We start from the raw sequence: 60,948 nt of genomic DNA, 5'->3' as shown, positions 1-60,948 counted from the left end.
AAAAAAAAGGGGGAGGAGGAATTGGTTTTGGCTTTAAGACACCGGAACTTCCAAGGTTCCTGCAAAACCATTTGGAGGTTTTGCAAACCCTTAAAGTCATCAGCGCCCCACTGCGGAATTCAAAGCTCAGCTTGTCACAATTGTTAACACCTTCTTTGAACAGTCTTTTTATATTTGACAATTATTCTCTTCTGCGCCTCTGCCTCTTTTTTTTTTTTTTTTTTTTTTTTTTTTTGCGGGCAGGAAGGTTCTACTGTCTTGGTTTTAGGGAGTACCCTATACAACGAACAACCTCTCCGCGTGCCGCAACCGCAGGAAGATTTCCATCGCCTCCGCGGGTTTGCAGAGTGAGTAGATTTTGAGGCTTAGCGGGGCGCGGGGGAGGGGGGACGGAGAGTTAACAGTTTTGGAAGTCGCTAGGGGTTATATTGAAAGTTAACGCTTCAGGTTCTAGGTTGAGCACAATGACCGCCTCCTCCTGGGCAGCTGGTCGGAGGCGAGCGCGGAGGAGCTCCGCCTCTGGCTGCCTTGGGGGAACCCACCTTACCAGGGCGCAGAGACCGAATCTGGAGCCGCGTGCACGGGGGACCCCGCGTCCCGCCGAGCACCGGCCGCGTGTAGCCCTCTCCGACTGAGCTAAGAAGGGGGTGCTCCTCGCGGCCCTCTGGGGGAGCCCTCCCACTCTTTCCAACTTTCCCGGCCCTGGGGCCGGAGGAGGGCGCCTCTCCCGGCGGGTGCGCGCTCGGTACTTAAAGGCGGCTCCGTGGGGCCGGCGCTCGTCAGTCGGAGCGCGCAGCGGCGGCGGTGCACCGGGGAGCAAGGCGCGGCGGCGGCGAGGAGCAGGAGGAGGGGCATGGAGCCGCCGCGGGCCTGCTGAGTACCGGAGCGCGGGCAGCCGGCGGCACGGTGAGCGCGGGCCCGGCCAGCCGGCCACACCGGAGGGGCGGGCCGCGCCGCGCCGCGCGGGGGCTGCGCCGGGCTCCAGGGGTGCCGCTTGCCGAGCAAGGCGGACCCCCACCGGCTTCCCCCGCCGTGCGGGCGCCGCGTCCGGCGCCGGCAGGCCGGCTGAGGGCTGCAGTATCTCCAGGCTCCCGGGCGGTGGTTCCTGCAGCCCCCTCCCCACTGACCCCTCCTCCCATTCTTCCTCCATCCTCTCTTCCTCCAGCCTCTCCTCCCTTCCTCCCTTGCGGCTCCTGTTTTGTGAATGGATTAGGGGGCGGACGACGGTGCGGGGCACGAGGCTGGTTGGAGTCTCTCCCTCCCCCACTCCACCCTGGGGGTTCGCACCTGTCCGGCACCGAAATGCCCAGCGCCTTGGTCCCTGCGGGTCAGCCGGGCCACGGCCGCGTGTATCCTTGGGCCCGGCCTCCCTTTTCCTAGCAGGCGCGGGGGGGCGGGGGGTGGGGGGGTGGACGGCCGGCCAGGCGCAAGGGAAAGAGCCCCAGCCCCGCGCACAAGTTTCCATCCCGCCGAGTGTGGGCCTCGTAGCAGGGCACACCTGTCAGCTGGAGAGGCTGCACACTGGCAGCCCCGCAAAGTTTCGGGTGTAAATTGGCGGCGTGCGTCCTTGGCTGAGGATTTTCTCCTTCCGTCATCTGGTGTGTGGGGGGGAGAAGTGTTCTAGGGAGCTCCCCCCAACCTCGTGTCCTTGAAGCCGAGTGCGCATTATACTAGGGGGACCGAGCTCTAGCGGATCCCTTCTGAGCGAAATGGGGGTGGATGAGAGGCGATCTAGGCTACCCTTCGCCCGCTTGGGTTGGCACGGCCCCCTGTCTGGGCAGGGGCGCCCCTTCCAGAGACCGCACCAGCACCTGATTGCTCGTGGGGTCTTTGGCTGTGGAACCTTATTGGCCCTCGGTGGGGTAGGGGTGCCAGGGTAGTGCCTCCAATTCGTGTGCGGGGTTGGGGGTCCTGCCCGGGAAGGGAAGCGGCCGGCGACATCGGAGATGCTGCCTTTGTCTGCAGGCACACTTTGCCAAGGTAACTGGGGCCCAGAGGAGATGAGCGGGGCCCGGTCCGACTGATTTCTTGGGTTTTCCGTTCCTTCCCCGCTGAGTCGTGGGAAACCGGCACGTGGGTGTGGCCGGCGCCGCCTGTGCCAGAAGGCGAGGCTCAGGCGGGGGTGAGAAGCCTGGCGAGTGCCTTCCCGGCTGCATTAACCTGGTGGGCACCGCCTCCGGCATTGCACCGAGGCGGGGCGCCAGCACCCGGCAGGTTGCTGGGCTGGCCTCGGCGCCCCCTGCCCTTTCCTGCGGCGCAGGTGGGCGGCGGTGCCCAGAGGCGCCCCTTTGGCATGTAAAGTCTAGAGGGCGACGGGGACCCTTCTGGAGTAGGTGCAGCCCCGGGGTTCCCCTGGGCAGCAGGCGCATGGCGGCGGGGTGGGGATGGGGGGCAGGGAAGACTGGGAGTCCTGCAGAGGAAGCAGGCTCCCAGGGATGGCGGGGCAGAGCGCCTGGAGCCCGCGCTTCCCGAGAAGGCGAGGCTGCCAACAGCACTTTCCGGACCGCAGCTGCTGGAATGCTGTTGGTGCCTGAATCTCAGACTGATTTAGGCAGTGACTGCGTGCTCCTTACCCGTCCTATGTGGCAGGTGGTAAGGGAACAGACACTGTTCCCCTGGCAAGAAGGTGCATTTGTGTTGGGAGTGGGGCTCAGGGGTTGGTCCCAATAAGATCCAGAGTTGGAGAAGGTTGGAAGTGAGACCCCGTTGTCTGTGGCGGGTGGGTGGTGTTGGAAATGGGATCCTCCAGATGAGGCTGGTGGCAAAGAGTAGATGGGGGAGGAGGCCTGGGTATGAATGGAGTGGGGGAGCTGTCCTCATCAGACCCTCCCCACTTCCCCGGCCTCCCCACTTCCCCGGCCTCCCCACTTGGATAGTCCATCGGGGCTGGAAGTGCTTCTAATTTCAGGCAAATTGTTTACCTGAGACCTACGGAGCCAGAAATCATTAGAACCCCTTCTTAGGCGGGGGACACCAAGTCTCAGACAACTTGGGCAAGGTCAGGCAGCCAGGAGGCGGTTGAGCTGTGTCTCAAGCACAAGTCTTCCGGTGCTGAGTCCTAGGCTCTTTTCATTAAAACACAGCTGTTCCCAACAGGGCGCTACTGGGAGCCCTGACTTAGTGCAGACCAAACCCGTCAGCATCTCCAGGAGTGGCAGGGCCTGTGGCTGAGCACAGAGATTCCGTGCGGGCACTAGGACCGAGTGGATGGGGCTTCCCAGGCCGCCCCCCCCCCCCCCAGGCTGCTGCAGTGGTGGCTGCAGTTCCCTCCGACGCCCTGACTGCTGGGCTTCCAGGAGAGCTGTCCACACCCCAACTCTCATTTCCTTTTCGTCCTTGTCTGCTTTTCCCTGGTTGCTTTCCCTTTCTTTCCTGCCTCTCAAGTAAATGAGAAAAAGGTGAGAAAGCAGAGAACACGGGGAACTTTGTCTGATTTTGCTGTTTGAAGAAAGGGAAGCTGCCTCCTCCACCTCTTTATGTTTCCTGCTCTTTCTCCTCTTTGCCTCTCCTACTTTTTCATGGGCCTCATTGGTGCTTGTGCTTTGCTTCCCCTCCCACTGTGCAGCTCCCTAGTGGGTACAGGGCAGGTAGAAGCTCTTGGCCACTGGCTACCTCCCTGGCCATCCTCCTCTTTGCTCTCCCTGGGCCTCTCGTGCTCAGAGCTGCCTCTGGCCTCAGGTTCCCCCCAACTGAAGCTTGCCTAGGAGAGCTTTGGGTCATGCACACCCCAGGACCGCCATCCACCAGGTGTGGATCACCTAGCTCTTTCTGGCTTTGGTTTGTCTAACAATAATAAATGCTACTCTAAATGCTTTACATATGTAATCCATTTAACTCTTAAAGATGCTACAAGGTAGAGCTGTAGTCCACACTTTACAGATGAGTTAACTAAGGGGCAGAACACAGTCACACAGACAGTGACAGAGCTGGGATTTGAACCCCAGTAGTTTGACTACCAAGTTGTACAAACAGTCTTAGTCATGCGCAGTCAGTGGCAGTGGTTTTTATTACTGGATCATTTCCCCACTTCTGGGCCAGGCCCAGAGAAAACACCCCCACTCCCATGGACTAGAAATGCTGCCTTCTGCCTGACTCCACACCTCCCTCCTCCCACCAGATGCCGGTGCAGCTGACGACAGCCCTGCGTGTGGTGGGCACCAGCCTGTTTGCCCTGGCAGTGCTGGGTGGCATCCTGGCGGCTTACGTGACAGGCTACCAGTTCATTCACACAGAGAAGCACTACCTGTCCTTCGGCCTGTACGGTGCCATCCTGGGCCTGCACCTGCTCATCCAGAGCCTGTTTGCCTTCCTGGAGCACCGGCGCATGCGGCGGGCGGGCCGGCCGCTGAAACTCGCCTCCCCGTTGCGCCGCTCGGTGGCACTGTGCATCGCGGCATACCAGGAGGACCCCGACTATTTGCGCAAGTGCCTGCGCTCCGCCCAGCGCATCGCCTTCCCTGACCTCAAGGTGGTCATGGTGGTGGATGGCAATCGCCAGGAGGACGCCTACATGCTGGACATCTTCCACGAGGTGCTAGGCGGCACTGAGCAAGCTGGCTTCTTTGTGTGGCGCAGCAACTTCCATGAGGCAGGTGAAGGGGAGACCGAGGCCAGCCTGCAGGAGGGCATGGACCGTGTGCGGGATGTGGTGAGAACCAGCACCTTCTCCTGCATCATGCAGAAGTGGGGAGGCAAGCGAGAGGTCATGTACACGGCTTTCAAGGCTCTTGGTGATTCAGTGGACTACATCCAGGTAAGCGTGCCTTCCCAGAAGCATGCAGACATGGGGCTGTGTCCGGCCAGCTGGGCCTATACTGTCCAGGGAGGTTAGGTCCAGTTTAGGTCTCTTGTGTTGAGCACACCCCTCCTCTGCGCTTCAGAAGGGCAACAAGACAGCTGCTGCTCGGAACAGCAGTCCTGGGGTCAGAAAGACCTGGGATGGGATCCTGGTTCTTCTGTTACTTAGCTCTGTGACTTTGGGCGGGTCTCTGGACTGGTATCCCACTACTAAGAAGAGCAGATCGGCGTGCGGTATTTACTGCATACCACACACCATTGCAGGAGCTTCAGAGACCATTCTTTTAATCCTCCTAGTATTCCTAGAGGATAAGTACTACTATTATTTCCACTCAAAGAAGGTGAACCTGAAGCACAGAGAGGGTAAGTAACTTGCCCAATCTCACACAGCACTAACATGCAAAGATAGGATTTGAACCTAGGCAGTCTGTCTCAAGTCTGCCCTTACCCGTTGTGCTATACTGCCTCGCCACTGGTAACATGGAGATGAGTCTCTCCATAAGAAGGTGTGGTGAAGAGTAAAATAAATCATGCTCCAAAGCACTCAAGTATTGTTTTAGTTATGGGCCAAAGGGTCCTTCTCTACCCCGTGTCAGATTTGCATTTGGGAGATGGAGAGACACGGCAGTGAGTCACCCCCCAGCTTAGTCCTTCAGCAGTCTCGGCAGGTCGGGATCCTGAACAGATTCAGTCTAGCTTCTGGTCAAAACTGTCATTGACGTTAGCCTGAAAATTTTATTAGGCTGATTACATAGCTCCGATTCTCAAGTAACAAAATGTAGAAAGAACTGACTGAAACCACACACATGTTGGTACCAAGTAGAAACTGCACCCAGAACCCCAGATTTTTGGTCCAGCATCCACACCGTCCGTTTCTCTGTTGCATTCCTTCTCTGCACATGCCAGAATAAATAGCGCCTGTCGTGGTAGCCCACCTATGTACCAACCCAGTCTTGGTGACAGCACATTGAGGACCCTGATATTGAAATGTTCTGTACTGTACCCACCTAAAACTAGCTTGCCACAGACATTTTGGCTTTGGCTTTTTTTGAAACTTGCATCCTCAAATGAGTTGGTACCTTGACTTCTTTCTGTCTTCCTAGGCCCAAGGACCTCCACGGCCTTGTAGGGAGGGCTGTTGAGGCATTTGATTCTGTAGTTCATCTAGAGTCAAGGGGCCTCTAAAGCTTTCCTGGAGACTCAGAGGACACAGGAAAAGCCCTTGAGACCTGGCACATGCTCAAACCACAGGGACATGGTCATCTGCTCCCTTGAAGCACAGAATTTCCCCAGACCTGCCACACATCTTCCTTTACTGACCATTACTTGTGTGTTCTGGTGGATCAGCGAATAGGCTCACACACCTGAGCCAGCCTTTCCCTTTATGGCTCTGGGCTCACTGCCTGGGGCAGCTTGGGCTTCAGTCACGTTTGGTGGATTCCAGCCTGTCTTCCAACAGCCCTTCTACTGGTGGGTCTTTCCCCAAGGGAGACGGCCCTGCCTCAGCCAGGGGGAAACCCAGGCAGGCAGGAGCTCTACTCTAACCCTGCTCTGCTCGAAAGACCTCCCTGGAGTGAAGGAAGCTGAGCAGCATGAAGAATGCGTTAGGGTCAGGGGAGGAAGTGGTCTTGAGATGGGCAGTCCTGGAAAACTTGGCCTGTAAAGTTCAGGAAGTGCTGGGAGTCCAGCACAAGGTTGGTGAGGAGGTAGGAGGGAGCAGGTGTGATGGCTCTGCCTGGATCCCCCTCCACCTTTAGCTGCTGGTCTGTAGCCAGCACGTCTTCCAGCAGGGTCGGGGCATGGGGTGGGAGGGCAGCCCCCTTCCCGCAGGATTAGCAACTTTAGTAAGAGGATTTTAGGCTTTTGGAAAGCCGAGTATAGGCTCATCTGTGGGTATTGCTCTTTGCTCTGTTGTTCTGCCAGTGGTTATCTGGGCTCTGTGTAATTTTCTAGAAAATAGACAAGGAGTCAGCCACCTGGGTGAGAGTTCACAGCTCAGATTCAACTACTAATGGAGCCACCTGTTAGAATCAGACCATGAGTTCTCCCCAGGGAATGTGGACAAGTGGGCAGGATTTGATCTAGGCCCTGATTGGAGGCAGCAGCTGCCAGCCTCCACGCTCATCCAGAGTATATAAAGTCCAGGTGTCGTGTCAGGATGGCCAAGTGGTGTCAGGCGCCAGACTCCAGCTCCTGCTTCCCAGAGAAGAATGCAGGTGAGGGCAGCCCTTAAACATACTGCGCCCTGACCTCAGAGACTTGGCCAAAGGAGCACAGAAGGCCTCGCAGCCCTATTAGTGGGGGGCCTATGACTGGGTAGATGCATCCTGCTCTTGGGCTGTAGGTTGTCCAAAACTGGTACCAGAGGCTGAAACTGGGAAGACCTCGTTAAGAATCCTAGGAGAGCGCTTCGGGCAGTAGCCTCTGGCAAGAGCCATTTCTTGGCCTAATGTGGAGGGTCTGCCTGCCCTGGCCTAGCTACTGTACTGTCAACTGATTTCAATAATGTGTTCCTCCTTTTTTCCCAGGAACTCCAGGGAAATGTCTGGCGACCATTTTTGTGGAGCCTGTCTCTGTAGAAGCTAAAAACTTGCCCAGTGCTAAGCCCTTTTCCCTTTCCAGGCCTGGCACCAAGTCTCCCGGGTTTGTCTCTCAGCCCAGTGGCTGTCAAACCTGGTATCTAAAGTCTCCTTTTCCTAATTTTTGTTATTCGCCGCACCTCTTTGCATTTAGCATAGATCTCTTTGCTGGTAGCTGGAAGTGAATCCTAGGAGAGGCGGCTATGTCCCTGCAGCAGTGAGCAGCATGTGGTATGCATAGGCCTGAGGTCAAAATGGGCTGATAATGCACTCCTCCCTCTACAGGTGTGCGACTCTGACACCGTGCTGGATCCAGCCTGCACCATCGAGATGCTTCGAGTCCTGGAGGAGGACCCCCAAGTAGGGGGAGTTGGAGGAGATGTACAAGTAAGAAGTAATCAGGGACTCCTGGGGGGTAGAGCCTAGACTCTTCTTCCTAATGCAGTGAATACGCCTGGAAAATGAGCGTCTTGAATGTCTAGTATTTTGGAAGTGTGTGGGGGGAAGGGTTCTTCTTTGACAGTTTTCACTAGTATCAAAGAACTCACTTGCTACCCCATCCCTATCCTGCTCTTTTTCAACCTGAGGAAAAAGGAAATCACTAAAGGTATGTAGAGAGCCTATGCTGATGGGAGGAGCTCAGTATCCTGAGGCTACTGATCACGGAGGGTGCTGCTTTTTTGGGGCACTGGCGCAGCAAGCGCCTCCAAAGTTGGACCCTTCAGAAAACCCTTGTTCTTCAGGAAGTTGCCCTGAATGGTTAAGAACAGGGCAGTATGGTTAAGAATAAGGGGCCACATCTTCCTCCAGAGGGTACTGCTGGTAACACACCAAGTCTTCCTGAGAAGCTTTCCGAGTGCAGAAGGGTCAGGATAGGGGGCTGGGGTGATGAGCTGCATCTTCAAGCCCTTCTCTCTGCCACCATCCAGGTTGTTTGCTGAGATGGAAGGTGGCTTTCACTGTTAGAGCAACTTCACTGGGCCAGTCAGTGCACACCACAGTGAGAGTGACTGGGTGTGGTTGGCTCCTCCGAGCCTCAGGTTTTCTAGCTTTGGCTGGGTTAGGACTGATGGCCAGGAGTTTGAGCGATGGGATTCAGAACTCAGGGTAAGGAGGCTTCATGGTTTCTGCTGTCTGTCTCCTGGGGCTCAAGTCCTCAGGTGAGGAGGCCCAGCATCTCCGGTTCCCTTGCAGATCCTCAACAAGTATGACTCGTGGATCTCCTTCCTGAGCAGTGTGCGGTACTGGATGGCCTTCAACGTGGAGCGGGCCTGCCAGTCCTACTTCGGCTGCGTGCAGTGTATTAGTGGGCCTTTGGGCATGTACCGCAACAGCCTCCTCCAGCAATTCCTGGAGGACTGGTACCATCAGAAGTTCCTGGGCAGCAAGTGCAGCTTCGGAGATGACCGCCACCTCACCAACCGAGTCCTGAGCCTCGGCTACCGGACTAAGTATACAGCACGTTCCAAGTGCCTCACAGAGACTCCCACCAAGTACCTCCGGTGGCTCAACCAGCAGACCCGCTGGAGCAAGTCTTACTTCCGAGAGTGGCTCTACAACTCACTGTGGTTCCATAAGCACCACCTCTGGATGACCTACGAATCAGTGGTCACAGGTTTCTTCCCCTTCTTCCTCATTGCCACAGTCATACAGCTTTTCTACAGAGGCCGCATCTGGAATATTCTCCTCTTCCTGCTGACGGTGCAGCTGGTGGGCATTATCAAGGCTACCTATGCCTGCTTCCTTCGGGGCAATGCAGAAATGATCTTCATGTCCCTCTATTCCCTTTTGTATATGTCCAGCCTCCTGCCGGCCAAGATCTTTGCCATCGCTACCATCAACAAGTCTGGCTGGGGCACCTCTGGCCGAAAAACCATCGTGGTGAACTTCATTGGCCTCATCCCTGTGTCCATCTGGGTGGCAGTCCTTCTAGGGGGACTGGCCTACACAGCGTATTGCCAGGATCTGTTCAGTGAGACAGAGCTAGCCTTCCTGGTCTCTGGGGCCATCCTGTATGGCTGCTACTGGGTAGCCCTCCTCATGTTGTATCTGGCCATCATCGCCCGGCGATGTGGGAAGAAGCCAGAGCAGTACAGCTTAGCTTATGCTGAGGTGTGACATGGCCCCCAAGCAGAGTGGGAAAAGTGCAATGGGTAAGGGAGGGAAGGGGAATGGAAGAGAAAAGATGGGGTGGGAGGGAGGAGGGAGTGCTGTTTTAGTTCGTCAATGGTCCAAAGGACAAATCTGAAGTGCAAAGAATGGTGACTGTACTATGGCCTGGGGCAGTTCTGCTTAGAGGCAACACCTTTCCAGCTCAGGGGGCGACTTGTTTTCATGCCGCCTGTCTGTTGGCCTCTGCGTGTGTCATGGCCTCTGGGAAAGATTCCACTTCCTGCCCCGGGATCCAAACGCAACCCAGAAGTGTGCTAAGACAATTAGTTCCAATCAGTGACAACTTCTGATAGGTAAGTGAGCAATGACAGCCTGCGGGAAGGGGTTCTCTTAGCCCATCTGAACACAACCAGAGGTGGTGGGAGAATTTGAGAGATCTGGGCTGGCTAGTATGTGTCCCCCACTCTCACCCCCAAATCTAGCTATCAATGCAATAAGACTGTGCCTGATACAAGGCCCAGAAGCCTGATCTTTGGGCATCAGAAAACAGGGTCCAGGAATGGTGCTTTATTACATGACATATTCCATTCCACATCTCAACATCCCAAGGATGAGCCAAACTAGCAGAGAGTTAGCACTGAACTCCTTTTAAGTGTGTATGTATATATACATAGATGTTAAAAATGAAAGTTTGCCAGGAGGAACAAAGATTGGTGGTTGTGCTAAAGGCCATGGCCTATATGGGGGCCTTAGGCTGAATGGAGCTCACCTGAAAACTGCCCGACATCTAGATGAGCTTGTCTGTGATCTCTGCTGGGGAGAGGAAAGGTTTTGGTCATCCACCAGGAAGATTAAACCCCAATGTGCTCAGAAAAGAAGTGAGGGCTTGGGTACCTGATCCTGCACACTCCTGAATTCCTCTCTCAAACTCAGCTCTGAGTCTAAGACAGCCTCCACTTGGCTTTCTTCAAGGTGATGCACCAAGTCACCTCGTCCACCTTCCTTCTCATTTGGTAAGTTTTTCAAGTAAGCAACTGAGGCAGAGTCTGGACTCTCATAGCCCCTCTACAATAAGCAACCGTGTCCTCAGCAGGTGGGGGGAAAAATGATTAGGAGCCTCTGACCAAATTAGCCACAATCTTGCAAGTGCTTATACAGATTCCTTAGCAGCTGGCTAAGGGTGCATGACTTTCAGGCTACAGATCTTGACAATCATGTCCAGTGAAAACCTTTTCAGCGTTCCCTAAGTGAAGCCTCCAATCCAAGCTGGTCATCTTTGAAACTGTCCATTCTCTTCAGTGGCTTCTCAAGGAGATTCTTACAGCGAAGTTGTGGATAGTCATTATTGCATTTGCTTCTTTCCAGAAACCAAACTCGGAGATGGAATTGGTTCCTAAATCCTAAGGTTCTTGTTTTCTCTCTCACGCCCCTTGAAGCTTTTATTTCTCTGCCCTTTTGGGGGGGGGGGTGCGGGGGGAGCAAGGGAAAGCATTTTCTAGACATTTGCAATCCACAGACAATTCTCAGCTCTTGAGTTTGAAACTGGGAATCTTGACTAAGCCTTTGACTTAGGGGTTGCTTGCTTGCAGGTGTACTTGTGCTCTACGAATGTCCATTCTTAGCAGGGCCTGCTAGCCCCTCAGAACCAGCACTGAAGTTGACAGGAGTTGAAGGGGCAAGACTCTAGTGTGCCCAGGTGCTTCCTACACAGGAACAAAGTGTGCTCTGAGCCACAGATTGGCAAACCCTGGTGCTTTCCTTCATCTCCCATGAACGCAAGGGTTTTCCAGGTGCAACCAACATCGCTACATCACACAGACCTCGAGCTTCTGAGAAGATTGCTGGCCGGTGTTGGGTCCAACCCATGAAGGCTGGGAAGAGGCAGCAGGCATTTGCTAAAGGCGGTTGTTCCAGGCTCTTGCGTGTTTTTGCTGGCCAAGTAAACTATTTTGAGCACTACAATGGAGGAAATCCGGTCAGCCAGCCAACTGCACAGCTCACACTTAACTAAGGGCTTGTTTTTCTTCAGCTTTTACTTGAAGGTTAATGTCGGATGGATTTCCAGATGGAGAACTGGTTGTCCTACCATCAGCTCTGCCTTGCACTGTGGTTTTCAACTTTGCTCAGAACAAGGGTAGGCAGGTACAAGTAGTGGGCTCACAACGTTTGACCTCGACTGGTTTTTCTAAGTTATTTTGTACATTTTTCAGCAGCGAAACCAAACTGGGTCTTCAGCTTTATCCCCGTTTCTTGCAAGGGAAGAGCCTTTATATACAACTGGACACATTTTGGTTTTTCCTCATTGAGAATTTTAAGCCTTTTGTATTCTTTCTACAATAATTTGTAAACATATTTATTTTTACTTTTTTTGTTGTTGTTGTTTTTGTTTTTTACTTTTCAGGTCAAAATTTTATACTGCACTTGTCAAAATAAAGATTCTCACATAATGCTGGTTATCTCTGGACTACTTCCTCCTTAAACTGGTTTATTCCATTTCCAAAGCGGTACTTGAGATAGAAATGGTTTTGTCAAGGTAGTTGCAGTGGAACTCAAAACAGGTAAGTGTTCACAGCTGCCTCTGGACCTGGGGAATACAGCAGGCCCACCTTACTGTTAACTGCACACCTACAACGGCCCAACTTTTGTTGAAGGTGGGCAAGGTCTCTGGTGAAATTACTGGCAGACAAGGGAGTCCTGGCTAAGGTAAAGGTCACTATTTCCTCCTTGAGTGACAGCATTTTATCTGGCAGATAATACAGGACTGTGGCCAGTCTATAACAATGAAAAGCACTGGGTAAAATTCCTTTCCTGTGGAAACAGGTAACTCAATGGAGTGACATTGGCAGCCCTCTCATCCCATTTATTAAAGAAACAGTAAGAAAAGATACAATGCAGGAAAAACACCAACCATCCTTTCACCTCAGGCTGAACGAAGCACAGTGATTTCTCCCCTTCATCCCCCCCACCCCCTACCCCAGTTCCCATATTCCCATTGACGTCAGTTTAAATTTTGAGGTTCTCTGATCGGGAGTACTAGTGGAGAGGGAATTAGGTGAGCGGTGGAGCCTTGATTCTGGCCTCCTCTGAGTCCCAGGAGAAGGAAGCTGCAGGCCCAGTTAATCAAGCAAAATTGTATTTGGTGGGTCTTTGAAGTGGTTGCCCACCTCCCTGTTCTGTGTTCAAGCCCTCAGGGAAAGGTATGGCAGTAGAGGATGACCAGGTCCAAGCTGCCCAGGGCAGAGCTGCTGAAGCATGGTCCGTTCACCATTGCAACAGTTCTAGAGAGCAGTGAGCTGATTCTCCAGTGGTGAGCAGAGGACTACATATGAATTGGGACCTGCAGGCCAATGTATCCCTGAGGAAAAGTCCACAAGAACAATTCAAGAAACTAGTAAGAAACAAGGGGCAGAAAGCTGTGGGACAAAAGCACAGCAGGCTTCTGGAGGGCTGGAGATCCTTTCTCTCAAGGTCAGGATCATTCCCACCTGCGGTAGTCCATCTCTCACAAGTAACATTTCGCCTTCAGTCAAGAAAGAAGCGGAGGAAAAAGATGGCTCATTTGAACTTGAGCCCCAGCTATGGTACTTCAGACTGTAGCTCCAGATCTACCCTTTTACCTAAAACACAGCTCCTGCCCAGAACCACGGTGCCTGGAAACCAGAGTGGTCCTAGAGAGAAAAGTGTTTAAGGGGGTAACATTCCATTTGGGTACATTGCAGCCATAGGACCCCCTGGTCTGGGGAAAGCAGCTGGGTTTGTGCCAGGGAGGTTCCCCACTCTAGGAAATGGGACCAAAGTCTTGCTCACAGGGCCATTCATCCTTGGAAAGGAAGCTGGGTTTAGACCCAGGGTCCCAGTTGGCCTTGCAAAAGGAGCTGGGTTGATGCCCACAGGGCCTGCTGGAGAAGAGCCGAGGGGCCCAGGAGCTGACCTGGGGAAAGTAACCTGACCAGGGCCTAATGGGCCAGTAGACCTTGGGAAGGCAGCAGGACTTGGGCCCTGCAAGCCACTGGCCCTTGGGAAGTTAGCTGGGTTGGGGCCTAGTGGCCCAGAGGTTCTTGGGAAAATTGCTGGACTTGAGCCCTGGAGGCCAGCAGACCTCTGGAAGGTAGCTGGATTTGAAGCCAATGTGCCAGAAGACTGAGAAAAGGCAGCTGGATTCAGCCCTCCTGAACCGGTCCCCCTTGGAAAGGGACTGGCATTTACTCCCATGGGCCCAGCTGGCCTTGAAAAATGAGCTGAATTAGGGCCTATGGGGCCAGGAGCTCTGGACATGGGAGATGGATTTGGCCCTGGAAGGCCAATTCCCCGAGAACCAGGACCCGAGTTTGGGCCCATGGGGCCAGGTACTCTTGCCATAGAGGATGGGCTTGTGCCCATGTTTCCAGAAGCCTGTGAGAAAGCAGCTGAATTTGCTCCTAATAGACCTGCTGCTCTTAAAATGGGGGCAAGATCTAGGCCTTGAGGTCCAGCCATCCTTAAGTTAAGACCAGATCCCGTGCCCAGGAGGCCACCTGCTCTGGTGTCCAGATTTGGGCCTGGTCCCAGGCCACCTGCCCTTGGGTTGGGCCCAAGGCCTGGGCCCAGGCTATTTGCTCTTGGGTTGGGCCCAAGGCCAGGGCCTGGAAACATACCTGATCTCGGGGCAGGGTTTGTACCAACGAAGCCTGATCTCAGATTGGGACTGGGTCCTGGTCCCAGGCCAACAGGCCTAGGATTAGGAGGACCATTCCCAGAAGGCAACAGGACACCTGCTCTCAGGTTGGGCCCAGATCCAGGGCCCATGGGGCCGCCACTTCTGGGGTCAGGACCTGTTCCCAGGAGACCACCTGCCCTTGGGTTGGACATAGGACCTGGCCCCGGGAGACCCCCTAACCTTGGATTAGACAGAGGCCCTGGGCCTGGTAGAGCCCCTGCCCTTGGGTTTAGAGATGGGCCTGGGCCTGGACCTGGGCCCAAGAGGCCACCAGGCCTTGGGAAAGAAACTGCACCTGTGCCAGTGGGATTCATCCCTCTTGGAAAAGAAGCCATGCCTGGGTCACGAGCACCAGCAGGGAAAGGTGCTGGATTTGAAGCCAATGAGCCTGATGAAGTTGGAAAAGGCGATGGGTTCCTTGGAAATGGGGCCAGATTTCCACCAAGAGAACCAGTTGCCATAAGGAAGGGATCAGAGTTCATGCCCAGCGGGTGACCTGTGTTTAGGACAGGACCCCCCTGTGGTCCCAAAGAACCGTCGAGTCGTCCTCGAGGTGGCAACTGAGCACGAGTCCAAGGAGATGGCCGCTCTCTAGGGAAAATCCGGGGTTCTTTCATACTTTCTTGGGGACGTTGGTGATAATGGGCTTGGGGCGAGTTTTGAAAAGGATCTTGTTTTTGATGAGTGCTGTCACCAGGTACCGGGTGCCAGTCTTGCAGCCAAGCTCATCACAGTCCTGCTCCCCAGGAGTGTGTTTGACAAGGACGGCAAAAGGTTTCTCCAGGTGGATGATTTTTCCATACAGGATATGATGCCCCACGATCAGCACAGGGATTCCCTTTAGCAGAACAAGAACGAAACGCCTAAGGTTCAGGGCAAGGTCATAACACTCAGGTGCCTTCTAGAGATGCTCTTGGAAGGCAATGCTGGCACCTCCACTCCCTGGTTTGGCTCTAACAATACTGAAGAGCCACACCAGGCAACCACCCTCATGCCCTTTTTACTCTTTCTAACCCCAGGTAAGAGAATTTCCATTTTTTAGAACAGTGACTTTTCCAGCTTCCCCAAAGCTAAATTTCCCTGCTATTGCAGGGGTTGGGGGAAAACAAGCAGATACATTAGATTAGCTAGACCTCGAATAACAAACCTGAGGGCAGTCCTCACTCTGGGTCCTGGGAGCACCACCTTGGTGTAGCTTGCTTTCCTGAGGCATTAGGCAGGGAAAGAAAAGTCCCCTCACCTCAGTGGTGTAATGTAGGTCTCCCAGGAGGTTTCCAGCTAATCCAGTGCTGTAGCGAGCCTCGATCTCCCCCTGTAGCTCCATCAGCACCCATTCTGCCAGGCCTCCAGCCCCAGCACTGCAAGCAAAGGGCTGGCGGTTACAATATTTTTGAGGGGTGAAGGATGAATAGTGTCCTACACCACCATTCAAGGCCCAAAAGAACTTTGTTGAGCATAAGTTCTTGGGAAATTAGGCAGTGCCAGGCACTGAACTAGAGACTGAAATGCAAGGACGTGTGCAAGATGCACCTGAGAACCCCAATTCTTTCAGGAAAATGTCAAACCTACAGAACCCTAATCATTCAAGCTAAACAAAAGAAGTCTCAAAATGTACTCACCTGGAAATAACAATTTGCACCATGAGCTTTCCGTCTTTAAAAAGCAACTGAAAATAAGCTGTAGAGGAAAAAAAATTTTAGGACAATAATAATGATAGCTAACATATATCACGTACTATATGTGAGGCATTTTTCTAAGTGCTTTAGACAAATTTTATTTCACTCCCCTAACAACTCTTTTAAGATGTAAATCTTTTTGAGTTGACACCGTACATGTAACATTGCTTAAGACCACCAAAGGTCAACAATAGTGTGGAAAGTTAACACGTATTATACTTGTGTTCAAGGTCACATATTTACTAGTCAAAGAGCCAGAATTTGAACCCAAACATACACTAGAGCCCACACTGCTGACCACTATGCTAACTTGCCTTTCTCAAGGATGTTCTATTTTCTGTTCTGTTTTTTTTAATTTTTATTTTTGAGAGACAGAGTGTGAGTGGGAGAGGGGCAGAGAGAGGGAGATAGGATCCAAAGTGGGCTCTGTGCTGACAGCAGAGAGCCTGCCCGGTGCAGGGCTCAAACTCATGAACGCAAGATCCTGACCTCAGCCAAAGTCGGACACTTGAAGTCAGACTGAGGCACCCCTAGTCTGCATGTTTCTTAAGAAATTAAAGAATTCATTTAGATTCTACATTTTCCTTTGGTGATGATATACACTTCATGTCTAACACTTTGGTTATGTTTCAAGGTTCAAAAGACCTTCTTTAACAAAAGCCAAGAAACGAAAAAGTCCTTCAGACAACTTTAGTGAATGGTAAGCTGATTTCTAACATGACTCTCATCATACGCCTTGACCATCTTTCACTTTGGTACTAAAATACCCTGATACTCCATCAACTTTCCTTTTATACAACAGTACCACCTGGTGGCAAGTTTGTGGTACTCTAAAAGAATGGGTTAAAATGCATTTTTGCCTGAAACAACTATCTTCACTTGTCTTTCTAGAAAGGATACATTCCTGGGGGGTTAGGGGGATAGGGAGAATTTAAACTACGGGTTCTGTATAAGTCCTTCCAATGAATTGCTAGAACTTAGCGGAAAGTTAGTAGTCTAGTGTTTACCAGTTGTAGTACGGCAGGTTAATAGGTGTAATTGTGCTCAAGGTTAGCAAACAACAGATTAATTTATGTGCTGCTGAAGCAAGCACGTGCAAACACCAGATTAAAAAGTTAAACAGGTTTCTTCACTGGTATGTTGACCTTCATTTTGGATCTTCAGGGAAAAGTATGTTGCCAAAAGCCTTCCAGGACAGCAGAACCTCTACTCTTGAGCACCAAACACTTTGGGAACATAAGGTCAGTCAATTCACTGGTCTTAAATTCAGATATAAACGGTAGCTAATATTTATTGAATTTGTATTACGAATCAGATGCTGTTCACACATAAGAACCTAGGCCTCGTGACTTTATGCTACACCCATCATAATCAATATGCTCCCAAAGGAGAAAACCAAGTATCGGTGAGAATGAAAAGGCACCAAAGCATCAGGCAGGCACTGCATACGTGGAAGAGCTGATTAGAAGGGCAAGGGGGAATCAAGGAATCTCTGAGTAAGACAGACCTTCCACAGTAGCACCAGTTGTGGCACTGCTTGAGAACAAATACACCAGGCTCAAGGGCAAACGTCTTGTGACAAGATAAGGAGGCCCTACCACTACCACCCAGAATAACCAAAAGAACTGTTAAAATTCTTCTAAGGTTTCCTGAAGGAGAAAGGATTACAATTTAAAATCAGAAGACCTAAAGTCAGGTTCCAGCCTATAAGTGTAGAAACTCTTCACTGTGTCATCATACACAAGTCACTTAATGACTATGGGGCTAGCATCCAGATTATCTGACTCATTAGCCTACTTTGAAGACCACATATATGCACAAATGCTTTAAAGATAAATAGCTAGTTTTTTAGAGAAGGGAAAAAATAAATCAGTATTTCCACACTATAATTGTGACTGTAATTTAGAGAATGGTAGGTATACTTTAGCCATGAATCAAAAAAGACTTAGTAACTAGAAACTGAAGTTGGAAGGTTTCTAAAGGTTAATAAATGCATACAGATTAAAGGCTTCTTGTAACTAAGCTTTTGATGACTGATAACGCACTACATATTACTTGATGGGTCTATTTATAACAAAATATAGGTACTTTGAGAAACAATTACGTGTTCACACAGATACACAGATTCTAGGAAGACCACAGCAAGGAAGGAAATCAATCTTTAAGGTCTCTGGAAGCATGTTTGAGACAAGTACATATGGGCTGCAGAAATATTTTAAGTGTATCCCACATTTCCCGGAAAGTTTCCTGTTAGAACAGGAATTGACAACAGTGGCCTAAGTGGGCAAAGGAAAATAGATGCCTGATAGCTGGGCCGGAATACCTGTACCTGCGTACTAATCCCTGGTACTTGAGAGCACACGCAGCTTTACCCACTATGTAGGAAGCCCTGCCTCAGTAGATCTCCAGACACTGGCAGACATCCAGCAATGCTCCTGAAAATAAAAATTCCCTGGCCTACAGCTCCACCATCTTCACCATCCTGCTTCTGTACCTAGTCAGGCTGATAAAAATTTGTGCTAGTCCTACTGGGATGCTGCAGATGTGAACAGGAATGAAGTTCATTCCTACTTATAGGAAGTCTAGCTCATAGGAACCTATAGACTGGCCTGACTACATTTATGTACACGAGGATGTATTTACCAAGGTAGTAAGAAATGTAGGAGAGGGCATTCCTTTAGCAAATTTTAAAATTCTACTCTTTAAAAAAATTCATTTATTTTTGAGAGAGACAGAGACAGTGTGAGCAAGGAAGGGACAGAGAGAGGGGGAGAAAAAGAACTCCATCCTGCCAGCACAGAGCCCAATGTTGGGCTCAAACCCACGGAACTGTGAGATCATGACCTGAGCCAACAAGAGTTGGACTCTTAACTAAGCCACCCAAGTGCCCCTTAAAATTAGATTTTAAAATAGCCTATCAGAGTGCCTGAGTGGTTCAGTTGGACTCTTGATTTTTGGCTCAGGTCATCCTCCCAGGGTTGTGGGATCGAGCCCATTGGCTCTGTGCTGAGCATGAAGCCTGCTTAAGATTCTTTCTCTCTCTCTCTCTCCCCCCCACCCTCGCATTTTCTCAAATTAAAAAAAAAAAAAAAAAAAATTGGGGGCCTCTGGGTAGCTCGGTCAGTTGAGCATCACACTCTTAATTTTGGCTCAGGTCATGATCTGGAGGTTCGTGGGATCAAGCCCCGAGTCAGGCTCTGTGCAGATAGAGATTCTCTTGGGATTCTCTCTCTCCCTCCTTCTCTGCCCCTCTCCTACACACTCTCTCAAAATAAACATTTAAAAAAATGTTTTTAAATAGCCTATCACCTGAATTTTATTATTCCTTCCTTCTCTTGCTCCTTGAGATTACTCCTGTCTGCAACTGTTCTCAGGGTCAGAGCAGGCAGATCTACCTGGTACTTCATTGAGGACACACTTGATGGAGGCAACAGGGAATGTGTATTTCACTTAATGTGGAGTTGTCTAAAAAGGATCTGAGAACATGCAGCCCAATCTGTCCCTATTATACCCTTGACAATACGCAGGTAGTAGGAAAATGAAGAAGTGAAAAAGTATAATGCAAACCAAATCCTATTAGTAATAATAGATGTAACATTACAATAAATATTTCCTGTAGAACAAAACAAAAATTTCTGAGTCTTCAGTTTCAACTAATTCCAGCAATAAAGACAACTAGAACAATTTCTACATGTTTGTTTTAAAACACTGTGTAGAAATTGCAGATTTATCAAAAACAACATTTAAAGACACAGCCTGAAGAATACACTCTAGCAAATCATGAAACTAAAAGGAGTCAATGGAAGAGCTTGTTTGCCACCTCTTTCTCAACAGTATTGAGTTTAATCCCAGATCTGGCTAGGACCAACTAACTTACTTTGGTTTAAGAATAATAATTCTAAGTTGACAATATGTGTAACTGTAGAGCCAAGGAGAATTTTGTGATTCACTTTTTAAAAGATGTTTAATTCACTGTACTTCAGAGTGGAGCCTCAAAGGCTACAGCTAGAGTGTGGACCTGAAGAGATGGCAAAGTGAGGAGAAAACCCAACCTCTTTCCCCTGAAATGAATTATTTTGACCCCCCCCCCCACTCCCACATCTCAACAAAGGGGTATTTTTTTCTGCTTAATTTTTCTGGGCCTTCATATAGCTAAATAAACAATACATAATTCTGTATTCCTAGCTTAGTCAAGTGACTTTAGCTCCATGAAAGAAATTTTAAAAGCACTTTATACATTCTAATTAACTCTAATTTTTTCCCTTTAAAAAAAAAAAAGCCCTTTGTGGGGCTTAAAAATTTCTAGAAATGGCTTGCCCCAGATCATCCCCAGTCTTCAGATGTGAAGCTAGTCTGGAGATCCTGGGTAAAATCAACACACTATTGTTTCTCAGGAACAGTGGTCCAGATAATTTCGAGACCCCTGAACAAACTACAGCACAGCAAAGGAACCAGCATTCTTAAAACCAATCTGGAGCTAACATGGATCGCTACCCAAAATTCAAACGATTTAACTAGAACCAGACCAATCTGGGATGTACCTTATTTAGAACTATCATTTGACTTCTACCTCTATTTGAACTTAATTACTGGTAAAGTTATTATTAAAAACCTGAAAAATCAGAGTGCAAACACAGTTTAAGAGGAAAAAAAAAAATCCAGGCATTATGATACAAAAAGCTTAATTTCTCCCATAGCTAAACTTTTGTGGACACTTATCTGATTTTATCATTTAACTATGAAAACAACCCTAATGATGCACACACTTATTCCCATTTTATAGATGAAGAAACATGCTCAGAGAAACTAAAGGTTAAGTAACTGGTCACGCAGCTAGTAAGCGGTAGAGCTGGGATGTGAACCTTAACGCTTCCACAATATGGCCTCTCCAGCAGTCCTCTCCCACAGCCCCTTGAATACAGTACATCTATATCACTTCTGAGTGTTTTACAGATATTATTAGCCTTTCTCATGTCTACAACACACCAAGTAAGTAACCTACACAACTTGCAGCCAAAGCAGCTATTACATCTGTGGGGTAGGTAGTGGAAAACAAGCCTTTTTATCATATTCAATTGCTGAAATTTAGATTTTTGAAATCTCTAGAGATCTACTCAGTGTCACCTCCAGGATTCAAAATTTAGAAGGCAAAATGAGCCAAAAGAAGAGAGTACATTCTTTGTCACTGTGTTTCTTATACTTTGCTTTCTGAATTGTTAAACTGTTTTAAAATATTACTGCTGTCTTACAGAGAACTGAAAATGAACGAGCAATGAGCCTCATAATGATAACTGCCCCCAAAATACAAAGTGGTAGAACAAAGTGTGGTATAGATTTAACAGAACATATGGTTTTTACCCAAATAAGGGGACTCAAGGGTAATTACAAATTAAGTTTTACTAGAGCTAAGTAGTATTTTACAAATTTTCATTACACCTTTCAATGCAAGTTGTATGTTGTTTTTTTTAAAATAGGAAATAAAGGCTTAAACTTTACAGTTCTCAATATAAAAATTTTTGTTTTTTATTTAAAAAAACTAAATCCATGACACAAAGTGTTTTCAAATTGCTAGGCCAACACTTAGCATTTACCAAACTTTTATTTAGTCCCAGGAATGTTCTTTGTTTAGAAATGCTGTGAGAACTCAAGTTGTCGGACCTGGATTCTGTCACTTACCCTATATATGACGTGGGAGTAATCTAACTGTGTAAGTTTCAGTTTCCCCACCAACAAATGGGGCATAAGAAAGAACCTATCCCAAAGGATTGTTGTGAAAATTTAATGAGGTTATGAATGTAAAATCCTCAGAACAGCGACTAAGACGTGGTATGCCTTTAGGGTCAAACTATTTATTACGTGGGGAGGAATGTGACATTTTCTTAGTATATGTCCAAAATAATGTCTTAATACTATACTGTATAATTATTAATGTTTACAGTGGACTAAAACATCCAGAAAAGCAGCAGGTTATCAGAGTAAAACCAAGTTTACATAATGTGAGAACAATTCAACCAGGACAGTCAAGGTTCACCAAACTGCTTCAAGGATTAAGTTCTGAAAGGGTTTTTTTTGTTTTTTTTCCTCTAAAGATCACTATTTCTCTATGTGCCTTTCCATTAAACCAACAATTCAGGAAGTTGTCATATATGAATGCAGGTTATTTTTATTAACAGTGTCATTGTGGTTTGTGACTGAAGGAGATGGTCTAAGTTTCAAAGGGAAAATCTTGTCTCTTGACAGGCTTATGTCATTAACCGCTAAAATTCGGTTTCCAAATGAGAAGCTTGCTCCCCTCCAAAGAGGGGCTATGGAGGGTGGGTGGAAATGAATGCTTCCAAACTTTTCATTAGTGAAGAGTGTGTTCAAAAACATGTGTGGATACTATGCATACACGTGGTACTTTCCCATCACATTTTAGGATTCCCATGATGGAGGGAATCAGTTACTGGTATTTGTAGACAATGGGTGAAAAAGATGGCTTCAGTCGATCTGAGTTACTCCAGTTTTCTCCATCTTCTGCTACTCTGCAGCCCCATCTGAACCCTTCCTCCTCTTACTGTAACCCCCTATCTACCCCAAAGCCCATCCTTTCTAGCCCTGCTTGAAGTCTTACACTATCCGGGATTCTCCGCCCCCAACCGGCTCCCACTTTCTCCTCCCTCATCCCTGACCCCCTCCCATCCCTTCAGTTACAAACACTTCCTACGTCTAGTCCCGCCCACTTTCTGGGACTTCTCGATCCGCTTTCCCTCTCTTCCCCAACCCCCTCCAGTTCACCCCCAGACTTTCGGTGGGATCTCCTATCAACCTAATTAACCCTTTCTCCTACCTCCCAAGGAAAGTATTCTTTAAACTGCATTCCTCCACACCCCTCACTGGAGTGATCTTCCAAATTGTCCACCCTCCTCCCAAAGATTTCTCTTTACACGTCCTTCTACCACCCTCATTCTCCAGATCTTGCCCTGTTCCTTCTTCAATCTGAAGTGAGTGCTTAGCTACTCCAGGACCCCACCCCACTCTTCCCCAGTCTCTCACTCTGCCTACAAAGAACCTGGAGCACTCTTTCTTGCAACCACCCTCCCAATTACCTCTACCAGCAGCTTCCCCCCCCCACCGCGACTTAAAAATGTCCCCTCGAACAAGCCTCATAGTCCTACCCCCCCCCCCCAGTCCGCTTTCTGATATGCCCGCTACTTCCTGGGTTCCAGTTCTACCCCGCTCCCGCAAGCCTCACGTGCTGGACTCCCTCCCCACCCGGGGAAGAACCCCTTCCCGCACGTACCTCGAGGTTCCGGCCCGCGCCGCCCCCTTCTCCGTCCTCCGCCCGCGCTCGGCCACCCTTTCCGCCCTTCTCTCGCTCCGCCCCGCTCGCTCCCTTCCTTCCCTCCGCCTTCCGTCTCTACACCGCTCCCTTCCCCCACAATTCCCGGCCCTCCCACCCCGGGGGCTCCTCTGGGCTCGCCCCCACCTCTCCGCGGCTCTCTTCGCTCCCCTCCCCCTTCCCGGCCGCCCCTCCCCCGCCCGCGCTCCCCGCCCCTCGGCTCGCCATTCTTCTCCTCGAGCCGCGCGCCCCACCCGGCCCCAGCTCCCTAGCTTCCCGCTCCCTCGCACCCTCGCCCCCAACCCAGGCTCAGCCCTCAATCCCCGCGGCCTCCCGCGACCCCCGCCCGCGGCCTGACCTGCAATGGCGGCCGCCGAGCGCGGCGCCGCGCGGCCAACGGGCGACAACCGAACCTCCCGCCGCCGTCGCCGCCGCCGCGAGCACTGCCTGCGCACTTCCGGCCTTGCGCCGCGAGCACTTCCGGGGCAGAGCACGCGAGCGCGCGCGCACGTGGGGCCGCGGTAGAGAGAGACGAGCCCCCAGCCGTAGGTGAGTTGAGGAAGGGGTAAGTTTAGCAGCGGGAGAGAAAGAAATTTGAGGGGCTGCGGCCTGCTCTTGGCAAACGCCGGCGGAGCTCGCTGTCCCCCCTGTGCCGTGGGTGGGTGGGTGCTACTCGTAGATTCCCGGAGAGAGAAGGGGCGGCGGAGTTCTAGCGCGCACTTCAGACGCCTTCTTAGCTGGGCCGGGCCCGGCGGAACGCGCCTGTTCTGCCCGCGCGTTCCTAACCTTGAAGAAAGACGAGCGAGCGGCGAACCAGACCCGGCCCCTGTCTTCACCGAGTGTGATTGTTGGCGGCGGTGTGGAGGGGATAGTTGACACATGCCAAACTAAGTCCTGTCGCTTCTTTCCTTGAGGAGCTCTCGGTTCTGCCAGCCCCATAAGTCCCACTGTCAGTCACTACCTTAGCTTGAGTCTGTAATTTGTAAACTTAGAGTGCTATAAAGTTAGAAGTGTTTGCTAAAATGCAGATTCCTAGTCTACCTCCTTTCTCTCCTCAGCCAAGAGAGGAATTCTGGAGCTGTGGAGTAGGACCCAGAGTCCTGCATTTTTAAAAGCCGTTTTTCCATATGGTTTTGATGCAGAAATTCTGTGGACCGGGCTTTGAGAGACCCATTTAGGCTGTCAATATTTCTTGCTTTTTGCGAGTATTAGTGGTGTTTTCCAGGAGTACCTTAGTTTCTGCCTCGAATACAACCGGTCAACTCTATGTGCCTCCCTTCCTTAAAGTGCGCACACCCAATTAGAGAATGAGGTTATGTTCAGTATTTTGTCATTCTTCTTTCCCAGAGTACTTTTCTTCAGGTAATTGGCAGGATTGTTAGGAGTCTGGGGAATGCTCTGTGTGTCGATCTTTTAATTTTTCTGCTGAAGCATCCTGAGCTTCTGGAAATAGTTTGATAGGTTCTTGCGGGGGGGGGGGGGGCGAAAGCATCATTAGTTAGATATTCAGAAGTGAATCTCAGGTATAGTTAGACTCTTCCATACAGGATGGCGATAATAATACATGTGATATACTGCTGTTAACAATAGTGAGGAACAATACAGGCGACACACTGGTGTTAACGTTTCACAATAATGACTCTTTTTCTCCCCCCCCCCCTCCAGGAATGGGTGAATTTAAGGTCCATCGAGTACGTTTCTTTAATTATGTTCCATCAGGGATCCGCTGTGTGGCTTACAATAACCAGTCAAACAGATTGGCTGTTTCACGAACAGATGGCACTGTGGAAATTTATAACTTGTCAGCAAACTACTTTCAGGAAAAAGTAAGTCATTTGGAAGCCTGATTTGGTGTTGCTGAGTTAATTTTCTTACTAAGTTGAATTCTACAATGTGTATGTCTTTTGTTGAAGGATTTCAAAAGAAAGTGACTGTACTCTCTTTGGGTTATTTAGAACTATATAACATGTGTAGTAAATATGCAATCTCTTGACTGAGCTCAGAGTTTTGATCTATAACGTTGGTTAGAAAGAAACCTAGAAATTATGGTGGCCCACTGTCTGTTGGAAACTGAGGTTTGCTGGATCTTTGGAGCACAACAAAAAAGGGAAATTGTCAAGACTCATTGCTTTATAATCAGTCTCTGCACCAGTGCAACTTTGGTAAGGTGGAATTTCCTGCTGGGGTTGTCAGTACCTATTTCATTGTCAATTCAGAAGAAACAATCCTTTTTTTTTTTTTCTTCTTCTTAAGTTTTTTAATTTATTTTTTGAGAGAGAGAGAAAGAGCGCATGGGCGGGGAAGGGTCAGAGAGGAGAGAAAGACTCCCAAGCAGGCTCTGTGGTGTCACCACAGAGCCTGTTGCAGAGCTCCATCTCACAAACCCTGAGGTCACGACCTGAGCTGAAATCAAGAATCAGACGCTTAACCGACTGAGCCACCCAGGTGCCCAGAAACATTTTAATATCAAACTTTTTGGTGACGATGGTAGGAAGATGGATTTCTAAGTTCATCTGAGAGAATGTAGACTGAACTGCCTGTAATTGGGAGTAAAAGTAAAATACCATTTGGGTGTATGCAGAGAGCTGTTATAGCAGCATATTTTTCAAAAGTACTGATTACTGATTGCAGGTGCAACAAAATAATTCATTTTACATTAATGAATGTGTATTGCCCTAAGCACTGAATGGATGCCTATGAATGGGTAGATGGATAAATGCATGAATTTAGTGCCCAGCAGTTTAATACTTGGAATTAAGGCATCCTGTAATTGTTTCTAAATGAATGAGTGATGAGTGGCAAGTATTAGGCATTATGACAAATGTCAGAGGCCCTACATTGAAGGAGCTCAAAGTCCAGTGGGGAAATAGAAGTATACAGTTTTCAAAGAGTAGGTAAATTTTATGATAAAGCTAAGTACCAGAGCAGTCTAGGTGGCTCAGTCTGTTTACATCAGACTCTTATTTTGGCTCAGGTCAGGATCTCACAGTTCGTGGGATCAAGCCCCATATCAGGCTCCACATTGACGGTGTGGAACCTGCTTGGGGTTTTCATATTCCCTCTCTTTCTGCCCTTCCCTGCTCATGCACGCACATGGGTGTCCCCTCTCTCTTTCCAAATAAATAAATAAACTTAAAAAAAAAAAAAAAAGCTAAGCACAGGCCTAGAATCTTAGTGGAGAGGTGCTTTTACTCTGATGATGTGGGTTTAGGAATCCTGGAAAGGGATGACTTACTGAGTTGACCCCTGAAGAACTAAGAAGTTAAAAAAAAAATTGGGGTGCCTGTGTGGCTCGGTCAGCTAAGCGTCCGACTTTTGATTTTGGCTCAGTTCATGATCTCAGGGTTCACAAGATCGATCCCTGCCATGGGCTCTGTGATGACAGCACGGAGCCTGCTTGGGAATTGCTCTCCTTCTCTGTCTGGCCCTCCCCTGTGCATGCATTCTTTCTCTCAAAATAAATAAACTTAAAAAGAAAGTTAAAAAAATTGCTGATTACCATAAATAAGTCACATTCTATGCTGTGAAAAATGTGCTATGGTATATGCTTGTCACACCCTGTGGTTTTTCTTATCATTTATGACAATTACAATTACATAATAGTTTGTACATTTGTTTAATGTTTTTCTTCCCCATTGAACTTCAAATTTTGTGAAAACAGGGACCATGTGGGTGATATTGATGACATTATTCCCAGCATTTAGCAAGTGTCTAGTGCAGAACCACTCCTGAGTTCATGTTTATTTAGTGAATATGTCAGTTATTCTTTACTGAATGTCTCCTATTTTTTCTTATCTGTTCTTATTTCAACAATAATTAACTTAGTATTTTCCTTTTTCAATAGTCCCTTCCCTACTTCTTAATCACTCTCAGAACAAGAAAAAACTTTGTCCGTTAGAGTGAAAAGAGTAGTGGCTTGGAATAAGAATTAAAATGTTCTCTTCACATTTGACTGTGGCACTTTGCTCAAGCCCCTTAACCCACAAGTACTTGTGTCCTGTCAAGTAAAGAGAAGAAAAATTGTACCTACTCAGTGCTTTTTGTGCTGAGCAGACATAAGAATAAAGTGTCTTGATATATATGAAAACTTCTTTTTTTCCTAAAGTTTATTTACTTATTTTGAGAGCGAGAGAGCAAGCAGGGGAGGATCAGAGAGAGGCCCAAACAGGCTCCACCCTGCTAGCTCAGAGGCTGATGTAGGGCTCAAACTCACGAACCATGAGATCATGACCTGAGCTAAAATCCAGAGTCAGACGCTTAACCAACTAAACAACCCAAGGGACCCTACATGAATCCTTTATAAGTGCTCATAAAGCACTTAGAAATCTGAGACTTCAGGGGCGCCTCGATGGCTCAGTCGGTTGAGCTTCCAACTCTGGTTCAGGTCACAATCTCACAATATGTGAGTTCGAGCCCCACATCGGGCTCTGTGCTGACAGTTCAGAGCCTGGAGCCTGCTTCAGATTCTATGTCTCCCTCTCTCTGTGACCCTCCCCCGTTCATGCTCTGTCTCTCTCTGTCTCAAAAATAAACAAACATTAAAAAAAAAATCTGAGACTTGATAGTTAAGTAGCTGACTCTTGGTTTCGGCTCAGGTCACGATCTCACAGTTTGTGGGTTCAAGCCCTACAGTGCCGAGCCTGCTTGGGATTCTCTGTCCCCGTCTCTCTTTGCCCCTCCTCTGCTCGTTGTCTCTCTCTCAAAATAAATAAAAACTTAAAATTAAAAAAATAATAATAATCTTAAAAAAAAAAAGATTCTGAGACTTGAATGAGAAGTTGGAGGTGAGGCGCAAACCCACAACCCTCAATTCAAGAGTCACATGTTCTTCCAACTGAGCCAACCGGGCATCCTTTTGTTTTATTTTTAAAAAAACTTTTTATAGGTAAAATTGACACAATAAACATGTATTTAAAGTATACGTGTCAAGGGGCACCTGGGTGGCTCAGTTGGTTAAGCGTCTGACTCTTGATTTTCCCTCAGGTCATGAGGTCACGGTTCGTGTGTTTAAGCCCTGCATCGTGTTCTACACTAACCATGGGGGCCCTGCTTTGAATTCTTTCTGCTCCCACGTGCGCATGCACTCTTCTTTCTCTGTCTCTCAAAATAAATAAACTTAAAAAAATTTAAAGTGTATACATTGATAACTCTGACATACATGTGTACTGTGAAACCATCACCTAATCAAGATATTTACACTGATTTTGTAAAAAATTGCATATATCAAATACAGTTGGATACAAACTTTATTCTTTTGAAAAGGTTTGGAGGACAAGTCCTGGGAAAAGGAAACCAACTGTATAGGTAACTAAAATTTGAATCTAAAAAATGAAAATATTAATAGACATGATCTTCTGGTAGAACAAAACCCCATGTAGTCATTTCTAGGCAAGTGTTTTTAGTTTTGACGTTGTTGCCTGTGACCATTCAGTGCTGTTAGCTGATAAATTCAATGTGGGTTGACATGTTATGGCGTTTCTGTAGTTTTTTCCAGGTCATGAGTCTCGGGCTACAGAAGCTCTGTGTTGGGCAAAAGGACAGCGACTCTTTAGTGGTGGACTCAATGGAGAGATTATCGAGTATGATTTGCAGGCATTAAACATCAAATATGCCATGGATGCCTTTGGAGGACCCATTTGGAGCATGGCTGTCAGCCCCTGTGGCTCTCAACTTTTGGTCAGTAAGCAGCTATTGGTAATTTAAAGCAAGAATTCTCTTGTGCTCACGTAAACATTCTTCCCTGTGTTTACAGGAGAGTAAAGTTAAGTTATATTATAACATGTAGCAACTCCATTCTGAAGTGGATTCCAGCAACCACGATGCAAGATTGGAATTGATATTGGGGATTAAAAATCTCTTGTCCTGGGGCAGCTGGATGGCTTGGTCAGTTAAACGTCTGAGTCTTGATTTCAGCTCAGGTCATGATCTCATAGTTCGTGAGTTTGAGCCCTGTGTCAGGTTCTGCATTGACAGCTTGGATCCTGCTTGGGATTCTTCCTCTCTCTCCACCTCTTCCCCACTTAAGCACACTCTCTCAAAAAACAACAACAAAAAAAACTTTAAAAAATCTCTTGTTATTTTTACATCATTTCTACTGCCACGTTGGACCTTGTTTATTCATTTATGAAATGAGAGGGTTCGTTTGGTTCAGTATTTCTCAAACTAGTTGGAATTGGGAGATGTGGAGGCTGTTTTTTGTTCTATTATGCTTTATGTTTTATGGTAAATATCAATTCAGAATATAGCATGTTAATACGAAATTCTTCTGTAGATTGACAACACACTAATGTATGTTACAACTTCTGAGAGGTCCTTCCACAAGTTGACTTGTGGAACTGTTTTACCACAATGTCTCAAAAATTGAGTGCAGACTAAGAAGACTATCCCTCCCCCCTCACACAGACTTATTAAAATGGGTGTTTCCAGAGGTTTCATTTTTCTGGGATAAACCTATGATTCTTGTTTGATTTGTACTAATTTGTACAATATCTTGATGTTTCTTCATTTACATTGTATAGTTAATGGGTGTTTTATTTAGGCTCTGGGTCTCTAGCAGAGGTATGCTGTGAAATCCTACTTCTATTCCATGTCCTATACAGGAATTAGGCCACTGATTAGCCTGTTTTCTGGCTAGGATGTGAAGCCTGCCGAGAATACACTACCAGTTTCTTGGTAGCAGTAATTTTTTTTTTTTCCTGTCACAAACTACTTTTCTCTTTCACAGCAAGTGATACCTTCAGAGAAGAAACGTTTATATTTATAAATACATATATTTAGTTATATAAAATGCTTATCTTCTCTATTTTCCTCTAATAGGTTGGCTGTGAAGACGGATCTGTGAAGCTATTTCAAATCACCCCAGACAAAATCCAGTTTGAAAGAAATTTTGATCGGCAGAAAAGTAAGGGTCATTTTGGTGGGGGCAGTGAGTAGCCTCAACAAGAAGTTATGTTTCTGTGCCACTGGGGATGGGCTGTTTTCCCGTGGGTCCAGGTAATGTTTTCTCTCCACACTAACTTTACCTCAATATAGGGTATGTGCTCGAAGCCATCCTCCACTCAGGCTTTCTCTGTCACGTTGCCTGCTTAAGTAATATAGTAAACTAGAAATCCAGAGTAGGAAAGCTAATGTTTCTGTGTAAGTCACTTTGTTCTCACTTTTTCTTTTTTTTTTTGAAGTTGTAACAGAGTGCATAAATACTAAAACCTAGAATTTGCAAACAGTTGTCCATGTTCCACCCAGTTGACACCTCTAGAGCAGGGGTTGGCAAACTATTTCTGTAAAAACAGGAGATTAGTAAATATTTTAGGTTTTGTAGGCCATATGCTCTGTCAACTCTCTTGTTCTATAAAAGTAGTCATAGATAAATAAATGGGTATGGCTGTGCTTTGGTAAAGCTTTATCTATAAAAATAATTGGTGGACTTGATTTGGCCTTTGTGCCATAGCTTGCAGACTCTTAGAAAATAATAACTATCCCATGTATTCTGTGTCTGTTAGTAATATTTTTCATCTGCTAGTCAGAGTCCCTTTTGTTTTTAATGCCTTTTGGGTGTTCTTTTTTTATTTTTTTTTTTAAAGAAAAATATTCTTTATTTAAAATATCTTTAAGTAACGTCCACTTCCAACATGGGGCTCAAACTCACAACCCCGAGAATAAGAGTTACATGCTCCAACAACTGAGCCAGCCAGGCTTGGTTTTTTGTTTTTTTGTTTGTGTTTTGTTTTTTAAGTTTATTTATTTTGAGAGAGAAAGTGGTTGGGGAAGGTGCAGAGAGTGAGAATCCCCAGTAGGCTCCACACTGTCAGCACAGAGCCCAACATGGGGCTTGAACCCACAAACTGCGTGATCATGACCTGAGCCAAAATCAGGCATCAACGCTTACTTGACTGAGCCACCCAGGTGTCCCTTGGGTGTTCTTTTTTAATTATAAAGGTGATATAATGCTTATTCAAAATTCATGTGCTTAGCCAAGTGTGAAAGAGAAAATATCTCATTCTGTTCTGTAGGCAACATTTTGGAAATAATCTTCAAGACGTGTTTGTATGTTCATATAAATGAATACACACGAGTGCTTGTGCTTGTTTTTTCACTTGGTGTATCACAGACCTCTTTCCATGCCAGTCATGCCAGTCTACATGGCATTCCATTTAATGGTGTTCCATAATTTATTTACCAAGCTCCTATTGATGGATTTTTTTGTTTTTCACTACTACAGCCAGGACGGCAATGACTATTCCAATATACATATTTTTTAACACTCCTACAAGTATTTCTCCTTGATTAATTCCCAGTAAAAGTGCTGAGCCAAATAAGCATATTTAAATTTTGTTATGTTCTTAACAGGTCACCCTCAAAAGGGGTCGCCCTCAAAATGTTGTGTTTCTTTATACTCCCATCAACCGTTTCTACATTATTAAAGTGATATTAAATACTTCATTATGGATTCCAGAGTTGGGCAGAGTTGATCCTCATCTGTTATAAAACAGTCCTTCACCAGAGCATAGTAGATGAGAGCTAAGAGTGTAGAACGCCAGACCTGTAGGTAATTGTCAAAGGAGAACTCAGTTACCCTTTACTGTGTATTTATGTGTATGTCCTTTTCTTTTTTTGTTGTACAACTCCCAAGGTCGCATCCTGAGTCTCAGCTGGCATCCCTCTGGTACCCACATTGCAGCTGGCTCCATAGACTACATTAGTGTGTTTGATGTCAAATCAGGTGACTGTTTTTCTCAGTTCATTTGGGGTTTGGGTCTTGATTCACATTGCTAGTTTCCAAAAGCTTGAGCCCTTGTGCTTTTACTGACCTCTAGGGCCTAACCTCTCTTTAACCTTCTGAGATGTTAGCCATGGATTTCACTCCTTTCTTGGATTGCTACTGCTGCTTTTGGGGGAATCCTGTTTCTTCAATCAGATGGATATTTTTTATCTTATTTATAATAAGAATTCATTTGAAAATTCCCCCTGGAGCAATAAGACATTTACTACGAAGGATCAGTTAAAATACTTGTGTATACCAGACCTTGGTAAAAGTAAGTGCCTCTCTGAGGAACACTAGGTCTTAGCACCATAATTGGTGAGGCATGAGATCAGAAAGGTAGAGAACCATCTACTTTCTCTGTTCTGGGCCTGAAAAATTGCAATATGGAATCCTTCAGTGATGAGACTGACTTCAGCTTGTTCAATAGGCCCATCTGTACTCCCATCTAAGATGGGAAGTAAAACAGATCTGGTTTGTCTCGTTTTTCTTTTTCCTTCATGCTTAAGCAAATTTTTTATTGTCTGTTATACACGCATAGTCAAAGAAGAACTCCTTGAGGCTTGTTACAAAGAAGCAGGAGTCCCCCTGTATTCCTTCTTTCACTTCTCAAAGGCGACCACCTGTAACTCTTAGCTAATTCTTTGATGTTTACTTGCACATATATAAATGTATATTTATACATTTGACTCATCAGATTCTTCCAGTTGCATAAATTAGGCTCATATAAATCTGATTTTCTTTCTATCGCTTTTATCTTTTTTTTTTTTTTTTTGATGTTTATTAGAGAGAGAGCGTGCACACAAGCAGGGGAGGGGCAGAGAGAGAGGGAGACAGAAAATTCGAAGTGGGCTCTGTGCTGATGGCAGAGAGCCCTGTGTGGGGCTCAAACTCAAGAACCATGAGGTCATGACCTGAGCTGAAGTTGGATGTTTAACTGACTGAGCCACCCAGGCTTTTATCTTGAATGATTCTCTCACAGAGCCCTCTTTTATTTTTTTATAGCTTATTTATTTATTTTGTAAGAGAGAGTGTGTGTGCGTGCAGAGGTGGGGCAGAGAAAGGACCCCAAGCAGGCTCCGTGCTATCAGCACAGAGCTGACTCACAACCCTGGGATCATGACCTGAGCCGAAATCAAGAGTGGGACACTCAACCCACTGACCCACCCAGGTGCCCCTCCCCCTCTTATTTTTCATCTCTGAATTTTTCTGTTTCCTGAGAGTTTTTCTTTATCATTTATTGATGGACTGATTTTGAAGATTTTATTTTTTGGTACTGTCTGTACTCAATGTGGGGCTCCAACTCAGAACCCCGAGATTGAGGGCTGCACGCTCTACTGACTGAACCAGCCAGGTGCCCCTTATCTTTATCTTTTAAGTCCTGTACTGAGTTTTTCATTTCTGCCATTTCCAAAGTTCTTTTTGGTTTCCTGAGTGGTTTTTTTTATAGTGCTTTTTTGTTTGTTTCCTTATTTACTGCCTTCTCTTTCTAAGGCTATTCAAGATTATATTTGTCAAGTATTCTTCATCTTAGCTGTTTTCTCTCTGGTATTCATTTTTTTCTGGTATTCTCTCTGGCCTCTGCCTTTCATATTAAAGCTTTGTTCACCTGTCTGGTGATGGCTTTCCTCACCACAAGAGTGGAGCTTACTGTTCGTGGGCTCCACTGAAGAATGATCTGACTGGACTGTTAGTTTGGGGAAACTCTAAAGAGACTGGCTTTTTAAATCATCTTCCTTGTGCTGGTCATGTTTCCCAGAAATGTTTTTTTAATTCTCCTGCTTGATGATGATATGCCTTTCCACATAAATTCTGAGAAGAAAACTAGTGTTCTCAACATTCAGTTAGTAACATTTCACTTTATTTCCCGTATTGTAATCCTACCCTCAGTTGTTCCTGGTATCTCTCTTCAGAGAGTAAGTCTCCAGTTTTGTTTGAGGTGGAGTTGGGGAGTTGCCTGGCTTTTTAGTTAGGGGATAGGTATCTGAAGGATGTTAAGTTTCATAAACTTACTTTCAACCTAATTTCTCCTTTTAGTTCCACTTTAACTTCTGTTTCTAGAGTTTTGGGCATCAGCAGTTCCCAAGTCTTTTAAGGATTTCATGGTATAAATCAAGTGGCTTCTTGTCTTTCCCCACTGTTGACTTGAGACATACTACTTTTAGGACTCTGCTACATCAGTTACCATTCCATGTTTGCTTTTTTAATTCCCCAAATTTTGTACTGTTTTATTCTCCCCCTTTCCCGTGGGGTTTTAGAAAAGAGCCAAATATCGTGCACACTGCAGTTAGGCAGTTTTAAGTGAAGTCTCAAATGTCTCTTTCAATTTCACCTTCCCCTGCCCCTCCAAATTTCTGTCTCCAGCTACCCCTCCCACCTCTCCCCCACAATCTTCAGGTAACCATTTTGGTGTTCCGAGACTGAGTTTACCACAACTACTATAACTACTGTTTACTGGCTGTTTGTGCTATGTGCTCAGGCAGCTGACTTAATAGATGCCTACCACAGGTGGGTTTTGAAGACAAAAGAGGTAAGTACCATTCAAATTTGGGCTTTTCTTATTTTTCAGGGAGCGCTGTTCATAAGATGCTGGTGGATAGGCAGTATATGGGTGTGTCTAAGCGGAAGTGTATCATATGGGGCGTGGCCTTCTTGTCTGATGGCACTGTCATAAGTGTGGACTCTGCTGGGAAGGTGCAGTTCTGGGACTCAGCCACTGGGACACTTGTGAAGAACCATCTCATTGCAAATGCTGATGTGCAGTCTATTGCCGTATCTGATGTGAGTATGGTCCCTGTTTTGAACGGTTACTGTATAACCTGGGGGATGAGTAGGGAAGGCTGTATCAGTAACGAAACACAAACGGTGTTCCCTAATCTTCAGTGTTGCATTGAAGGAAGAGGAGTTTAGGAAAATGCATCTGAAACCCACATAATTTCTTTGAACCCTCATATTCTCTTAAAAACTAGTTAGAAAATATTCTCTAGATTAGTTAGCAGGGAGGTTTTCTTCAGACACTCCCCACCCACAGTTAATCCAGTCTGATTTAGATAGGCCACAAGTATCCTAGAAGAATCTTGAGAGGTGCTATTTTCCTCTTTGTACAGTTCTTCTCCTGCTTCCTATCTTGGGAAATTAGATGATTTTATTAGATGATTTTGAAAATATTAAATTTTGGGGCGCCTGGGTGGCTTGGTCGGTTAAGCTTCCGACTTCGGCTCACGTCATGATCTCACAGTCCGTGAGTTCGAGCCCCGTGTCAGGCTCTGTGCTGACAGCTCAGAGCCTGGAGCCTGTTTCAGATTCTGTGTCTCCCTCTCTCTCTGCCCCTCCCCTGTTCATGCTCTCTCTCTCTCTCTCTCTCTCTCTCTCTCTGTCTCAAAAATAAATAAACGTTAAAAAAAATTAAAAAAAAAAAGAAAATATTAAATTTTGCCTATTTTAGTAAGACTTAAGCAGACTCGTGTTGAAGAAGTGTGCCTCTTCCCTTTTGGTAACATCAATTCTTAATCAGAAACCTTTGGCTGTTTTATCAGTGGGGCATGGAAAGTGACTTCGAGATTTGCTGACCAGATCCTTTGTCTTCTTAGTTTGAGGCTTGTTTGGTGTCTTAAGTGTGGACATGCAATATGAGTAGAGATCACTCATGCTGGCTTTTCTTGCCCATAAGTTGTTTCTATCCCACTTCACAGATTTTCCATGAGACCAATTTGATGGGTCTTAAAGCCCTGTGAAACATTTAGATGTCACATGTAAGTGTAATGAAGAACAAGTTGAAATGACCAAGAGAAATTTTCCTTTTCAAATAGAGTTTTGAGGGGCACCTGAGTGGCTCAGTCAGTTAAGCATCTGACTTCAGCTCAAGTCATGATCTCATGGTTGGTGGGCTCGAGCCCTACATTGGGCTGTCTGTTGTCAGCACAGAGCCACTTCAGATTCTTTGTCCCCCTCTGTCTGCCCCTCCCCCTGCTCGCACAAGTGCTCCCTTTCTCTCTCAAAAATAAATATTTTTGAAAAAGAAAGGTTTAAAAAAATCGAGTTTTGATCCAAAATGGTTGTAATTATTAAACTTAAGACTTAATTATTAAATTTTGTGCCATTAAAAAAATTTTTTTAATGTTTATTTTTTGTGAGAGAGAGGGAGACACACAATCTGAAGTAGACTCCAGGCTCTGAGCTGTCAGCATAGAGCCTGACACAGGGCTCGAACTCACGAACCGAACGGTGAGAGCATGACCTGAGCTGAAGTCAGAAGCTTAACTGACCGAGCCACCCAGGTGCCCTGGTGCTTTTTTTAAAGTGTAATCACTCAAATATTATGCACATGTTTCAAAGACCAAGGAAGATGTGGATATTTGTTACTATGTAACAATTACGAGAATACATTAAGGGGGAAAAGTAGCACAGTGTAGTGCATGAAGTAGTACATAGTAGTGTATTAAGAAAAGAAGCAGATTTTGTATTAGATATTTATGTTTGATATTTTCTGCATATGTAGTTTTGCTAATATATATACTTATAATATTTCTGAAAAGATTAAAAATGCTAATGGTAGGGGCGCCTGGATGGCTCAGTTGGTGTGAGTGTCTGACCTCAGCTCAGGTTATGATCTCGCAGTTTGTGAGTTCAAGCCTCTCATCGGGCTCTCAGCTGTCAGCACAGAGCCCACCTGCGCTCCTCTGTTCCCCCTCTTCTCTGCAACTCCCCCACTCACTCTCTTTCTCTCAAAAATAAGTAATCATTTAAAATAATTTTTTTTAGGGGCGCCTGGGTGGCGCAGTCGGTTAAGCATCCGACTTCAGCCAGGTCACGATCTTGCGGTCCGTGAGTTCGAGCCCCGCGTTAGGCTCTGGGCTGATGGCTCGGAGCCTGGAGCCTGTTTCCGATTCTGTGTCTCCCTCTCTCTCTGCCCCTCCCCCGTTCATGCTCTGTCTCTCTTTGTCCCAAAAATAAATAAACGTTGAAAAAAAAAAAATTAAAAAAAAAAAAAATAATTTTTTTTAATGTTTTTATTTATTTTTGAGACAGAGCATGAGCAGAGGAGGGGCAGAAGCAGGCTCCAGGCCCTGAGCTGTTAGCACAGAACCCGACGTGGAGCTCGAACCCACGAACCGCGAGATCGTGACCTGAGCTGAAGCTGGATGCTTAACTGACTGAGCCACCCAGGCGCCCCATAAATAAACATTTTTTTTAAAACGCTAATGGTGGGGCGCCTGGGTGGCGTATTCGGTTAAGCGTCCGACTTCAGCCAGGTCACAATCTCGCGGTCCGGGAGTTCGAGCCCCGCGTCAGGCTCTGGGCTGATGGCTCAGAGCCTGGAGCCTGTTTCCGATTCTGTGTCTCCCTCTCTCTCTGACCCTCCCCCGTTCAAGCTTTGTCTCTCTCTGTCTCAAAAATAAATAAACGTTAAAAATATATATATATATTAAAAAAAACGCTAATGGTAATTTTAAAGTTGGGGCTGGCAGGCAGGAGGCAGGCTTAATTTGTACTGTATACCATTTTACTATTTGATCTTTCTACCATGTGCCTATAATTACTGTATTGCATTGAATCATTAGATACAAATGATTGTAACACATGCCATAATTTTGTTATCATGGGAAAGAAAAAACACTGCCAATTAAATTATAACAGTGCTTTTCTTGAAATGTAAAATTTGTATTTTGTAATACACACTATTATGATTTAAACTGACACAATGTTTTTTTAATCAGAGAATTTTGGGGCACCTGGGTGGCTCAGTTGGTTGAGCATCTGACTTTGGCTCAGGTCATGATCTTGTGGTTCATGGGTTCGAGCCCCATATTGGGCTCTGTGCTGACAGCTCAGAGAGTGGAACCTTCTTCAGATTCTGTGTCTCCCTCTCTCTGCCCCTCCCCCAGTCATGCTCTGTGTTTCTCTCTCTCTCAAAAATAAACATTAAAAAAAATTTAAACATAGAATTCATATTCTTATAAATTATTATCATTCTTGTAAATAGTTATTCTCTAAATAGTTCTTATTGAAGAGCTTTTTGAGACCAAAGCATAACATTTTTATTATATTAGTCTTGTGCATATATAACCAGGAAAGTATGAATGAAATAAAGTGAATAAGGTTTTCCCAAAACTTCTTCACATGTACAGATGGACTCTGAATCACCTTTCAACTCTGTCATCAGGGTCCATGTTTCCCACACATGCCTCTCAGCCATCCATAGTGTTGGTAGATGATGTCCTACTGTAGTCCCAAGATTTTGTTTCAGGTTTTTGACAGCCAGTCTGCAAGTTTTTGTTGTTTTAAGTAGGCTCCACACCCAACTTGGGGTTTAAACTCATGACCCTGAGATGAAGAGTTGCATGTTCTACTGACTGAACCAGCCAGGTGCCACCCATTCTGCAAGTTTTGATATTGCTCTTTATCTGAAAATAATACACATGCGTTAGGTTGAAAGCTAGAAGATATCCTGATTTCAAAGATAGTTAAATGTGGGCAAATATGTGCCTGAGAGTCAGTAAACTGTTACGTATTTTTTTATTTTTATTTTTTTAGTGGACAAATGTAATTGTACAAATTCCAGCCCTCAAAATGCTTATCATACCCTATGAACTAGGGCATACTTGGTTTTGAACCCCAACTGTAACACTTAGGCTACTTGGGCAGGCTGCTTCTCTCTAAATCTTAGTTTCTTTCTTTGTGACAACAGGGATGCTAGTAATACATACTTCATAGAGTTTGGGAAGGATTAATTGGGTAGTGCATGTAGAGTGCTAAGTGCAGTACGTGGCACAGAATGAGTGTGGTATTGGCATTTTCACATCTTTTTTGAAATTGATCCTAATTTCAAGGGTTTTCTCCACTACATTCATTCTCTTGCCAGCACAGTTGATTATTTTTAGATATCTTCTTAATGGATTTTCATTGACTGAACAGTGGATGGTGGCAAATACCCAGTCCTTTGATCTTCTTAGATGTCTTTCACCCTTATCAAGTAGGCAAGTACTGATTCCTGCAGAGAGTTGTAGGGAACATTTGCTTTCATTTAGAGGTCAGTCTTGAGATTGTTTTTCTGTGTGAAACAGTCACTCTGTGATTAAATTAGGACACATCCCCCTCCCTTTTCAGGTCAGCGTTCGCCTTGGTTTGTTCCCTCTGTGCCCTGAGAAAGGCGTTTTCTTTTTTCCTTTTCAGTTCTTTTATGATTCTACTTTGGGGAAAGATGATGTGGAGTGAGTTAGAGTTGTCTTTTTGGTCCCTCCTTTTTGGTGGGACTTTGTACAAACTGCCCCCCCCCCCTTGTATATAAATAAACTGTTTAGTTGGGTGTGGAGGACAGTGTGTAAGTTCCTAAGCTGCTCAGCATCTCCACTCTTTCTTGGATAATGGTTTTCAAATAGTATCCTTAGAGCAGGAAAGGGAGAGGCTGGTTTGGGTTAAGTTATATGCTGTCCTTCAGATATGCTTTCCTTCCTTCTCACAATCATGTGCCTGCAAATTACCTCAAAGAGAGCTGGCACAAGATTGAGGTGGTGTGGTGTGCCCAGAGCAAAGGCTTTGAAGGCAAATGGCCATGTGTCTTTGTCGTATCTGTAGACCTCTTGAAGTTCGTTTCCTTACCTGTGTAAAGAGCTATTCAATGATGATGGCGGGGCGGGGGGGGGGGGGGGGGGGGGGAGGGGGGTGGAGGGGGGTGGAGATAAAATCCTTACTCATACAAACATGAAATGGAAATATCAGAGATTTTCTGTAACTCATTAACAAGGAAACCAGTAAGATGTTATAAGCAGTTCAAAGGACAATTTCACAAACACGGAGTTCTATACAGCCATTAGGAATGCTGAAATGAGTTTACAAATTGTTGCAAGACTCTGTGTCCACAGAGCAGTTAAGCAGTTGCATTCCATCAGGCAAACTTGTTTGGCCTAACTCTCAGTACTAGAGTTTACAGAGTTGTAAACTGGCTCCAAGACAGTCAAAGTGCTCCCTGAACAAGGATACCAGTATTTGTTATGCTAATTTCTTTTTTTTTTAACATTTATTATTTTTGAGACAGAAACAGAGCGTGAGTGGGGGAGGGGCAGAGAGAGAGGGGGACCCGGAATCCAAAGCAGGCTCCAGGCTCTGAGCTGTCAGCACAGAGCCTGATGCAGGGCTTCAACTCATGAACTGCGAGATCATGACCTGAGTTGAAGTCGGACACCCAACTGACTGAGCCACTCAGGCGCCCCTCTTACATTTATTTCAAAGTCATTCACACTTTCTCCTTGTAGGGCAAATGGTCACTTAACCTTGCAGGTTACTCAAGGACTAGAGATTATACGACATATATATGGTTCTTAACACAGCGAGTGTGTAGTTGATCCAGCTACATGTTCATACGTGTTTAGATATCTCATTTTTCTTACCTGACTAACCTAGTCTTGGTACTGTTTGATTGGTTAACTGCTGGTCCAGGTTCCTAGGTTTATCACTGCCTTATCAAAGATCCATCCTATTTTTTTTCCCCTGCTCAAAGTTAAATGTTTTTTTTTTTTTAAACGGGAGTTAAGATGAGAATGGTTTTGAGTATACAAAGGAATTTTAAAAATTGCGGACATACTAAGACCTTTTAAAACTAACACAAATCACAGTGTTCAACATCCTGGTGAGAGAGAGCCTAAAACTGAGGACCAGGCACCTGGGTCCTTGTGTGATACCCACCAGGCTACTTCCCTCCCTCCTCAGCCCACCCTCTCTTCATCCCTAAAAAAGAAGGCAATGAGCTTCAGGTTTTGACTACAGTTTTGCAGTCTTTCTTCCATTATTCCCAGTACTTTTTTTTTGTTTATTGTTTACGTACATAACAGAAAATATGCCATTTTAACCATTTTTAAGTGCAATTCACTGGCATTAAGTACATTGACAGTGTTGTGCAACCATCACCTCTATCCATTTTCAGAACTTTTTCATCACACAAACTGTACCCATTAAAAAGTAACTCCTTATTTCTCCCTTTTCCCAGGCCCTTTTAAAACCTTTACTCTCTGTCCCTATGAATTTGCTATTCTAGGAAATCTAAGTGGAATCATATAATATTTGTCCGTTTTTGTCTGAGTTATTTTACCTAGCATAATGTTTTCAAACAAAGTTCATCCACATTAATACCATTATCAGAATTTTGATCCCTTTTTAAGGCTGGCTAATACTTCATTATATGTATATACTGATTATGTTTGTTCATCTGTTGATGTGCATTTGGATTTTCATGTTTTGGTTTTTGTGAATAATGCTGCTATGAATATTGGCATACATGTATCTGAGTCCTTGTTTCCAAGTCTTTTGATGATACGTTTTTATTATATTAAATTTACTCCTAGGTGATCTTTCTTGTTGTTTTTCTAATGGGGTCTAGTTTGTATGTTTGAAAGCACTGTAATCGTTTGAGGTACACATTGTTAATTTTGTCAGTAGAGGGCACATTATTACCTGTGTGTGAGCTTGCTCCTCTAGTGGAATTGTCAGCTTCTGGAGGAAAAAGACCCCATAACCTACCTTACAGTTTTGGGCATGGGTTTTCCCCTAAGCTGTGCAGACAGAAAACCTCAGGGAATATTTTTCAAACTGGGCCCTGTTTTGCTCAAATGTACCTCCCTAATGATTTAATTTCTCAGCAAGAAGACAGTTTCGTGGTGGGCACAGCCGAGGGGACAGTATTCCATTTTCAGCTGGTCTCTGTGACTTCCAACAGCAGTGAGAAGCAGTGGGTGCGGACAAAGCCATTCCAGCATCACACACATGATGTCCGAGCCGTGGCCCACAGCCCGACGGCACTGATATCTGGAGGTGGGTTGCACTCGCTGCCAGGCTGCCGCTTTACCCGGCTCTGGTTATTTTCATGTGGGGCTTTTTCCAACTCTGCTGCCTTCCCTCTCCCCTCTCACTGCAGGCACTGACACCCACTTAGTCATTCGTCCTCTCATGGAGAAGGTGGAGGTTAAGAATTACGATGCTGCTCTCCGAAAAATCACTTTTCCCCATGTAAGTATTGTCCCCTGGCCCCCACCGTCCCTCTGTCCTATAAGACTGAGTACAGCTCACGCTTTCGGGGCAAATCTATAGGACTTGTATAGTTACCTACCTTCTTCGTTCTTCTGTTTGTGAGGTAAGCGTCCTGTAAAAACATTTACAGGGGCCAAGAGATGTACAGCAACACTCCTAGTTCACTTTCTGGGGAAATCATTCCCTCTTCTGGATAGATGTGGTTTAGGGAAGTTTGTTTTTTTGTTTTTAAGGCTGGACTCTATTATTCTGGGTGGGAGCACGAAAATCCAGGCTTCCAGTGTTCCTTTCTAGGTAAAAGGACATCTTCCCAAGCTAGAAACCCTTCTCCCCGCTACCTGCTTCTACGTTCCATTCAACCAGTAAACGTTACTGAGTCTACCTCCTCATTGTCTTGTGAATCTAGTCATTTCTCTTTACACTGCCATTATCCTAGTTTGAATCAGTGTCTTTTCTCAACTGCATTCACCTGTTAATGATCTCATTTTATTATATTTGTTCCATTTCAGCCTGTTCTCCATTGATCCATTCAAAAAACAACTTTGCTCATCATTCCATGCTTAAAAGCTTTTGGTTGGTCCTTCAGGATAACCTAATTCCTTAGCATGGCCTCTGCAACCTGTCTTGATCTGGCCCATCCTTCAGCATCTTCTCTCCCCTCTCTTGTCCAACACATGCTTCACCTCATCCCTACCCCCACCTACTTTAGTGTGCTGAAAGACTGTTTTTATTCTCTGTAATGCTCTCTTACCTTTGAGCTATTTCATATGCCATTCCTCTTGGAACGTCCTGCCCTACCTTTTTTTGCCTGATTTGTCTTTACTAATGAGCCTCATCAGGGCTCCTGGCTTTATGAGGCTACATTGGATATCCTTTCTACTTTTTTTCACTACATGCTGTGCTTAGTCCTATTAAAATTCTTAACACACTTGGTGCAACTGCCTGTTTAATTCTTTGTCAATCCTTTTAGACTACAAGCTCGAGGGCAGTAGCTATATTTTTATTTATCATTATGCTCTTAGATCCTAGGACGGTACTGACATATGGTAGTACTTAGGATATTTTTATGAAGTAAATGGATTTCATCAGTAAAAAACATGCTAGGATGTTGCTCCTGTATCTAGTACTGAGGCGATAAATAACCCTGCTTATTTATCACTTTTCATTTCTTGGATACAGCGACGTCTCATTTCCTGTTCAAAAAAGAGGCACCTTCTCCTTTTCCAGTTTGCTCATCACTTGGAACTGTGGCGACTGGGATCTACAGTTGCAACAGGTACAGTGAGAGAAAGTCTTTTCCACTAAGAGGACTGGAGAGAGAAGCGAGGGATTAGAATTGCAGTTGAAATTGTGCTTGTGGAAAAATGGAAGTATTTTTCTGTCTTTGGCAACTTCTGGTTTTCCCAGCCACGGGAGAGACCAAAGGAGTTCTTCAGAGTGTTAGAATTGTTAGCAGGTTACTGGGTCATATACTAAAAGTTTATGATTCTCTAAGGTGCCCTGCAGGGCATAGTGGAGGTGAGGGTTGCCCTGGGAGCAAAACAAGCTGCTGAAAATGACAAGATTTAATATTGGGTGGTGACAGCCCTGCATTGAGAAGGAGGAGGTCACGTGGTTCTTACTGGGGTGATAGTCTAGTGGCTTTTTGTATGACCAGTTGAGAAAACGTTTGGGTTCTGTTGTTTTATAGTAGATAGGAGGGTTTTGCTTTAGGTTCCAAAATGAGCAAATGAAGCTGAAGTCGAGGTCTCACAAACCCCACTCCCACCCACCTCACTGCCTGGCTGTGTGTTAAAGCTTCAGAGAATTAGTGATATACCTTGGGCCACATCTGAGGCACCTAAATAGAAGCTAACAAAGTACTCACTGCTTTCCTCTTTATATAAACCCAGAAAACGGGGTTTACTGTGTCAGACATTTTTTTTATTTCCAGTGGTAGAGATTTCATTCTACCCAGAAATGACTTTTTAGAAGAAAAATGTACAAATAACGTTTCTTTGAGAAGAAAAACTCAGGGAAATTTCTTGTTCCAGGAAAGAATGGGGATACCCTTCCACTTTCTAAAGATGCAGATCATTTGCTGCACCTCAAGACAAAGGTAAGGAAGTTTTATCTGTGTGTCCAGGCTGTGAAATCCAGAACCGTTTTCTCATAATGAATTTTGAGGGTTAGTTGACATCATAAAAGTCTGTAAAATCTTCAATTATTTGAATGAAGTACTTTGTCAACAGAACTGGGTTTCCTGTGATTATAAGTAAGGCATGCAGAATTTATTGGATGAATGAATACAGAAAATTGGTGTGTTGTTGTTGTTATGTAAATAACTTGTGTATTTTTATAAAATTGAAATGGTAAAAGAGTATACAATGAGAAATGAGCCTCTTCCTTACCCAAATCCTGGTCCCACTCTGCCAATAGTTTCTTACATGTCCTTCTAGAAAAAATTTGCGCCCATGTGTGCAGGTGTATATCCTTCCTTTCTACAGTAATGAGAATATAACATGCACACTGCTTTGTAATTTCCTTTTAAATGTCTTTTTTTTTAAGTTCTAATTTTTTTTTTTTTAGTAATCTCTATACTCAACATGGAGCTTGATCTCATAACCCTGAGATCAAGAAACACATGCTTTTCCAACTCAGCCAGCCAGGTGCCCCTAAATGTCCTTATTTTAATTACACAAATATTTGCAAATACAGTTTTACTGTGAAGAATTTATACACTATTCATAGTTTATATTCTTGAATGCCTCTTAAAATTCTAGTCCACTCTCCTGGAATAATTACTTGATTAGCTGTTTCTCCTGCCAGGTATTTTTCTATGTGACAGTGTATATGTATGTATACATACATACATATAATTAGATATTTTGGGAGTTTTTTGAATGATATAATGTTACATTGAACTTTTCCTTTGTTTTTCAGATTTTTTTTTTTTTTTGCTATTTCTTACAGGTTGTTAGGTATCATAGACAAAATGAAACAAACATAACTCAGAAAATTAGTTTTCCAAGTCACCTGGCCTACAAAACCTTACTGTATTAAATGCTTTTCTTCTCAGGTTTCTAGTTAGGTTTTAGTATGAAGCCATCTTTAAGGTACACGAAGGGTTGAGAGAAGTTCACATATTCATAGACCTCTGTTCTTAGTTTTGGAAATCAAGCCACACCATTCAGGTGCTGTACCTCTGAAATAATCCTAGTGGCACATAGCATATGTGTGTCAAGATTATGTGTAGGTATTTGTGGTTATGGCCAGAGTGGCAACAGCTTGAGGATTCATGTCACAGTGAACCTTGACATAATGAAGTTTTTCATGAATATTCATCCTGATTTCTGACATTGCCAGGGTCCTGAGAACATTATTTGCAGCTGTATCTCCCCATGTGGAAGTTGGATAGCCTATTCTACAACTTCTCGTTTTTTTCTTTATCGGTTGAATTATGAACATGACAACATAAGCCTCCAAAGGGTAGGTGATAACCCAATGTCTGGTTGAACAAGAAAAAATTTCTTAAGTGTGTGATTTTTGTGTGAAGCAGAACATACTGAGTATGAATCATGAAAAGCTATTTGGAGACAGCTGTTTATAAAACAGTATTTTATTTCCATTTTGAATAGATTATGTTTTTGGAGGCATAGGGAAATGCCAGGAAGTGGCAATAAAGCATAGGCTTTTGCAGAGATGAAAGGGGGGATGGAAAGGTTATAATGGGCATGTTAGTGTTCCTTGATCAGTTGGCTTCCTTAGATCAGGGAGTATTAATGTCTTTTAAGCTAGGCTGTGATTATTTTTGATGGATTCTAGGTCTCACTTCTCTCTCTTACTGGTTTTTACTACTGGTTCACCCAAGGTTTCCAAAATGCCAGCATTCCTTCGCTCTGCCCTTCAGATTTTGTTTTCTGAAGATTCAACAAAGCTCTTTGTGGCATCAAATCAAGGGTCTCTGCATATCATTCGGCTATTGGAAGGAAGCTTCAAGCACCTGCATACTTTCCAGCCTCAGTCAGGTGGGAACTTGGTAACTGGCCAAGGGGGAGAGTTGTCAGTCTCTGATGTATCTTTTTTTCCCTTTTAAACCTAAATCATTGTCGGGGCTCCCTAATGCTCTTCTCCACCCTGTAAATACTCACATGTTTGCAATTTAAAGTAGGAGGAGATATCTGGTGAAAATGCTTGATGAGATCTGAAATGTTCCTTACACCTACTCTTTTCTCACTGGATTTTTTTAGTCCTTATTTGGGGCCAGAAATTTCATCACCCTTCGAGTTTGTTAGCAGAGCAAGAAAGTTAAAATCATCTTAATACTGACACCCAGAAATAACTGCCATTAATATTTTTGTGTATTTTTTTGTTTGTTTTAATTTTTTAAATGTTTATTGTTGAAGGAGAAACAAAGTGTGATTGGGGGAGGGGCAGAGAGAGAGAGAGGAAGATATAGAATGTGAAGCAGGCTCCAGGCTCTGAGCTGTCAGCAGAGAGCTTGATGTGGGGCTTGAACTCAAGAGCCATGAGATCATGACCTGAGCTGAAGTCGAGACACTTAATCAATGGAGCCACTCAGACGCCGCTATTTTTGTGTATTTCTGATAGATGTTTATATATAGGTAATTTTTTGGACGTGTTAATTTTTTTGGTTGGTGGTTTTCAATAAAGATGAACTTACACATGCATTTGTATTACCTGTCACCCCTGTTCTCTGAGAGCATTAGTATGCATGACTAAGTAACTGTGTATAGCTAACTGTTGCTGAGTTCATGATTGAGAACTTAGTACCCAGTACTTGCCATGGGCCTTTTCCTTTCTCTCTTGCCCTAGGTATAGCAGCTTCACTGTCATTTAGACTCCATCAGCCTAAAACATCAACTCTTTTGACTTAAACTTTCACTATTCATAAGCTGCTCCAGAAGCATACAGGAAAAGAAATCCACAAGTTAGGAGGCAGATAAATAAGAGACAGTGTATTTTGAGTGCCTGTATATGTTTTTATTAAAAACAACTTAGACTCTGTATTTGGCATTTAGCATGTCTTAAAATTAGGCTCGGCATTATAGGTACTACTTTATTTGCTCCTCTTCTTCCATCTCTTGTCCTCTTATCATCAAGCTGGTTTCTTCATAGCCCTCAAACCTGTGTATTCCAGTCCTTGTCACTTAGCTCATGTTCTCCATCCTTTTCCACCCATCCTTTAGCATCTGGTTTATGTCTTGTTATAAAGCTTTTTCATCCTTTGGGGGTGTTGTTTGCAGCACAGATTTTGGCATATAACATCACTGTTTGATTTTTAACCCACAAGTCTTCATTTTGCCAGATTGGTTTAAAATCCCTTGATGACAGAGATGGCCCATATGTGCCCATGCTCCCTTAGTGCTAAATATACAGCAGGTACCCAATAAATTAAAGACATGCGTCAAGCCTTTTGAGCTTGCTGTTTGTCCTTAGCTTTGATTAAAAACTATTTGGTAGGAAAGGAGTTTGAAACAATTAAAATACAGACTTTAGGTAGCTGCTGCCTTGATTCTCCATTTCTCTGGTAGGCAGTGTCTCAGACTTGAGCAAGTGATGCCTTCAGGTTTATCTCTGGCTCCTCTTTACATGATGGATGGCTAATTAAATGAAAATAGTAGACTAACATGTAAGACTTACTTGCAAAACTATCAAATTATCCAATTGTGATTTAAATAAAAGTCTTGGGACGCCTGGGTGGCTCAGTTGGTTAAGCTACCGACTTCGGCTCAGGTCATGATCTCATGGTTTGTGAGTTTGGGCCCGCATTAGGCTGCACAGACGGTGCAGAGCCTGCCTGGGGTTCTCTCTCTCCCTCTCTTTCTGCCCCTCTCTCCCTTGTGCTCTTTCTCAAAAATAAATAAGTAAACTTAAAAAAATTTTCTCCCTCTTTAAAAACAATACAAAATAATAATAAATACATAAAAGTCTTCATTGACTTTTGCCATCATATCCAGGCCAGGGCTGGCTGTGGACACTGAATTTAGAGATTAACTATTGTTCTGTCTGCACAGGGACAGTGGAGTCCATGTGTCTTTTAGCAGTCAGTCCAGATGGGAATTGGCTAGCTGCATCAGGTACCAGTGCTGGAGTCCATGTGTACAACATAAAACATCTAAAGGTAAGCATAGGGTGTAGTAGTAGGAAACAAGAGGAAGTTAGCCGTGCAGTTACAAGACTCAAAGCAGATTGGTATGACCTGGAAAATTAGTGGACATTTTTGTTTTTTAAACTAAGAATTTTTCCTGTTTTATTTGTTTGGAGCCCCAAAACTATAATCTGCAACATTAAAATCAGTCAATTGGAACAGTGAAAACACGCTTGTACAAAATTTTGAAATTAAGGATTTATGGGTGATGAATTCACATCCAGATTATTTCTATATTCTGGTGAGGAAAATTCTGATTTACCCAGATGAATAGTTGCAGATAGTAACAATTTCTTTTAACAGCTTGCCTTGTAATCTCAAGGTATTTTTAAATTAAACAGAAGTTTGACAAAGGAGTAACAGGAAAATACTTTTCATTAATCAGTAATGATCTTGTCATTCACACATTGAATTACTAATGATCCCTTACAAGTTTTCATCTTCATCCTAAAAATCAGTTAAGAACTACCCAAAACTTGGAATGAGCATCAGAAGTTTATAGAATACCAAACTGCAACATTTAGTGAGTTTGTCTATTAACTGCATAACTTAATCTTTATGACGTTGTGGCAGAAGCATGTACTGCTCTTTGAGCTTTGCCTGACACTGTAGTGTTGCACGTGTCTTGCAACTTGCATAAATGTCCGTGTCAAGGCATTAGTTTCTTTTAAATTTAGTGTAGAGCTACAGATTCCTTGTTCAATGATGTGTTTATGAACAATTCATATAGATGAGAGATAGCAGCAAAAGCTTTACTTTGAAGTTTTCTGCAAATGCTGTCAGTTGTGTGAGCGTTAAATTTGTGGGTTTTTTTTTTTTTTTATTTTAAATAAAATTAAGGTTTATTGTTTGTGGGTACTGCCTGATGTTTGTGGGAACTTCCATAGAACTCTTTTGAGTTCTAAGGAACGCTATTTAAAAACTGACCTAGACCATCAAGTCATTCCTGAAAGGAGGTATATAGAGTTACCTTTTGTGTCTGTCATTTGTTCTCAGCTTCACTGCACAGTACCTGCCTATAATTTCCCTGTGACTGCTCTGGCTATTGCCCCCAATACCAACAACCTTGTCATTGCTCATTCTGATCAGCAGGTAAGAGATACCAGCACTTTCTAATTCCTTTCTGCTGGATAATAACTAGGAAGCTAAGATAATGACCATTTTGGAGGAGCTTTTAATTAAAAGTACTGGATGATACATAGGTAGTTTCCTCCTGTGTGAAGTAAAACTTTGTGTGTAGCCTGGGTACATTATAGGCCAGTAATATCCTTTGGCTTGATGGGCACAATGGAATGATGAGCACTGAGATAATAAAGATGTACAGGAAGGAGGAGCAATTTTTAAGTACTCATTTTACTGAGTGTTTATAGACTAGAGATGACATAGACCCAGGTGTTAGACTGGGTATAGGATATAGTAAGATCTTAAGAGTTGAAATGACGAAAAGATCATATATTTTACCTTCAGTTTTGAAATAACGAAATCAGGCCATAGTGAAGTCTGTTGTCTGTAACAGACTTACCAAAATGAGTGCATAGCCTACTGCTTTTTTCCATACCAAGTTGTAAGAAGATCTTTAAAGTACCCGAATTGTGGGGGCGCCTTGGTGGCTCAGTCAGTTGAGCATCTGACTTCTGCTCAGGTCATGAACTCGCAGTTCGTGAGTTTGAGCCCCGTGTTGGGCTCTGTGCTGACAGCTCAGAGCTGGAGCTGCTTTGGATTCTGTGTCTTCCTCTCTCTATATTCCTCCCCTGCTCGTACTCTTTCGGTCGCGTGCTTGCTCTCTCTCTCGGTCTCTCTCTGTCAAAAATAAATAAAGATTAAAAAAAAATTTTTTTTTAATATTTGAGTTATAGAACACATTGTGAAGTGATCAATACTTATATATTCTCATCTGTAAAATGGGCATAATACTTTCCTCACTGAGCTGTTGGAAAGATTAAGTGTGATCTCACACATTGCACACGTGTATATGTTCTATTCAGAAAATGAAATCTCTCATTTCAGTTTTGTGGGGTTTTGTCCTTGACTAGAGTCTGAAAGATTAGTGAAGCCACATGTTTGTCTTTGTCACACCTAAGTCCACCTGATGCCTTTTCCTGGCATTTGGTCCCATAGGGGCTTCAGTTATTAAAGCTGGTGGGAAATTTTTTATATCTTTTAGATTAGCAGAAAATCAGTAGAGTTGATAGTACACAGTGCTGGGAGGACACAGTGAGATATGTAAAAAAAAATTTAAATCCATGTAATCTTTGATTCACAAGTTCTAATTCTAAAGGTTCTTCCTGTAGATATAAACCTTGAGTTGTGCAAAAAGACATTGATAAAGAGATCATCATTGCAGCCTTGTTTACAGTAGTGAAAGACTGGAAATAAGTGTCCATTAAACAGATGAGATAAGTAAATCATGGTACATCCAAAAAGTGAATGGCTTGTTATGTGTTCTTTAAGGAGGCAAGAGTGATATATAGATATAGTTATTGGTATCAACATGGGTCAGTCTCCATGGTATAATGCTAAATGAAAAATGCAACATGCAGAATAGCATATATTGTATGCATAAAATTTCTGGAAAGATGTAAATAAGAAATAGGCTGCTATTAAAACCCTCGAGGAGAAAGCAGGCAAAAACCTCTTTGACCTTGGCTGCAGCAACTTCTTACTCAACGCTGTCCGGAGGCAAGGGAAACAAAAGCAAAAATGAACTGTTGGGACTTCATCAAAATAAAAAGCTTCTGCAAAGCGAAGGAAACAATCAGCAAAACTAAAAGGCAACCGATGGAATGGGAGAAGATATTTGCAAATGACATATCAGATAAAGGGTTAGTATCCAAGATCTATAAAGAACCTATCAAACTCAACAGTCAAAAAACAAATAATCCAGTGAAGAAATGGGCAAAAGATATGAACAGACACTTCTCCAAAGAAGACATCCAGATGGCCAACAGACACATGAAAAATGCTCAACATCACTCATCATCTGGGAAATACAGATCAAAACCTCAATGCGATATACTACCTCAAACCTGTCAGAATGGCTAACATTAACAATTCAGGCAACCACAGATGTTGGCGAGGAGCAGAGAAAGGATCTCTTTTGCCCTGCTTGTGGGAATGCAAACTAGTGCACCCACTCTGGAAAACAGTACGGAGTTTCCTCAAAAAATTAAAAATAGAACTACTCTACAACCCAGCAGTTGCACTACTAAGTATTTATCCAAGGGATACAGGTGTGCTGTTTCGAAGGGGCACATGCACCCCAATGTTTACAGCAGCACTATTGACAATAGCCAAAGTATGGAAAGAGCCCAAATGCCCATCGATGGATGAATGGATAAAGAAGGTGTGGTATATATACACAATGGAGCATTACTTGGCAATCAAAAAGAATGAAATCTTGCCATTTGCAACTACATGGATGGAACTAGAGGGTATTATGCTAAGTGAAATTAGAGAAAGACAAATATCATACGACTTCACTCATATGAGGACTTTAAGATACAAAACAGATGAACATAAGGGAAGGGGCAAAAATAATATCAAAACAGGGCAGGGGACCAAAACATAAGAGACTCTTAAATATGGAGAACAAACAGGGTTGCTAGAGGGGTTGTGGGAGGGGGGATGGGCTAAATGGGTAAGGGGCATTAAGGAATCTACTCCTGAAATCATTGTTGCACTATATGCTAACTAGGATGTAAATTAAAAAATTTTTTAAACAGAAATAGGCTGCTTTTGGGGCACCTGGGTGGCTCAGTCTGTAAAGCATTGGACTCTCGATTTCAGCTCAGGTCATGATCTCTTGGTTTGAGAGTTTGAGCCCCACTCTGCACTGTCAGTGCAGATCCTGCTTGGGATTCTCTCTCTCTGCACCTCCCCTGCTTGCTCTCTTTCTCTCCCAAAATAAATAAACTTTAAAAAGAACAAAATAGACTTGGGAGATGGGAGATGTCAAGATGACAGGGTGACTTTTCACTGTAAAACTTTCTGTGCTATTTTGTTTACTGTGCCATAGTTTACCTTAAAAATGTTTTACTTAAAAACAGTAGAAAGCATAAAGCTGAGCATGATATAGTCAGGTTTTGTATAGATATTTTCTGAGTAGGAATGAGAGATACCCTTCCAGGTTTTCTGAGTACTAGTCTGCATTTCTCCTGTATCGTATCCTTTCTCAGGTATTTGAGTACAGCATCCCAGACAAACAGTATACAGAGTGGAGCCGGACCATCCAGAAGCAAGGGTTTCATTACCTTTGGCTCCAAAGGGACACTCCCATCACACACATCAGTTTTCATCCCAAGAGACCAATGCACATCCTTCTCCATGATGCCTATATGTTCTGCATCATAGACAAGTCATTGGTGAGTTCTCCACTACTACTACCTGTGCTCGCACTGATTCATCTGTACTTAGGAATTTTCAAGTTCTAAAAGCAACAAGTATGAGTTAAGAGAAGGAAGAATCAATAAAATGTCTTGACATATTCTTTGGATGAGAGGAACTTTTGTTTTGCAGAGTTCTTTATTTTCATTCTCAGGCCTGTCAGGCTCCCAGGGTAGAAGGAGGCCTTTGTGCACTGGTTTTTGCTGATTTTGACCATTTCTCTGCTTTGTGTTTGAACATATAAACCTAAGGAGGAAAGTGATTAGGTCATGTTCAGAAGGTAACTGTCATGGGGAATACCATTGATTTGGCTGAATCACTTACACCTTTGCACCCTGGGGTGAGTGAATAAATAGCACAGTTTTATTAAAGGAGACACAGGCTGAGGTCTTGACCACTTTTGCCCCTTGCCTGAATGTGCTGAAACACTGTAAGCTTGAAGAGTTGGTCTTAATGTCTTGAAAAAAGTCCATCCAGGAAAATTCTATTCTTTATGGCTAGGATGCAGGTGGGATGTGAGCATTTTTTTCAGTTCTAGATTCCACCCTCTGCCAGCTGCTATTTTGATTCACCCCAAATTTAAATATCTTCTCTGGGCAGATACTTTATTCCTAGGAGCCCTATGAGCTGTGGCCATGCCTGTAATGCACTTTGGGCCTAGGTTACACCTAACGCACAGTGTTTTGGTGTATCTGTAAAGGTGGGGGTGGAAGGAACCATGGGGAAAGCAACAGATGGCTCTAAAGGAGATGTGCATGATGTGTCACTGGAACTCATTTCGTGGACCCTGTATCCTCTGGGCGTGGGAAACAGAGCTGGCTGACAAGTGCCTTCTGCAGGATGAGTGATACAGGAAGGGCCTCTCCCACTCACTTGCCTCTTTGTAACTCAGCCCCGGGCTGTCCATATTTTTTGTCAAGCATTGGTGATAAGTTCATCACTTCCTCATGCTGGGCAGAGCTATTTCCCAAGGAAGTCAGAGATGAAATATCACTTGCTTGGCCAGACGCCATCTCTTGAGGTGTCAGTGACATCAGGGGTGGGTGGTTTGTGTTTCAGTTTTGGCCTGGGGAGAACTTTAGTCACTTGGCCTGTCCATGATCTGGTTGGGGGAAGAGTCTAGAAAGCAGAGCCTGTATGGGCTGAGCTCCTGTACATGCCAGTTTGTTCCTGTCTCACAAAGTGTTACTGACAAGACTGGCCAGAATCCCCAGCTGGGCCCTTTGATCTTGCTGGTATAGAATACCATGCTCTTTGCTTCATACTCCCACCCTCTACAGTATACCTGGAAGAGTGGCTACAGCTTTCTTACTGAAGTAAGGAGAGCCAGGGAGGTAGAAAATGTCTAATATAAAGGTTGGAAGGTGGTGTTTTCCTGAAAAGTCACTATAGTCCTTTGTTCTGTAGAAGCCCAATAAAATGACGATTTAAACAGTATGTCTTTGTCTTTTTAGCCTCTTCCAAATGACAAAACCTTACTGTACAATCCTCTTCCTCCCACGAACGAATCAGATGTCATCAGGAGGCGTACCGCCCATGCCTTTAAAATTTCTAAGATATATAAGGTAAAACATCTTGCATTATATTGTAGACGGTTGGTTCCTTGTGATATTATCAAAATGTAATAAGCTCCACATTAAGCAGACAAGAGCACCTTCATTTTATATGCAGAATACCTGATTTGGGGAGACAGGTACCTTTCTGAGGGTGTCTGTTCCTTACGTTTGTATTTCATTATCTTTGAGGTGATTAGAGGCGTGCACATCATACTTCCCCAAAATGAAATACGTAGGTGGTGAGAAATTATGTTGAATCTTAGGTGGTGTTTTTGTGTTAAAGCTGGCCTTGAAAGGTTGTTACTACTACTCCTTCTCCTTCTTCTCAGTTTCCTTCTCCCTGTCCCACTCCCTCCCCCCTCCTCTTCCCTCTCCCCCCCCCCCCCCCCCCGCCTTCTTTTTCTTCTTCTTCTGATGTGACTTCTAATTGGAGAATGATCCACATGATAAATTTCAGGCAAGTGGAAGTCATTGAATTTAGTCATTGTGACTTTTACTTTCTGGGCTAAGCTTTTCACTGTATATGAAACAAATATTCATTGAACTTATGATACTACAACTATTTGTGCCAACTCCAAAGTTCCATTTTCATGCTTCTCAGATTAGAGTTCCTTGGGTGTCCTGGAACGTTTTCTCAGGGGTCTGTAGGAATTTTTTTTAAGAGGGACATCTGTAAATTATTTAAGTATGATTAGTTTCTTGATGCATTTGTAACTTGCTGTTTGCCAAGAATCTAGGCTCCAGAGCCGTCGCTTAACATTGATTCCTAAGAAATTATGGAACGGATGTTCTGTATAGAAAAACATGAAAGGGGCGCCTGGGTGGCGCAGTCGGTTAAGCGTCCGACTTCAGCCAGGTCACGATCTCGCGGTCCGTGAGTTCGAGCCCCGCGTCAGGCTCTGGGCTGATGGCTCAGAGCCTGGAGCCTGTTTCCGATTCTGTGTCTCCCTCTCTCTCTGCCCCTCCCCCGTTCATGCTCTGTCTCTCTCTGTCCCAAAAATAAATAAACGTTGAAAAAAAAAAAATTAAAAAAAAAAAAAAAAACAAAACATGAAAAATCTTGTTGAAATCTTTTATTAACAAACTCAGTTAAAAGTTCCCAACCTTGGTGTGCCTAGCTGGCTCAGTCAGAAGAGCATATGACTCTTGATCTTGAGGTCGTGAGTTGGAACCCCACGTTGGGTATAGAGATTACTTTTAAAAAATAAAGTTCCCAACTTCACCAACTACTTTGAGTCCTAAGGCAGGAAGGATTGTCAGAGATTTCAATTACTCCAGCCTTGAACGAGGCTGACCTTTTACCTCTAGTTAGTCTGTTCAGGACTAGCCCTGGTGCCTAACTCCTGGTAGAGTCATTGTCATCTCTCTACAGCCTCTGCTCTTCATGGATCTTTTGGATGAAAGAACACTGGTGGCAGTAGAACGGCCTCTGGATGACATCATCGCTCAGCTCCCACCACCCATCAAAAAGAAGAAATTTGGGACGTAAAATAGGGCACGGTCTGTGCCCTTCCTTGAACTGTCTGCCCTGTTTGTTTTCACAAATCATGATAATAAAGCAAAGTTATTCTTTAGGACTAGTCATTATGAATGTTATCTTCCAAAATAATGGACAGTAATTTCCCTTCATTGACTCAGGTGAATGGGAATTCCAAGGTATTTGTAGTTGGGATAATGTTCTAAGCAGCTACAACTTCGTCCTGTTTGTTCTTTAGACCACAATCTCAGGGAAAAAAGATGGTTCTTATCTTCTCTTCCCTAACGCCTGCCTGAGGCTTGCTTCAGAGGGCTGATGACCTTCACTGTCTGCCAGCCTCCTGCCTGCAGCCAATGCAGAGGTGTGGGGACCTGCCCAGCATTGCCCTAGAGGGCAGGGGAGCTATGCGTGTTTGCTCAAGATAGCTTAACTACCAATAGTGATAATCAGCCTTATGTTTCAAGGAAGAATTTTAACGCAATGCCCCATCTCAAAAACTGATGCCTTTGGCCTCTGACAGCCATTTATTTTATTTAAAGGGAAAAAAATCAGGGGTGCCTGGGCGGCTCATTCGGTTAAGCATCCTACTTGGGATCAGGTCACGGTCTCACAGTTCATGGGTTTGAACCCACACTGGGCTTGCTGCTGTCAACACAGCCCGCTTTGGATCCTTTGCACCCCCCCTTGCACCTCCCCCATTCTCTCTTGCTGTCTCTCAAAAAAAAAAAATACCAATAAAGGGAAAAAATCAGGCTTGGGATACTAATTTCATTAACCATCTTTCACCTGATAAATACACATATATAAATGTATATAATATAGGTATACATACATAATATGTATACAAAAATGTATACATATATATCATATACTGTATATATTTTATATATTAAAATTAATACATACTGTATACATTTATATGCTAATATTTATATATTAATATGGACTGTATTTTCTGTTAATGATTTTAAATTTAATATTAGTGTTAATATGTTGATATTAAATTAACATATAAATATTAATATTTTATGTTAATATTTATATATTAATGTTGATGTTTACATATTAAAATTAATATGTAATATGTTAATATGCCAGTTTCAAAGATTAAGGAAACACTGGGCAGGGATTTTTGTTGAGAGTAGGTGTGGAGGGTGGGACCAGAAAGCTTGCCATATATCTTACCTTTTCCATCTTCTACTGCTTTCACATTGTTACTCCCATGGGTATTATCAACTGACTAGTTTTAATGTAGTCTTTTAAACTAGAAAGTGAAGAACTCAAGTTAACCTGAACTGAGCAGATCGATTTCCTTCCCATCTCAGTGGATGTATTCTGTTGCATGCTTGTGGAAATCCAGAATGTGTGGTTTTGTTTGTTTGGTTTTCGGTTGGAGGGCTGTGGTACAGGCAGAGAAGGATATGGGTTCTGATGACATCACGAATAAAATGCTGGTGAGAAACATTTTTGTTAAGATGAAGCCCATCCTCCACCCTGGAAAGGGAAATTAAAAAAGTGAGAATTTAAGGTAGATAGGTGGGAAGAGAATTAATAGAGAAGTAATAAGAGAGAAGCAAAGCCCAGTACTTTATACCATAAAGGACAGCCTATTTCAGGTTTGCTAAGAGGAAGTAGATAAAACAGGTTTATAATGGATGCCACTTCTCTGCCTGTTCAGGTTTTTTTGTTTTTACAGAAATAGGAGTTCTTTATTTTTTAGCAAGAGAAAATCACATTAAGTAGCAGATATACAGGGAATCCACATAGACATGGAAATTCCCATAATAGTAATTTTTTTTTCCAGTTTTTTTAATATGTATTTATTTTTGAGAGAGAGAAACAGAGTGCAAATAGGGGAGGGGCAGAGAGAGAGGGATACACAGAATCTGAAGCAGGCTCCAAGCTCTGAGCTGTCAGCACAGAGCCTGACGCGGGGCTCGAACCCATGAACGGTGAGATCATGACCTGAGCTGAAGTCAGATGCTTAACTGACTGAGCCACCCAGGTGCCCCTAGAAGTAATTTAAACAAATAGCTGCAAGCTTTTAGGCCCTCTGTATAAAATAATTTTCCTTTCTTCTTACTTGAATAGATTTCCTGAGGCATTCTATCTTGGTCTGCTTTAGACTGGATCAGTAGACTGTAAGATCCAGCCCTTCTTAAGAAGTGTTCAGGTCTTCTTTTGTGTGGTTGAAACCAAAGTTCCAGTCACTGGTGTTCATTGAGTATGACCAGAAGGAGGCTAGGATGCCTTAAATATTAACTCACTTGCTTTTCACTGACTCTAGAGCTGTAAATTCAGAGAGTATGAACTGGAGTCTAGTTTAAGACTTGATGTAGTTAACCTTAAACATATTCTGGAATCTCGTAAGGATTATGGAGGGTGTAATTCTGACAGAAAGGGCTCACAGATCATGAGTGAAGAAGTAAAAGTTTTGAAAGTAGAAAGCATTCCTTTGTAACATTTCCAGTCAGTGATTTGGATTTCCATAAATGGTATGGGAAGTAAGATCTTGGGTCTTGAAATTCTTCCTAAGTAGAGAACTTTGAATACCAATGAAGCAGAAACTGATTGGGGCAAGTTAAGAGAAATCAGGGGAAGGGAAGGCAAAGCAGTTTTAAATAAGAGGAACACTTCAGTGCATGTGTGGTGTTCCAGGGTGACTCTATCTTCAGGGATCTGTGAAACCTAGAAGCAGCCTGTTTCTGTTCTGGGCATTTTGCAGACTATGGCTCCTACTTGGATTCTACAGAAAAATTTTGATCTGAGAACTAACCTAGAAAAGGTCTTTTTTGCCAACTTAAATGCTTTAAAAGTTCACTTTTCTTATATAGTAGTTGGTAATCTGATCTCTAGATGGATAATGTACCCTTTAGCCTGGAGATTTATAGCAAATTAGAAACTAAAATCTTGGAATATTGGAGGCAAGAAGCATAGCGTGGAGGTTTTTTTAAGCTTTTTTTTTAAGCATCAAAACTTTTTTCAAACAGTACTCTGAACCATAATATACAGATAAAAGTGAAGCTGTTCTGACTGTTGTTACGGTTGAGGGTAGAAGAAACAAGATTTGCGAAAGAAACTGCCTCATGGCCTCCTTTTTATACTTATGGAAATAGAGACCAAGAGGGGAAGTTATTTTTCCCATGGTGACACAACAGTTCATGAGAGGCCAAGGTGGCATACTTACAGTTGTTACCCTACTGTCTCTTGGTTGTAGGGACCCAATTGTAAATATGATTAGCAAGCATGATACACCAAAGATTTTCCATCTCACAGGCTGCAGGGAAGGTGTTTAAGCACTTCTTGGTCTGAATGAGTGCTTGATTTAGCTTGATTTAACTTGATTTATTGAGTGCTTTGGGCAGTCTTGTGTGTAAATCATACAGAGTGTTGTAGTGGGGTAGTGTTCCTTGGGGGTGTTTCTCTGGGGAGTGAAATGGCTAGCTCATATAGTGTTCGTTTTCTTTCACTTTTCATTGCCCTTTGGAGTGGCTAGATTTCTATCCACAGTGTTTTAAAGTACTCATTTCTTTACACTCTGCCAGTGTAGTGAAAGACTTCAGTTTCAGTTCATCTAATTGGTGAAAAATCATATCATTTTATTTTGCATTTGTTTACTAAAGAGATTGCTCACTTTTTTAAAATGTGTTTTGGCTGTTGAGCTAACTAAATTACATATTCATAACCTCTTCTTTTTCCCTAATGTGTTGGATTTTTTTCTTTCATATTCTAAGGTGGTGTTTTTTTTTTTTTTTAATTTTTTTTTTTTTTAACATTTATTTATTTTTGAGACAGAGAGAGACAGAGCATGAACAGGGGAGGGGCAGAGAGAGAGGGAGGCACAGAATCCGAAACAGGCTCCAGGCTCTGAGCTGTCAGCACAGAGCCTGACGCGGGGCTCGAACTCACGGACCGTGAGATCATGACCTGAGCCGAAGTCGGACGCTTAACCGACCAAGCCACCCAGGCGCCCCTCATATTCTAAGGTGTTTTAAGGTACAGATCAGTTATCTGTGGTGGTGGAAATGTTCTGTTTGTGCTGTACAATAAGATAGTTACTATCCCATGTGGCTATTGAGCACTATATATATATATATATATATATATATATATTTTTTTTTTTTTTTTAAATATTTATTTTTGAGAGAGAGAGCACACGCAGGGAAGGGGCAGGGGCGTGGGGGGGGGGGGCAGAGGATCCAAAGTGGGCTCTGTGTTGACAGCAGCAAGCCCAATGTGGGGCATGAACCCATGAACCATGAGATCATGATCTGAGCTGAAGTTGGATGCCCAACCAACTGAGCCACCTACTATTGAGCACTTAAATGTAGCTAGTGCAGCAAAGGAACAATTTTTATTTTTATTTGATTTTTAATTTAAATAGCCGCATGTGGCTAGTAGCTTTCATATATGGACAGCAAAGATGCAGATATGAAGGCTTAGCTTTGTGTCCTTTGTCTTTAGGAAGTTACAGAACTGAAATTTTATTGAGTGCCTACTATATGATGTCTACCCATAACAGATAAAAGATGTTCTCAGCTCTCAGGAACATCATAGCCTAGCTGGAAGGGGAGAAACAAGCAAATCAACAATGCTACATTAGAGATGAGCACAGATAAGGGGCACCTAACTAGTAGAGTTAGCAGATCAGGTGAAGGTAGCAGATGGTCCTTGAGCTAATAACTCTTGGAATTGGGTGGTAATGATCAAGGGGGAAGAGAGAAGAAAAGAGGCATTCCTAGATCATTCTCAGTACAAAGGCTTGAAGCAAGAGAGAGCATAGCCTGGTTCAGGGACTACCAGTAGTTCCACATGGTTGAAACACAGCGTATATATTGGGAATGGAGAAAAATAAGGCCAAAATGGCAGGCAGACCCTACCAAAGTAATGAGAGCATGCATGTCTTATTTAGGAAAGCTTGCCCCGTAGGGTGACAGCTTCCCTTGCGTATGGTAGCTAAGAAGCAGGTGAGGTTCCTATAAAAGCTAAGAGTAGAGCAGTTTCTACAGAGGAAAGCTAAGCAGTTTAGAAAAGTGTGTAGAAAAGATAAATAAACTTTGGATAAAGAACCCTTAAGCCAACAGGTAGTGAGAAATAAGACCAGGTATGAGTGGGCCTTGAAGACTGTAGTTAAGAATTTTCATCCAGAGGCCCCTGGGTGGCTCAGTCGGTTGAGTATTCAACTCTTGGTTTTGGCTCAGGTCATAGTCTCACGGTTTGTGAGTTCAGGCCCTATGTTGGGCTCTGTGCCGACAGTGCGGAGCCTGCGTGGGATTGTCTTTCCCCCTCCCCCCATCTCAAATAAATAAAAAGAATTTTCATTCAGTAGAAAACACAGTTGTGAACTACTCAAATTCAAAGTAATGACACAGTAAACATGCCCATTTGTGTAAGTAAGGGCCAGAAGAGACTGGCAGTTAGG

General features: G+C 44.2%; 4 protein-coding genes across 6 annotated transcripts; 2 read left to right on the top strand and 2 right to left on the bottom strand.

Annotated features, from left to right (window-relative positions):
* The first annotated feature begins 242 nt into the window (after positions 1-242).
* Positions 243-12,780, top strand: HAS3 (hyaluronan synthase 3). 3 transcript variants are annotated; one of them, XM_086689060.1, is made up of 4 exons: positions 243-347; positions 4,118-4,753; positions 7,662-7,763; positions 8,571-11,935. In XM_086689060.1, the coding sequence occupies exons 2-4, from the start codon at positions 4,118-4,120 to the stop codon at positions 9,492-9,494; spliced, it is 1,662 nt and encodes a 553-aa protein (XP_086545186.1). In that variant the 5' UTR covers positions 243-347; the 3' UTR covers positions 9,495-11,935. The 3 variants fall into 3 exon arrangements, with proteins under 3 accessions (XP_086545186.1, XP_086545185.1, XP_025776465.1); XM_086689059.1 differs by lacking the exon at positions 243-347 and adding an exon at positions 403-906; XM_025920680.2 differs by lacking the exons at positions 243-347; positions 8,571-11,935 and adding an exon at positions 12,673-12,780 and having other exon boundaries at positions 2,401-4,753.
* Positions 12,328-14,801, bottom strand: DERPC (DERPC proline and glycine rich nuclear protein). The gene has a single exon (XM_025920555.2). The coding sequence runs from the start codon at positions 14,799-14,801 to the stop codon at positions 13,173-13,175; it is 1,629 nt and encodes a 542-aa protein (XP_025776340.2). The 3' UTR covers positions 12,328-13,172.
* Positions 14,798-23,614, bottom strand: CHTF8 (chromosome transmission fidelity factor 8). Its single transcript, XM_025920774.2, has 4 exons — positions 23,540-23,614; positions 15,804-15,861; positions 15,425-15,542; positions 14,798-15,022 (listed from the first exon to the last, which is right to left on the bottom strand). The coding sequence occupies exons 2-4, from the start codon at positions 15,824-15,826 to the stop codon at positions 14,798-14,800; spliced, it is 366 nt and encodes a 121-aa protein (XP_025776559.1). The 5' UTR covers positions 15,827-15,861; positions 23,540-23,614.
* UTP4 (UTP4 small subunit processome component) lies at positions 23,586-55,623 on the top strand. The gene is made up of 17 exons (XM_025920642.2): positions 23,586-23,730; positions 24,847-25,007; positions 28,666-28,857; positions 29,998-30,082; positions 31,811-31,900; positions 34,509-34,720; positions 41,572-41,743; positions 41,847-41,938; positions 43,139-43,235; positions 43,993-44,057; positions 45,305-45,427; positions 45,810-45,966; positions 47,977-48,083; positions 49,107-49,202; positions 52,286-52,471; positions 53,948-54,058; positions 55,422-55,623. Exons 2-17 carry the CDS (start codon positions 24,849-24,851, stop codon positions 55,536-55,538), a joined length of 2,061 nt encoding a protein of 686 aa, XP_025776427.1. The 5' UTR covers positions 23,586-23,730; positions 24,847-24,848; the 3' UTR covers positions 55,539-55,623.
* The last annotated feature ends 5,325 nt before the right edge of the window (positions 55,624-60,948 follow it).

This window comes from Puma concolor, chromosome E2 (assembly GCF_028749965.1).
Source record: "Puma concolor isolate L17-30 chromosome E2, mPumCon1.1.hap2, whole genome shotgun sequence".
Lineage (NCBI taxonomy): Eukaryota > Metazoa > Chordata > Mammalia > Carnivora > Felidae > Puma > Puma concolor.
This window is presented reverse-complemented; position numbering and strand designations above follow the sequence as displayed.

Excerpts from the sequence above, each read along its gene's own strand:
- HAS3 (XM_086689060.1), top strand. The coding sequence starts at position 4,118 with ATGCCGGTGCAGCTGACGACAGCCCTGCGTGTGGTGGGCACCAGCCTG. Across the intron at positions 4,754-7,661 it reads ATTCAGTGGACTACATCCAG|GTGTGCGACTCTGACACCGT; the intron begins GTAAGCGTGCCT and ends CTCCCTCTACAG. Across the intron at positions 7,764-8,570 it reads GAGTTGGAGGAGATGTACAA|ATCCTCAACAAGTATGACTC; the intron begins GTAAGAAGTAAT and ends GTTCCCTTGCAG.
- CHTF8 (XM_025920774.2), bottom strand. The coding sequence starts at position 15,826 with ATGGTGCAAATTGTTATTTCCAG. Across the intron at positions 15,543-15,803 it reads GTGCAAATTGTTATTTCCAG|TGCTGGGGCTGGAGGCCTGG; the intron begins GTGAGTACATTT and ends CTTTGCTTGCAG. Across the intron at positions 15,023-15,424 it reads ACCTACATTACACCACTGAG|GGAATCCCTGTGCTGATCGT; the intron begins GTGAGGGGACTT and ends GTTCTGCTAAAG.
- DERPC (XM_025920555.2), bottom strand. The coding sequence starts at position 14,801 with ATGAAAGAACCCCGGATTTTCCCTAGAGAGCGGCCATCTCCTTGGACT.
- UTP4 (XM_025920642.2), top strand. The coding sequence starts at position 24,849 with ATGGGTGAATTTAAGGTCCATCGAGTACGTTTCTTTAATTATGTTCCA. Across the intron at positions 31,901-34,508 it reads TGTGTTTGATGTCAAATCAG|GGAGCGCTGTTCATAAGATG; the intron begins GTGACTGTTTTT and ends CTTATTTTTCAG. Across the intron at positions 45,428-45,809 it reads ACAACATAAGCCTCCAAAGG|GTTTCCAAAATGCCAGCATT; the intron begins GTAGGTGATAAC and ends GGTTCACCCAAG.